The sequence below is a fragment of the Bos indicus x Bos taurus genome, chromosome 3 (genome assembly GCF_003369695.1).
Source record: "Bos indicus x Bos taurus breed Angus x Brahman F1 hybrid chromosome 3, Bos_hybrid_MaternalHap_v2.0, whole genome shotgun sequence".
In the NCBI taxonomy this organism is placed as follows: Eukaryota; Metazoa; Chordata; class Mammalia; order Artiodactyla; family Bovidae; genus Bos; species Bos indicus x Bos taurus.
The window spans coordinates 168,891-234,690 of record NC_040078.1 but is presented as its reverse complement, the minus strand read 5'-3'; the positions used below and the strand labels follow the sequence as shown (position 1 = coordinate 234,690).

The following is a 65,800-nucleotide window of genomic DNA, read 5'->3' as shown; positions in this document are numbered from 1 at the left end:
CTTGCCACCTCTTCTTTTTTTTTTTTATTTTATAAAATTGTTTATTTATTTACTTTCTTTTGGTAGCAATTTTATTTATTTTTTATGTTTATTTATTTATTTATTTTACAATATTGTATTGGTTTTGCCATACATTGACTTGAATCTGCCATGGGTGTACACATGTTCCCTATCCTGAACTCCCCTCCCATCTCCCTCCCCATTCCATCCCTGTGGGTCATCCCAGTGCACCAGCCCCGAGCACCCTGTATCATGCATAGATCCTGGACTGGTGATTCATTTCACATATGATAATTTACATGTTTCAATGCCCTTCTCCCATATCATCCTGCCTTGGCCCTCTCCCACAGAGTCCAAAAGACTGTTCAATACATCTGTATCTCTTTTGCTGTCTCACATACAAGACAAGAAAACGATGTTATCATACCATCTTTCTAAATTCCATATATATGCATTAGTATACTGTATTGGTGTGTTTCTTTCTGGCTTACTTCACCTTTTCTTCATATCTTCTACTTCTGTTAGGTCCCTACCATTTCTGTCCTTTATAGAGCCCATCTTTGCATGAAATGTTCCCTTGATATCTATAAGATATCTCTAGTCTTTCCCATTCTGTTGTTTTCCTCTATTTCTTTGCATTGATCGCTGAGGAAGGCTTTCTTATCTCTCTTTGCTATTCTTTAGAACTCTGCATCAAATGGGTATATCTTTCCTTTTCTCCTTTGCTTTTCGCTTCCCTTATTTTCACAGCTATTTGTAAGGCCTCCTCAGACAGCCATTTTGCTTTTTTGCATTTCTCACTCTACCTACACTTAGATCTTCTCCCCACCCTGCAACAAAGATACCTCCGCCATTTCAAGCCACCCCAGGACACCTCTTTGTGCCTTGCTCAATCTCGACCTACTACACGCCTACACATGCCACCCTAATCTGCCCCTCCCCAGTCTTCCACCTCACCCCAACTGCCCTTCCACACATCAACCCAATCCATACCTGTCTTGTCCCAATCCACACCTCCACATACCTCCTCGCTCCACTTCACACCTACCTGCCTCACCCCAACCTGCCCTGCCACATGACTACCCTCCATACTCCAATCTGTCTCACCACATACCTATGAGCCTCAACCCAACATGCCCCTCCACACGCTTACCTGACATACTTTTGCCCGCCATGTCACATGCTTACCAACCTCAACCTGCCCTGCCATGCAACTAACCAATTCACCACAACCCACCCACAATACTCCTATTTATCTTGCCTCAAGCCAAAGCTACAAATGCTTACTAACATTGTTCAACTCATCTTGCCACACACCTACAGCCTCGCCCCACTACAACCCTCCACATGTTTACATGTCTTGCACAAACCCAACTCACCACAAATCTAAATGCCTTGACAAACCTGCCTTGCCACACACCTACCTGCCCGACTCAATCCATCTCACCACATGTCTAATTGCCTCGCATCAAACTTGCTTTGCCAAATGCATACCTGCTTCTCCCAAATCTGCCCTGGCACATTCCTATTCCTACCACTTTAAGCCTCCCCACCACATACCTTCATGCTTTGTCCAAACCCAACAAAATACATGACTACCCTCCTCACACTAACCTGCCAAGCCACACACCTTCCTGACTTGTTCAACCCACTTCACCAGAGGGCTACCTGCCTCTTGTAAACCTGCTCTGACTCACATTCACCTGCCTTGTCCCAACCTGCTCTGCCACATGTCCACCAATTTTGCACCCAATTGCTCCACTGCTTACCTTGCTGCTTCACACCAACCTGGACAGCCTCACGTCTGCCTGCTTTGCCCCAACCCATCCTACCATGTGCCTATCCACCTCACCCCATTCGTGCAACATACACCTACCTGCCTTGCCTCAATGAACCACTTATCTACATGCTGTGCTCACTCCAACCCATACTGCCACACACTTACAGTTTGTCCCTACCATCCTTGCCACATGCTTACACCCCTTAATGCAAGAAATACAACAACACATCTACCTTTCTCACCTCACCCTGCTTCATCTCATGCCTAAACACCATGCCACACCCTGGCCCACCACGTGCCTACCTGCCATGGGCGGAGCTCCTGCTCCCAGCACAGGGGAAGCAATTAAAGATGTAATACAACATCTCTTTATTTGTTTTTCATATTTGGGCCTTGTTCACTGAGACTTGGTCTCCCCATGTTCTTTCTCTCACCTTCTGGCTGAATTATTCAGCCTCTTTTCTCCACTAAATTTTCTCATTGAGCTATCCTTATTTTAAGCAATTGTTTCCTGATCCTCGCCGACGCTGTCCCCGCTTCGAATTCCCTGGATCCACCGGGGCTGGACCCCGGCACCTACCCACCCTGCCCCAGTGCATGCCACCACGCAGCTTCACTCTAACCTGCCTTGCCACACCCCTACCTATCTCACCCCTACGAGGACTTTGAAATGGTTATCCATGTTGCCCAAACCCTACCTACGACTTGCCTACTCATCTAACCTAACCTGCCCTGCCTATGCTTACATGCTTCACTGAAATCATCCCACCACACACCTACCCAACTCACCCCAACCCACCTGCAAGATGAGTACCCACCTCACTTCAAATTGTCCCACCCATGCCAACTACCTCACACCAACTCACACCACCACACCCCTACCCACCTCATTTCAACCAGCCCTGCGACGTGCCACTTGCCTTATCCCAATCCTCCTTGCTGAACACCAGCCTGCCTTGTCCCAACCCACTGCATCACACTTCCTACATATGTTGCCCCAACCAGCCCTGCAACATGAACAGCTAGCCACTTTGCCCCAGATTACACAACTTCACTGCTACACCTCACTGCTTCATTTCACTACACCTCACAACTCGCCCTGTCAAACTAATAGCCACCTGTCCTTAACCCATTCCACCACATGTCTACCAGCTTCACCCTAAACCACACTGCTTCACACCTAGAGCCACGCCAAACATGCACCTCCATATGCCTACCCACATTGTCTCAACCTGCCCAACCACATGCTGTTGAACCACTCAACAATCTTCCCTGCCACACACCTACCCTCCTCTCTTTAACCCACCCGTCACACGCCTACAGACACCACACTAACCTGCCCTGTAACATGACTACCCAGATCCACAAGCCTATCTGCCTTGCCCCAGCCTACTCAATTACACATCTGACTGCCTCACTCAAGCTGCCTTGCTATGCACCATTTTCAGCCCAACCTGCCTTGTCACACACCTATCCATCTTGCCCAATTCCTTTGTCAGACAGTCACACAGCTTGCTTGAACAGGTCCAAGAGATGTGTTGGGTACACATCTCATGTATACCCATCTGTTGGGTATACATGAGATGTGTACCCAACTCATATGGACTCATCCCTCCACACACCTACCCAACTCACCCAACACACCCTGCCACAGGCCTAACCACTGTACCCCAACCCGCCTGGCACATGCCTAACTACCTCACCATAAGCCACCCCGCCATATGCTTGACTGTTTTGAACCAACATGCCCAACCACTTGTTCGCCCTCACCACATGAAACTGCCCCTCCACATGCATATTCAGCCTGCCCAACAAGTACCACTGCAAGCAAACTGTCTCACTCCAAGCCGACCTGCTACAGGTCTACTTTACTTACCTTACTGCCTGAGCACACGCCTGTCTGCCTTGTCTCAACTCGGCCCTCCACATGCCTAGCCCCTTATCACAACCCACCCCTTAAAATGTGTACCTGCCTTGCCTCAGTGTACCCCTTGACACATATACCTGCCTTGCTGGTAACCGCCCTGCCATACACCTACCCGCCTCTTGCCAAATCACTCCAACTCATGCCAGCCGCCTCTTCCAATCCTGCCACATATCTAACAGCCTCACCCCAACCCATCCCACCACACTCCGACATGCCTCATCCCAACCTGCTCCACTACCCATTTACCTGCCACGCCCCAACCTGCCCTATGACATGACTTCATGCCTCATTCCAACCATCCCCCCACACATGTGCCCATCTGTCTTCAACCTGAGCTGCCACACACCTACTTGCCCATCCCTATCCCACACCACCACATGCCTACACCGGCCACCCTAATTTGCCTCACAATAAGCTTATCCACCTTGTCCTTGAACTGAACTGACTGAATGAAACTGACAACTACAACAACAGAGGGGAAAAAAGGAAAAAAAATCCAGAAGCAACTGAGTTCAGTTCAGTTCAGTCGCTCAGTTGTGTCCGACTCTTTGCGACCCCATGAATCGCAGCACCCCAGACCTCTCTGTCCATCACCAAATCCCGGAGTTCACTCAGACTCACATCCATCGAGTCAGTGATGCCATCCAGCCATCTTATCCTCTGTCGTCCCCTTCTCCTCCTGCCCCCAATCCCTCCCAGCATCACAGTCTTTTCCAATGAGTCAACTCTTTGCATGAGGTGGCCAAAGCACTGGAGTTTCAGCTATAGCATCATTCCTTCCAAAGAAATCCCAGGGCTGATCTCCTTCAGGATGGACTGGTTGGATCTCCTTGCAGTCCAAGGGACTCTCAAGAGTCTTCTCCAACACCAGTTCAAAAGCATCAATTCTTCAGCGCTCAGCCTTCTTCACAGTCCAACTGTCACATCCATACACGACCACTGGGGAAACCATAGCCTTGGCTAGATGGACCTTTGTTGGCAAAGTAATGTCTCTGCTTTTGAATATGCTATCTAGGTTGGTCATAACTTTCCTTCCAAGGAGTAAATGTCTTTTAATTTCGTGGCTGCAGTCACCATCTGCAGTGATTTTGGAGCCCCCAAGAATGAAGGAACTGAAGAACATGTCAAAATGTAAGAATAATAAATGTCTTTCTTGAGTCTCTGCTGTCAGTGTCCTTTCCTCACTGAGAGTCGCAGTCCACCTCATTTCCTTAGGATGCCCTCCGACACTGGGCTGGTCTCTGGATCTGCTGTGCGGGCAACTCAGACTCTAATCTGTTCCTACTCCTGTGTGTTCTAGCCTCCAAGGTCTACACTGTCAGAACTAGTGCATTTTCTTTTGTTAGAACTCTCATTGTCCTTTCATATATTCCATAGACACAGAGTCTGCCTAGTTGATCATGTGGATTTAATCTAAAGCTTGTACAGCTGGTGGGAAGTTTAGGTCCTCTTCTTTTACCACACTGCCCCTGGGTTTCAACTGTGGTTTTATCGCCACCTCTGCACATGGATCATTCACAGGGGTTTGCTCCTGAGGCTGTTCTGGAAGCCTTGGGTGTGCCCCAACGAGGGCCACTTGTGGAGCTGGTGCAGCTGCTTGGATCATAGGGGCACTGGCAGCACCAGGTACTCAGGGGAGCTGGTGGCTAGGGCAGCAGGAAATATGGTGCTCTAGAAGGGTATAGCAACCCGTTCACTATTCTTGCCTGGAGAATCCAATGGACAGAGAAGCCTGGCAGGTCACAGTCCACAGGATCATAAACAGTTGTATATGACCAGAGTGACGTGGCATGCATAGATGCAGAGCTCTTTCTAGCCTCTAGCATCTCTGTCCCAGTGCAAATCATGCATAGAGGTGGTGCAGTTACTTAGATCACAGGGATCCTGGCAATGCTGACTACCAGCGGCTATTGTTACAGGAGATCTGGCACTCTTAGGGCTTTTCCTAGCCTGTGGCATATCTGCCCTAGTGAGGATTGAGTGGCACAGCTGCTTGGGTTGTGGGGACCCTGACTTCACCAAGTGTTTGGGAACATGGACTGCCTTGGCCACAGGAACTATGGCCCTATTACAGTCTTTTTCTAGACTCTGGCAGCTGGCAACCAGAAGGCCTCTTTGTCTAGTCTTCTGTTGCTCTGCCTATGCAGGCACTTAGAGGTCGCCCCTGGCTGGGGTCTTCTCTGTTGCTCAACACAACAGGAACATAAAGGGGCACTGCTGAATGGGATTCTACCCTGGTGTTCAGTATGTCAAGGTGCTTGAAGGGCCAACCTTTCTACTGTTCAGCTGGTAGTACTGGCATGTGGGGAGAAAGATGTTACAGTGATGGCTCCACACCCTACATGCGATTCAGCAGTACTGCCTTGCTTCCATGGATGCCTGGTTTTCCTCCACAGGTATTTCCCACCACAATCTCCTCCCCCACATCTTTGTGGGTCATCTCCACAGTCAACAGCAGACTGTGCCCTGGGATTGCTCCACAACGCCTGCACTCCAGCTCCCAGCTGCTGTGTCTTTCAGGGGGCCCATGTCCTTATCCAGGGTACATATGACTGCAGCAAGGATTGTCTGTGTGGTTCTCATTCTATTTAGACTGTCACAAATCAGTTGCTTCACTGTGAGCCTCATATGCTTCTCCTCTATTCCAAACAATTGCTCCAGTGTGAGGATTGGAACCTGCTTCTTTTCCCTAACCTGCCGACGGCAGGTCCAGTCCTACTAACTCTCCTTTTTTTCCACCTACTGCCTTCATTCTACAGAGTTTTGCATGATTCTATATTGTCTTCTCCACTGGTCAGGTACTCCTGCCTGCTCTCAGCTGGTGTTCTGCAAGCACTTCTGTGTCTGAAGGTGTATTCCTGATGTATCCGTGGAGAGATGTATTCCTCATCCACCTACTCCTCCACCATTTTGTTCCTCCTCAAGTAACTTTCAATCTGAAAATATCTAGTTTTCAGAGGTAGAAAATACAGCTTTTGCCAATGGGTTTGGATTTCCAGGTTCACACACAGCAAGTTCCTCAGGACTTTAGAGACACACAGAGGACACACTGGATCCTTCTACATGAATGATTGTCTGAGCAGAGAGTTTTGTGACTAGGGAGTACTATACCTATACTAACCTGGTTAGGTGAAAATGTACTCTGAGAAGACCTCCCAACAAGCATATTTAAGCAGCATGTTTCTTTCAGAAAATTCAAGGGTTAAACTAAATAAGTTGTTGAACTGAATAAAAGAAAAGCAATCAAAGTGTTTTTCAAGTAATTTTCAGTCTAAAATCACCAACTTTTCACAGGCAGAAAATACAGCTTTAGCCAAGAGGCTCGGATTTCCAGGTTCACACATAGCATATTTCTTTTCTTTTCTTTTTTATTTATTTATTTTTTTGCAGCCATATATGGCATTTTTATTTATTTATTTTTTAATTTTATTTTTAAGCTTTACAATATTGTATTAGTTTTGCCAAATATCGAAATGAATCCGCCAAAGGTATACCTGTGTTCCCCATCCTGAACCCTCCTCCCTCCTCCCTCCTCCCTCCCCATACCCTCCCTCTGGGTGGTCCCAGTGCACCAGCCCCAAGCATCCAGTATCGTGCATCTAACCTAGACTGGCAACTTGTTTCATACATGATATTATACATGTTTCAATGCCATTCTCCCAAATCTCCCCACCCTCTCCCTCTCCCACAGAGTCCATAAGACTGATCTATACATCAGTGTCACTTTTGCTGTCTCATACACAGGGTTATTGTTACCATCTTTCTAAATTCCATATATATGCGTTAGTATACTGTATTGGTGTTTTTCTTTCTGGCTTACTTCACTCTGTATAAAAGGTTCCAGTTTCATCCACCTCATTAGAACTGATTCAAATGTATTCTTTTTAATAGCTGAGTAATACTCCGTTGTGTGTATGTACCACAGCTTTCTTATCCATTATTCTGCTGATGGGCATCTAGGTTGCTTCCATGTCCTGGCTATTATAAACAGTGCTGCGATGAACATTGGGGTACACGTGTCTCTTTCCCTTCTGGTTTCCTCAGTGTGTATGCCCAGCAGTGGGATTGCTGGATCATAAGGCAGTTCTATTTCCAGTTTTTTAAGGAATCTCCACACTGTTCTCCATAGTGGCTGTACTAGTTTGCATTCCCACTAACAGTGTAAGAGGGTTCCCTTTTCTCCACACCCTCTCCAGCATTTATTGCTTGTAGACTTTTGGATCTCAGCCATTCTGACTTGCGTGAATTGGTACCTCAAAGTGGTTTTGATTTACATTTCTCTGATAATGAGTGATGTTGAGCATCTTTTCATGTGTTTGTTAGCCATCTGTATGTCTTCTTTGGAGAAATGTCTATTTAGTTCTTTGGCCCATTTTTTGATTGGGTCATTTATTTTTCTGGAGTTGAGCTGTAGGAGTTGCTTGCGTATTTTTGAGATTAGTTGTTTGTCAGTTGCTTCATTTGCTATTATTTTCTCCCATTCTGAAGGCTGCCTTTTCACCTTGCTAATAGTTTCCTTTGTTATGCAGAAGCTTTTAAGTTTAATTAGGTCCCATTTGTTTATTTTTGCTTTTATTTCCAATATTCTGGGAGGTGGGTCATAGAGGATCCTGCTGTGATGTATGTCGGAGAGTGTTTTGCCTATGTTCTCCTCTAGGAGTTTTATAGTTTCTGGTCTTATGTTGAGATCTTTAACCCATTTTGAGTTTATTTTTGTGTATGGTGTTAGAAAGTGTTCTAGTTTCATTCTTTTACAAGTGGTTGACCAGTTTTCCCAGCACCACTTGTTAAAGAGATTGTCTTTAATCCATTGTATATTCTTGCCACCTTTGTCAAAGATAAGGTGTCCATATGTGCATGGATTTATCTCTGGGCTTTCTATTTTGTTCCATTGATCAATATTTCTGTCTTTGTGCCAGTACCATACTGTCTTGATAACTGTGGCTTTGTAATACAGCCTGAAGTCAGGAAGGTTGATTCCTCCAGTTCCATTCTTCTTTCTCAAGATAGCTTTGGCTATTCGAGGTTTTTTGTATTTCCATACAAATTGTGAAATTATTTGTTCTAGCTCTGTGAAGAATACCATTGGTAGCTTGATAGGGATTGCATTGAATCTATAAATTGCTTTGGGTAGTATACTCATTTTCACTATATTGATTCTTCCAATCCATGAACATGGTATAATAGATCTCCATCTATTAGTGTCCTCTTTAATTTCTTTCACCAGTGTTTTATAGTTTTCTATATATAGGTCTTTAGTTTCTTTAGGTAGATATATTCCTAAGTATTTTATTCTTTCCGTTGCAATGGTGAATGGAATTGTTTCCTTAATTTCTCTTTCTGTTTTCTCATTATTAGTGTATAGGAATGCAAGGGATTTCTGTGTGTTGATTTTATATCCTGCAGCTTTACTATAATCATTGATTAGTTCTAGTAATTTTCTGGTGGAGTCTTTAGGGTTTTCTATGTAGAAGATCATGTCATCTGCAAATAGTGAGAGTTTTACTTCTTCTTTTCCAATTTGGATTCCTTTTATTTCTTTTTCTGCTCTGATTGCTGTGGCCAAAACTTCCAAAACTATGTTGAATAGTAATGGTGAAAGTGGGCACCCTTGTCTTGTTCCTGACTTTAGAGGAAATGCTTTCAATTTTTCACCATTGAGGATAATGTTTGCTGTGGGTTTGTCATATATAGCTTTTATTATGTTGAGGTATGTTCCTTCTATTCCTGCTTTCTGGAGAGTTCTTATCATAAATGGATGTTGAATTTTGTCAAAGGCTTTCTCTGCATCTATTGAGATAATCATATGGCTTTTATTTTTCAATTTGTTAATGTGGTGTATAACACTGATTGATTTGCGGATATTGAAGAATCCTTGCATCCCTGAGATAAAGCCCACTTGGTCATGGTGTATGATCTTTTTAATGTGTTGTTGGATTCTGCTTGCTAGAATTTTGTTAAGGATTTTTGCATCTATGTTCATCAGTGATATTGGCCTGTAGTTTTCTTTTTTTGTGGGATCTTTGTCAGGTTTTGGTATTAGGGTGATGGTGGCCTCATAGAATGAATTTGGAAGTTTACCTTCCTCTGCAGTTTTCTGGAAGAGTTTGAGCAGGATAGGTGTTAGCTCTTCTCTAAATTTTTGGTAGAATTCAGCTGTGAAGCCGTCTGGACCTGGGCTTTTGTTTGCTGGAAGATTTTTGATTACAGTTTCAATTTCCGTGCTTGTGATGGGTCTGTTAAGATTTTCTATTTCTTCCTGGTCCAGTTTTGGAAAGTTGTACTTTTCTAAGAATTTGTCCATTTCTTCCACGTTGTCCATTTTATTGGCATATAATTGTTGATAGTAGTCTCTTATGATCCTTCACACGTAGCATATTTCTGAAGCATGTAGAGACACAGACAAGACACACTGGATCCTTCTAGAGAATGGTTGTTTGAGCAGAGAGTTCTGTGATTAGTTAGTACTATACCTGTAACTACCCTGGTTAGGTGAAAATGTACTCTGAGGTGACCTCCTAACAAGGAGTTGGAAGAAGAGTGTTTCTTTCACAAAATGCACTGATTACACTAAGGAACTTGTTGCACTGAATAGAAAAAAAAAAAAAAACAACAGCACACCAACAACCAAAGAGTTATTTCAGTAACTTTCAGTCTGGAACTTTCACAGGCAGAAAATACATCTTTTGTCCATAGAATCAGATTTCCAGGTTCACATACAGCATGTTCCTGAGGGTTTTAGAGACACATAAGACACACTGGATCCTTCTGTGAGAACACTTTTTTTTTTGAGCAGAGAGAGTTCTGTAATTAGTTGGTACTATCAGATCAGATCAGTCACTCAGTCGTGTCCGACTCTTTGCAACCCCATGAATCGCAGCACGCCAGGCCTCCCTGTCCATCACCAACTCCCGGAGTTCACTCAGACTCACGTCCGTTGAGTCAGTGATGCCATCCAACCATCTCATCCTCTGTCGTCCCCTTCTCCTCCCGCCCCCAATCCCTCCCAGCATCACAGTCTTTTCCAATGAGTCAACTCTTCACATGAGGTGGCCAAAGTACTGGAGTTTCAGCTTTAGCATCATTCCTTCCAAAGAAATCCCAGGGCTGATCTCCTTCAGAATGGACTGGTTGGATCTCCTTGCAGTCCAAGGGACTCTCAAGAGTCTTCTCCAACACCACAGTTCAAAAGCATCAATTCTTCGGCACTCAGCCTTCTTCACAGTCCAAATCTCACATCCATACATGACCACAGGAAAAACCATAGCCTTGGCTAGATGGACCTTTGTTGGCAAAGTAATGTCTCTGCTTTTGAATATGCTATCTAGGTTAGTCATAACTTTCCTTCCAAGGAGTAAGCGTCTTTTAATTTCATGGCTGCAGTCACCATCTGCAGTGATTTTGGAGCCCAGAAAAATAAAGTCTGCCACTGTTTCACTGTTCCCCCATCTATTTCCCATGAAGTGATGGGACCAGATGCCATGATCTTAGTTTTCTGAATGTTGAGTTTTAAGCCAACTTTTTCACTCTCCTCTTTGACTTTCATCAAGAGGCTCTTTAGTTCTTCTTCAGTGTCTGCCATAAATGAGGGTGTCTTCTGCATATCTGAAGTTATTGATATTTCTGCTGATAATCTTGATTCCAGCTTGTTCTTCATCCAGCCCAGCATTTTTCATGATGTACTCTACCATAGTTATAAGACCCTAAATCAGTGATTTCCCCTCCTATACTGTTGGTGAAAATGCAAGCTGGTATGGCCATTATGGAAAACAGTATGGAGGTTCCTCTGAAAGTTAAATATAGAATTACCATACGGTCCAGCAATCCCCACACCTGAAAATAAACCTGGACAAAACTTTAATTCAAAAATGTACATGCATATCTATGGTCACAGAAGAACTGTTCACAACAGCCAAAACATGGAAGCAACCTAAATGTCCATTGACAGATGAATGGATAAAGAATATGTGGTACATATACAGTGGAATGTTACTCAGCCATAAAAAAGGAATGCAATAGTGCATTTGCTGCAATATGCATGCAGCTAGAGATTATCACACTGTTAGGTAGTTAGAATAGGAAAAAGGAGTCCAGAGTGGCAGTGGCTAAAAGACAAGGAAGGGAAAAGCCTGCAAAAATAGAACAAAGGAAAGTCCAAAGACTGGAGTGAGGACCTCAGGTAGAACAAAGAGCACTCCTGGCTGACCCAATTTACATAGGGCAGGCCCAGGGGAAGGAAAAAACATACAAAAAGAGGAGCCAAAGGACTGGGGCTCTCTCTTGCACACATGGGCATGCGGTCTCTGTCTCCCCTTCACGTCTTTTGGGTCAGCATGCCCTCACTCCTTGAGGATGTATTTTCCTTTATTTTCTAAATAAAACTGAGCTGTAACACAGAGCTGTAACACTGTCCAAGAGCTGTGATGCACCAAGGGCTTTAATGTCCATCGCTTCAAATTTTTGTTGTGACGAGATAGAACCGAGGAAATTACACTCCCCTAACATCTATGGTGCCGTGACTCTGATTTAACCTGGCTGAAACAGCCTTGGCGTGGCCCCAGCAAGGAGGAGGCCAAGCACAGCAGGAGCCCAACTTGGGGAAAGCTCTTGCAGTGGAAGCGCAACACGAAGAAAACCCAGCACAGGGGAAATGACAAGAAGCCCAGCGTGCTGGAAACCAGTACAGCAAAAAACGAACTCAGCAGAAAGCTCACGTGGCTCAGTCTCAGATTTGAAAAGACCACCACCTTCCCTGGTGGCTCAGAGGTTAAAGCATCTGCCTGCAATGTGGGAGACCTGGGTTCAATCCCTGGGTCAGGAAGATCCCCTGGAGAAGGAAATGGCAACCCACTCCAGTATTCTTGCCTGGAGAATCCCATGGATGGAGGAGCCTGGTAGGCTGCAGTCCATGGGGTTGCAAAGAGTTGGAGATGACTGAGTGATTTCCTCAATCCCCTGCCTGGGGATTTGATCTCCAGGAGACTGTCACACCTCAGCTTGCCTGGGGATCTGCACCCTGACCCAGGGATGCCTGACTCTTAGGTTGCAACAGTACTGGGTAGGATAAGTCTCAAAAAGACTCACCCCTAAGGAAGTCCACCCATGGAAATAGAAGGAAGCCTATTACTTGTGGACTATGCCCAGTCTCAGCAATAACTCAGGAGCCCAACGAGAACCCCATTGCCTTTTTGGAAAGGCTGAAAGAGGCCCTCCAGAAGATTACCAATCTGGACTTCCTGTCCCAATGTGCATTAGACATCAGGATAAAGTTACAACTATAGCAGCAGGACCCTGCTGCCTCTTTAGATGAGATGGTCCAAACAGCCACCAATACCTTTTATAACACAGAACAGAAGGCCAAGGCCCAGGAGAGGGAGAAAAGGAAAGAGACAAGGCATGTTCAGATGCTGGCTGCTCTCCAGGGAAGCCCTATGGCAAATCCTGAGTCCTTGAAGGACAAGGCATGAGGCAAATGCCTAATCTGTAGACAGGCGGGGCATTGGGCCAAAGAGTGTTCAAACCATGACAAGTCTTCTAAATCGGCTTGCTACAAATGCCATCAATTGGGACATTGGGCAGCACTCTGCCCTCGGGACCCAAGAGCCTCAAGGTCTAGCACCAAGCCTTCCCTCATGATGGTTCAATAGAACTGAAGCAGTGGTCCACTCCAGCCAACCCACCTGTCACAGATAACCACCACAGGGCTGGAGCCTAGGGTGCAACTGGATGTGGCAGGTAGGTCTGAGAATTTCTTTGTTGACACAGGGGCCACCTACTCTGTCCTGACCTCCTACTCTGGAGCCTTCTCCTCCCAAACCTGTACTATTTGGGATGCTACAGGAAAAACAATTACAAAAAGATTCACCTGAGCACTTTGTTGCTGGGATGGACAAATATTTTGCCACCAGTTTCTAGTGGTCCCTGACTGTCCTCCTCCCTTATTTGGAAGAAATCTCTCCCTGCCTTTGAAACTTTGCAGCTATTGCAATCCTGATAGAAGATGCTTTAAAACTCTTTTGAGGGCAAACTAATTATTTTTACCAGCCACCAAGTGAAACAACTCCTAAATGGGAGAGGCCATTTATGGATGTCTGATCAAAGAATTCTCAGATATCAAGTAGTGCTGATTGAAAATCCAGGCCTCATTACATCCCCTTGTTATGTTCTTAACCCAGCCACCCTCCTGCCTACCCCCGGCAGGGCTTTTCCCCCTTTCACTCTTGCCTAGAAACCTTGGACCACTGGACAAAACCCCAAAAGGGATTGTTGGAAGATCCTCTGACCAATCCTGAGGAAATCTGGTACACTAATGGAAGCAGTTTTGTCTTGGATGGAAAAAGAAGAGCCAGATATGCAGTAATCTCCAATTTTGAGACCACTGAGGCTAAGCCTTTGCCACCAGGTACTTCAGCCCAATTAGCTGAGCTTATAGCCCTGACTCGAGCTTTAGAGCTAGGCAAATGAAAAAGAGTAGCCATTTACACTGGCTCCAAGTATGCCTTTCTGGTGCTACCTGCATACGCTGCTATTTGGAAACAAAGAGGCCACTTGACCACCCGAGGGTCCCCAGTCAAATTTGGTGATCAAATCCTTAGACTCTTGGAGGCAGTCCATCTGCCTGCTGAGGTTTCAGTCTCCCACTGTAAAGAACACCAAAAAGGTAGCATGGAGGTGGCATGAGGGAACCAAGCAGCCAATCAGGCAGCAAAGAAAGCAGCATTACAGAACAATGACTTAATAGGGGTTGCCACCTTAGTTCCACAGACTAATTTGCCAGAAACTCCTTCATATACTGAAGGTGAGACTCTTAAAGCTAAGAGTGAGGGCTTTCAAAAAGATCATATGGGATGGTTCCAAAAGAAGGGGCTCCTTTTTCTGCCTGGGAACCTCCAATGGAAGTTGGTTAACTCTTTACATGTCACCACTCATTTAGAAGAAAAGGCCCTCCAGAGATTCCTTCAGAGAAAGGTCCTTCAGAGGAACAGGCCTCCAAATGACTATAAGGCAAGTGGTCTCCTCTTGTCCCACTTGGCAATTAAATAATCCCCAAGAATCTCGAAGACCCCAGAAGGCCCAGCCTGTCCAGAGATGTGGGACCTACCCAGGAGAGGACTGGCAGATGGACTTCACCCAGATGCCAGCTTCTCAAGGGTATAAATACCTATTAGTCATGATAGATACATTCATAGGATGGATTGAAGGCTTTCCCACCTGGACTGAGAAGGCTGAGGAGGTGGTAAAAAAACTGCTTCATGAAATCATTCCGAGATTTGGTCTGCCCAGGTCATTTCAAAATGACAATGGGGCATCATTTACTTCTAAGGTCACCCAAGAGGTCTCTAAAGCATTGGGCATTACTTATTATCTCCATTGTGCCTGGGGGCTTTAGTCTTTAGGAAAAGTAGAAAGAGCCAACCAATTATTAAAATCAGTGATGAAAAAGATAACCCAGACCTCCCTGGGATGGAAGGAGGCTTTACCAATAGCGTTCCTTGGCACCCATATTGCCCCTAAGGAACAGACCTTTTGTTTATGTCAATGACCTCTTCCTAGATCCAGAGGCTCAGACCATCCAGTCTTATACCATGGCCATTGGTCAATTCCAACAGGGTATATGCTTGTGGGATGTCAACCAGGACCCAAAAGATTCTAAGGAATCACCACTATATGCTCCAGGGACTCAAGTCCTAATTAAAGTCTGGAAAGGTGGGTCCCCAAAGGCTCAAATCCAGCCCACATGGAAGGGTCCCTACCCTGTAATACTTTCTACCCCCACAGCAGTCAAGGTATCGGGTCATAACTCCTGGATTCACTACTCATGAGTCAAGCCACGGAAGAAAACAAGAGGACACTCAATACACCTGTGAGTCCCTGGGAGATCTCAGATACCTATTAAGAACTACAAATGAGTGCCATCCTAATGAAAACCCCCAAAATCAAGTTTCTGGGGATAATATTTTTCAGGACAGCTCTAAAGAGCCAACATAGCTTGGCAGGGGTTGTACTCCAAAACAGACAGGAGATAGATCTTCTGATCCCTGAACAAGAAGGGATTTGAGCCATCCTGGTGATGGAAATTTGGAGTTGGCTAATGCCCCTACTAGTCCTTATTATACTGTATTGATGTTGCTTATAATTGCTCCATGTATTATCAATTGTCTAATCCATTTTGTCTCTGCTCAGGTCAACAAGCTACAACATGCAGTGCCAGTTCAACAAAGATATATAAAACTACAGCTGACCATGGAAAATATCACTCACCCTTAGATTGACACTGCTATAAAGACTCTGAGGCCTGAGACTAGCAAGAGGGGGAGCCCCAATGCCCCTCGCTATCCCACTTCAGCAGGAAGTAGCCAGAAAGACCTTGATGCCCCTATTCCCAAAGAACTGGGCCTCCCATCTCTTGAAGGGGGAATGTTAGGTAGTTAGAATAGGAAAAAGGAGTCCAGAATGGCAGTGGCTAAATGACAAAGAAGGGAAAACCCCATGAAAATAGAACAAAGGAAGGTCTGAGGACTAAAGTGAGGACCTCAGGTAGAACAAACAGCACTTCTGGCTGACCCAATTTACATAGGACAGGCCCAGAGGGAGGAAAAAACATATAAAAAGAGGAACCAAAGGGCCAGGAGTGTGTAATTTCCTTGGTTCTGTCTTGTCACAACAAAAATTTGAAGCGACGGACGTTAAAGCCCTCGACGTGTCACAGCTCTTGGACAGACCATGTCTCAGCTCTTGGATAGATCAGTGTTACAGCTCTCAGACAGATCAGTGTTACAGCTCTCAGACAGATCAGTGTTACAGCTCCGTGTTACAGCTCAGTTTTATTTAGAAAATAAAGGAAAACACATCCTCGAAGTGTGAGGGCATGCCGACCCAAAAGACGCAAAGAGAAGAGAGAGTGCATGCCTGTGAGAGAGCCCCGGCCCATTGGCTCTTCTTTTTATATGTTTTTTCCTCTCCCTGGGTCTTCCCCATGTAAATTGGGTCAGCCAGGAGTGCTGTTTGTTATACCTGAGGTCCTCACTCTGGTCCTTGGACCTTCCTTTGTTCTATTTTGGTGGGCTTTTCCCTTTCTTGTCTTTTAGCCGCCACCATTTTGTACTCCTTTTTGCTATTCTAACTACCTAACAATACTAAGTTAAGTAAGTTAGAAAGAGAAAGACAAATACCATTTTGAGAGGATAACAGGCAGGAAGGCCAGGGCTCTCCAAATGGAGGAAATAGGCTGCAAGTGTCAGACATTTTTTATCTCTCTCTTAAGCAGCAGGAGGAAACAAACTACAAGTGTTAAGATTTTTCCCCCTTCTCTATACAAATTTAAAAAGAGGTTTCTTTTAAAATTCTGTGTTGCTGTGAGGACACCTGGTTCCACCTGAACTTAACTTTTCTCAAACCTTGAGCTAACCAATGCATTTTTCTTATGGAAATGTCTGTCTTAAGCTATGTTAATGAGCTACATACCCTAGTCTCTGTCTTCAAGTTGGCTTACCTAGGCTCAGAACCGACTTGACAAGTCAGTATGTTTTACTTATGCAAATGTTCTCTTAAGCAATGTTAATGAGACTGTATTTGCTTGGAAACCTGCCTTTCTTCAAGATACATGTCAATCATTTTATGGCCTGGGACAACTCACCTTGTGCCAATGTCGTCTCAAAATACATGTTGTGGGTGAGGGGCCTGGTGCCAGTCTCTGAGTTTTGAGACATTCCCTTTCTCTAATTAGCAGACTGTCAGTACTCTTGCCTGGAAAATCCCATGGACGGAGGAGCTTGGTGGGCTGCCATCCACGGGGTTGCTAAGAGTCGGACACTATGGAGCAACTTCACTTTGACTTTTCACTTTCATTCATTGGAGAAGGAAATGGCAACCCACTCCAGTGTTCTTGCCTGGAGAATCCCAGGGACGGGGGAGCCTGGTGGGCTGCCGTCTATGGGGTCGCACAGAGTTGGACACGACTGAAGTGACTTAGCAGCAGCAGCAGCAGCAGCAGTAGCTATATAACATCCAGCTAAAGACTAGAGGGGGCACTATTTTTGCCCCCTTCTGATGTCTATGTCAGAAGATTTCTCCATCTCTTTTATACTTTAATAAAACTTAAAAAGCTTACACAAAAGCTTACACTTACACAAAAGCTTTGAGCAATCATGCCTTGTCACTGGCCCCAGATTGAATTCTTCTCCTCCAGAGGCCTAGAATCCTGGCCTTTTGTGGTTCATCAACAACCTTTCAATTTGATATCTCTTATATATGGAATCTAAAATACGGCAAAAATAAACCTATCTATACAACAAAAACAGACTCATAGACATAGAGAAGAGACTTGTGGTTGCCAAGGGGGAGAGGGGATGGGGGAGGGATGAAATGGGAGTCTGGGGTTGGTAGTATTACATTTGGAATGGATAAGAAATAAGATCCTAATATATAGCACAGGGAACTATATTCAATATTTTGTGATAAACCATAATGAAAAATAATATAAAAAATGAATGCATAAAAAAGTAAAATTAATGGTTCCTACCTTGGCTATATTTTAGATCACTTTGAGATGTTTACAAATATTGATATAATATTAGCTAATAATACTTAACTGCTTACTGTGATCCCAGGCACTCCATTATATACATATATATGTACTATTAATACATATATGTGACATATATGTATAAATATATATGTATTCATAATATGCTATACAGTATATATAGTTTATACCATTATATGTATATAGTAGTTATATATATACTATTATATATATATATATATACACACACACACACACACGTATCTCTATATGACTTCAAGTCCAATGAAGTAGGTATTACTCTCACCCTTGTTTTATAAATGTAACATTCTTTGACCTCAATGAGATCTTATACATGTCCGTTTGATTATAGAAGCCTAAATCAAAATTATACTGGAACATAGCTGCTAAGGAATCTGAGAAATGTAGATTTTAGCTTGCCAGCCTCAGAAGAACAGTGAAGCACATTAGTAAGAGGTTGAACTGGATGCTGAGCAAACAAATCCCCAGTAATCACCAAAGAATGTTCATGTTAGACATCAGAACTTCCTTCCTTCCTTTAAGTAACACGCACTTGAGGAATAAAGTGAAATTTCTGCGTGCATCTCCAGCCCCATTGAGAGCAATGATGGTCAGAGGGTGCTCCCTGAAAGAGGTAGCCAACTTTGACGTTTAAGACCCATTTGACTGTATTTCGGAGAAGGCAATGGCACCCCACTCCAGTACTTTTGCCTGGAAATTCCTATGGACGGAGAAGCCTGGTAGGCTGCAGTCCATGGGGTCGCCAAGAGTCGGATACGACTGAGCGACTTGACTTTCACTTTTCACTTTCATGCATTGGAGAAGGAAATGGCAACCCACTCCAGTGTTCTTGCTGGAGAATCCCAGGGACGGGGGAGCCTTGTGGGCTGCCGTCTATGGGGTCGCAAAGAGTCGGACACGACTGAAGTGACTTAGCAGCAGCAGCAGCAGACTGTATTTAGTAAGACTTCCCTGGTGGCTCGGATGGTAAAGCATCTGCCTACAATGTGGGGGACCTGGGTTCAACCCATGGGTAAGGAAGATCCTCTGGAGAAGGAAATGGCAACCCACTCCAGTACTCTTGCCTGGAAAATCCCATGGGCAGAGGAGCCTGGTGGGCTACAGCCCATGGGGTCACAAAGAGTCGGACACAACTGAGTGACTAAACTTTCACTTTAAATTCACCTGAACTTAGAGAGGAAAACCCTGTGGAAGCCCCAAATTCCATCTCCTCTATGACAGGCACAGAAAAAAAACCTCGAAGTGCAGAAAGGCAGCTAATCTTTTCAGCCCAGCTCTGCCTCGGGTGAAAGTGACCCTGCTTCATCCACCACAGTTGCCTAAGGGAAGCACTAGTTTAATGCTCCTAAACAAGGAAACTGCATATATTTTTCATGGTTCACCAATACAAGGTGTGGTGTGGGATGGGAAATGAATATACAGACCCTGAGAATGGACAACCAGATTACAAATTCTTGTTCATTATCCATGTCTTGATTTCCATCTATAATCCATAGAGTGCAGGATTCATTCTTGTGTTCCATCACCACCCAACTTTATACCAAGCACTCTCAAAGGATATTTTAAATTAGAGAATTGTTTTCCTTCCGTTTAACTTTAACCTTCTCCCTATCATTCAAGCTTCCCTGGTGGCTCAGACAGTAAAGAATCTGCCTGCAATGTAGGAGACCCAGGTTCAATCCCTGGGTTAGGAAGATCCCTTGGTGAAGGAAATAGCAACACACTCCAGTACTCTTGCCTGGAGAATCCCATGGATGGAGGAATCTAGGTCACAAAGAATCAAACACAATGGAACTACTGGCACACAACTATCATTCAAGCAGTCCACGAACTTTCTATATATATTGCGTTAGGAGGCATACATACAGCTTGGAGTAAGTAGAGAAAATGAAAATGCATATGTATTGAAAAAAAAAGATGTGTTTTCTATTGCATTCAAATCAAGAAATTAAGACTAGGACAAATAAAAACACTTAAAACCCCAAGAGATTACAAAGAGAAAACAATACATTTAAAAAATGAAACTGATAAATTAGTGCATCCAAGAGCTGATTCTCTGAGACAAAAATAACAAAATGGATGAAAGAAGACTGTTCAGAAAACATTAACTGAGAAATAAAAGAACATATATTACAACTGAGGAGAGAGTTCATTTAAGGAAATGGTGGAAATGAAATACACAAATGTTCCTTTATACTTCAATGAAATAACAGGTTTTCCAGGACATAGCTTAAAAGTTACTTACCACCCCCCCCCCCCACACCAAAATAGATTCATAACAAAGTAAGAAACTGAAAATAACTATTAAATTCTTATCTTTCAAAATGAATTCTACCTTAGCTCTATGAATGATTTCTTTAAAACTTTTGAGGAATAAATAATAAATAATAATAAATAATAAATAAAAAGTAAATAAATAATAAGTAAATAATAAGTAAATAAGTAAATAAATAATAAGTAAATAAATAATAAGTAATAATAAAGTAAATAAATAAATAATAAGTAAATAAATAAATAAAGTAAATAATAAGTAAATAAATAAATAAATAAAGTAAATAAATAAATAAATAATAAGTAAATAAATAATAATAAATAATAAATAAAAAGTACCAGACATACCAACTTGTTTCCATCCCATAAATAGACCAGATTTATTCCTTCTTCTGGACTACTGAATTTTCAGATATCTGTGTTTAGAAATCTTTTCCCCTAGATCTTCATATCTTTCTCATCATTCAAGTTGCAACCTGAATATCACATTTCTAAAACCTAGCATTATTCTTGACTCTCTGTTACACTACTTATTCTCTTTTAAAGACTTCATTTTTAATGCAGTTTTAGGTTCTCCCATTATCAACATCCCCACTGTCATGGTCTGGGCACAGTTGGAAAGGAATTACCAGACATGAGACAGAATGAGAGGGAAATAAAGTTGATTAGAGTGGGAGATGCTGTTAGAACAGTGAGCCAGCTCAAGGGAGAACCAACATTGAACAAGGGTTCTTAGTCCACTTTTATCCCCAGGGCACAAGGAGTGGGATAGGGGTCTTATGGGTCTTTTGCTGATTGGGTGAGGCACATATACTGGGTGGGGGTTGGGGGAGAGTAAGGCAAATATCTTCTTCATATGGCGTAGTAAGGGAGACAGGTTATACTGCTCAAGAGAACCTGAAATCTGTTAATAGTTACAACGTGGGGAGGGAAGGACGATAAGGGTCTGGTTTTTACATTTCTGCATTCCAAGATCCTTCTTGGTTTTATCTGCTTTTTCTACCTTGGGTCACCACAACCAAAAAGTGGTTCATTCCTTACAACTCATGGGCCAGACATACTGGAATGTGAAGTCAATGGGCCTTAGAAAGCATCACTAGGAACAAAGCTAGTAGAGGTGATGGAATTCTAGTGGAGCTATTTCAAATCCTGAAAGATGATGCTGTGAAAGTGCTGCACTCAATATGCCAGCAAATTTGGAAAACTCAGCAGTGGCCACAGGATTGGAAAAGGTCGGTTTTCATTCCAATCCCAAAGAAAGGCAATACTAAAGAATGCTCAAACTACTGCACAATTGCACTCATCTCACACGCTAGTAAAGTAATGCTCAAAATTCTCCAAGCTAAGCTTCAGCAATATGTGAACCGTGAACTTGCTGATGTTCAGGCTGGTTTTAGAAAAGGCAGAGGAACCAGAGATCAAATTGCCAACATTCGCTGGATCATGGAAAAAGCAAGAGAGTTCCAGAAAAACATCTATTTCTGCTTTATTGACTATGCCAAAGCCTTTGATTGTGTGGATCACAATAAACTGTGGAAAATTCTGAAAGAGATGGGAATACCAGACCACCTGATCTGCCTTTTGAGAAATCTGTATGCAGGTCAGGAAGCAACAGTTAGAACTGGACATGAAACAACAAACTGGTTCCAAATAGGAAAAGGAGTACGTCAAGGCTGTATATTGTCACCCTGCTTATTTAACCTAAATGCAGAGTACATCATGAGAAACGCTGGGCTGGAAGAAGCACAAGCTGGAATCAAGATTGCTGGGAGAAATATCAATAATCTCAGATATGCAGATGACACCACCCTTATGGCAGAAAGTAAAGAGGAACTAAAAAGCCTCTTCATGAAAGTGAAAGAGGAGAGTGAAAAAGTTGGCTTAAAGCTCAACATTCAGAAAACGAAGATCATGGCATCCGGTCCTATCACTTCATGGAAAATAGATGGGGGAACAGTGGAAACAGTGTCAGACTTTATTTTTCTGGGCTCCAAAATCACTGCAGATGGTGACTGCAGCCATGAAATTAAAAGACGCTTACTCCTTGGAAGGAAAGTTATGACCAACCTAGATAGCATATTGAAAAGCAGAGACACTACTTTGCCAACAAAGGTCCGTCTAGTCAAGGCTATGGTTTTTCCTGTGGTCACATATGGATGTGAGAGTTGGACTGTGAAGAAGGCTGAGCGCCGAAGAATTGATGCTTTTGAACTGTGGTGTTGGAGAAGACTCTTGAGAGTCCCATTGACTGCAAGGAGATTTAACCAGTCCATTCTGAAGGAGATCAGCCCTGGGTGTTCTTTGGAAGGAATGATGCTAAAGCTGAAACTCCAGTACTTTGGCCACCTCATGCGAAGAGTTGACTCATTGGAAAAGACTCTGATGCTGGAAGGGATTGGGGGCAGGAGGAGAAGGGGACGAGAGAGGATGAGATGGCTGGATGGCATCACTGACTCGATGGAGGGGAGTCTGAGTGAACTTCGGGAGTTGGTCATGGACAGGCAAGCCTGGCGTGCTGTGATTCATGGGGTCGCAAAGAGTTGGACACGACTGAGCGACTGAACTGAACTGAACTGAACTGATGGACCGTCATTGACACATCATCACCTCCAAAATCCAGTTTACATCAGTTCAGTTCAGATCAGTCACTCAGTCGTGTCCAACTATTTGCGACCCCATGAATCGCAGCACGCCAGGCCTCCCTGTCCCTCACCAACTCCCGGAGTTCACTCAGACTCACGTCCATCGAGTCAGTGATGCCATCCAGCCATCTCATCCTCTGTCATCCCCTTCTCCTCCTGCCCCCAATACCTCCCAGCATCAGAGTCTTTTCCAATGAGTCAACTCTTCACATGAGGTGGCCAAAGTACTGGAGTTTCAGCTTTAGCATCATTCCTTCCAAAGAAATCCCAGGGCTGATCTCCTTCAGAATGGACTGGTTGCATCTCCTTGCAGTCCAAGGGACTCTCAAGAGTCTTCTCCAACACCACAGTTCAAAAGCATCACTTCTTCAGCACTCAGCCTTCTTCACAGTCCAACTCTCACATCCATACATGACTACTGGAAAAACCATTGCCTTGACTAGACGGACCTTTGTTGGCAAAGTAATGTCTCTGCTTTTGAATATGCTATCTGATGCTGTTGCTGCTGCCAAGTCGCTTCAGGCGTGTCCGACTCTGTGCTACCCCATAGAGGGCAACCCACCAAGCTCTCCTATCCCTGGGATTCTCCAGGCAAGAATTCTGAAGTGGGTTGCCATTTCCTTCTCCAATGCCTGAAAGTGAAAAGTCAAAATGAAGTCACTCAATCGTGTCCGACTCTTAGCGACCCCATAGACTGCAGCCTACCAGTCTCCTCCATCCACGGGATTTTCCAGGCAAGAGTACTGGAGTGGGGTGCCATTGCCTTCTCCGAATATGCTATCTAGGTTGGTCATAACTTTCCTTCCAAGGAGTAAACATCTTTTAATTTCATGGCTGCAGTCACCATCTGCAGTGATTTTGGTGCCCAAAAAATAGTCTGCCACTGTTTCCACTATTTCCCCATCTATTTCCCAATGAAGTGATGGGACCAGATGCCATGATCTTTGTTTTTTTTAATGTTGAGCTTTAAGCCAACTTTTTCACTCTCCTCTTTCACTTTCATGAAGAGGCTTTTTAGTTCCTCTTCACTTTCTGCCATAAGGGTGGTGTCATCTGCATATCTGAGGTTATTGATATTTCTCCCAGCAATCTTGATTCCAGCTTGTGCTTCTTCCAGCCCAGCGTTTCTCATGATGTACTCTGCATATAGATTAAATAAGCAGGGTGACAATATACAGCCTTGACGTACTCCTTTTCCTATTTGGAACCATTCTGTTGTTCCATGTCCAGTTCTACCTGTTGCTTCCTGACCTGCATATAGGTTTCTTTCCCAAGAGGCAGGTCAGGTGGTCTGGTATTCCCATCTCTTTCAGAATTTTCCACAGTTTATTGTGATCCAGTTTACATAATGATTTACCAAAATCAAATTTTCAACTCCTGTAGGTATATATCAAGGAACACAACTGCTGAATTTTATGCTAAGAATATATTTACTTTTGTAAGAAAATACCAAACTTTCTTTCAAAGTGGCTACCATTTTACAAGACCCAGTTTCTGACTCAGTCAGAGTCTCCCATCAGGAAGCTTCCATAGGCCTCTTATCTTTCTCCAGCAGAGAGCAGACAGACTGAAAACCACAGTCACAGAAAACTAACCAATATGATCACACGGACCACAGCCTTGTCTAACTCAATGAAACTATGAGCCATGCCATGTAGGGCCACCCAAGATGGCCAGGTCATGGTGGAGAGTTCTGATGAAACATTGTCCATTGGAGAAGGGAATGGCAAACACTTCAGTATTCTTGCCTTGAGAACCCCATGAACATTATGAAAAGGCAAAAAGATAGGACTCTGAAAGATGAACTCCCCAGGTCAGTAGGTGCCCAATATGCTACTGGAGATCAGTGGAGAAATTACTCCAGAAAGTTTGAAAAGATGGAGCCAAGGCAAAGACAACACCCAGTTGTGGATGTGACTGGTGATGGAAGTAAAGTCCAGGGCTGTAAAGAGCAATATTGCATAGGAAACTGGAATGTTATGTCCATGAATCAAGGCAAATTGGAAGTGGTCAAACAGGAGATGGCAAGAGTGACCATCAACACTTTAGGAATCAGCAAACTAAAACAGACTGGGATGGGTGAATTTAACTCAGATGACCACTATATCTACTACTGTGGGGAAGAATCCCTTAGAGGAAATGAAATAGTCATCATAGTCAACAAAAGAGTCCAAAATGCAGTACTTGGCTGCATTCTCAAAAATGACAGAATGATCTCTATTCATTCCCGAGGTAAACCATTCAATATCACAGTAATCCAAGTCTACGCCCCAAACAGTAATGCTGAAGAAGCTGAAGTTGAATGGTTCTATGAAGACCCACAAGATCTTTTAGAACTAACATCCCAAAATGATGTCCTTTTCATTATAGCAGACTGGAATGCAAAAGTAGGAAGTCAAGAAACACCTGGAGTAACAGGCAAATTTAGCTTTGAAGTACAGAATAAAGTAGGGCAAAGGCTAACAGAGTTTTGCCATGAGAAGTCACTGGTCATAGCAAACACCCTTTTCCAACAACACAAGAGAAGACTCTACACGTTGACATCACTAGATGGTCAATAATGAAATCAGATTGATTATATTCTTTGTAGCCAAAGATGGAGAAGCTCTATACAGTCAGCAAAAACAAGACCAGTAATGGACTGTGGTTCAATCATGAACTTAAATTAAAGAAAGTAGGGAAAATTCACTAGACCATTTAGGTATGACCTAAACTGAATTCCTTATAATTATATAGTGAAGTGACAAATAGATTCAAGGGATTAGATCTGATAGACAGAGTGCCTGAAGAACTGTGGATGGAGGTTCGTGACATTGTACAGGAGGCAGTGATCAAGATCATCCCCAAGAAAAAGAAATGCAAAAAGGCAAAATGGTCTTCTGAGGAGGCCTTACAAATAGCTGTGAAAAGAAAAGAAGCTAAAGACAAAGGAGAAAAGGAAAGATATACCCATCTGAATGCAGAGTTCCAAAGAATAGCAAGGAGAGATAAGAAAGCTTTCTTCAGTGATCAATGCAAAGAAATAGAGGAAAACAATAGAATGGGAAAGACTAGATATCTCTTCAAGAAAGTTAGAGATACCAAGGGGAAATTTCAGGTAAAGATGGGCACAATAAAGGAAAGAAATGGTATGGACCTAATAGAAGAAGATATTAAGAAGAGGTGGTGAGAATACACAGAAGAACTATGCAAAAAAGATCTTCATGACCCAGCTAATCACGATGGTGTGATCACTCACCTAGAGCCAGATATTCTGGAATGTGAAGTCAAGTGAGCCTTAGGAAGCTTTACTTAGTAGCCTTAGTGGAGGTGATGGAATTCCAGTTGAGCTATTTCAAATCCTAAAAGATGATGCTGTGAAAGTGCTGCACTCAATACGCTAGCAAATCTGGAAAACTCAGCAGTGGCCACAGGACTGGAAAAGGTCAGTTTTCATTCCAATTCCAAAGAAAGGCAATGCCAAAGAATGCTCAAACTACCACACAGTTGCACTCATCTCACACGCTAGCAAAATAATGCTCAAAATTCTCCAAGCCAGTCTTCAACAGTACGTGAACCAAGAACTTTCAGATGTTCAAGGTGGATTTAGAAAAGCCAGGGGAACCAGAGGTCAAATTGCCAACACCCATTGAATCATCAAAAAAGGAAGAGAGTTCCAGAAATACATCTACTTCTGCTTTATTGACTACTGCAAAGCATAGTCAATAAAGACTGGTTCCAAATCAGTCTCTTTTCCTGGGGAAGGGTTATGTCAAGGCTGTATATTGTCACCCTGCTTATTTAACTTACATTCAGAGTACATGATGAGAAATGCTGGACTGGATGAAGCACAAACTGGAATAACCTCAAGATGACACCACCCTTACGGCAGAAAGCAAAGAACTAAAGAGCCTCTTGATGAAAGTGAAAGAGGAGAGTGAAAATGTTGGCTTAAAGCTCAACATTCAGAAAGCTAAGATCATGGCATCTGGGCCTATCTGTTCATGGCAAATAGATGGGAAAACAGTGGAAGCAAGGAGAGACTTTTTGGGCTCCAAAAGCACTGCAGATGGTGACTGCAGCCATGAAATTAAAAGATGCTTGCTCCTTGGAAGGAAAGTTATGATCAACCTAGACAGCATATTAAAAAGCAGAGACATTACTTTGCCAACAAAGGTCCCTCTAGTCAAGGCTGTGTTTTTTCCAGTAGTCATATATGGATGTGAGAGCTGGACTATAGAAAAAGCTGAATACCAAAGAATTGCTGCTTTTGAACTGTGGTCTTGGAGCAGACTATTGAGAGTCTCTTGGACTGCAAGGAGATCCTTCCAGTCCATCCTAAAAGAAATCAGTCCTGAGTATTCATTGGAAAGATTGATGTTGAAGCTGAAACTCCAATACTTTGCTCATCTGATGCAAAGAACTGACTCATTGGAAAAGACCCTGAGGCTGGGAAAGACTGAAGGGAGAAGGAGAAGGAGATAACAGAGGGTGAGATGACTGGATGGCATCACTGACTCAATGGACATGAGTTTGAGTAAACTCTGGGAGTTGGTGATGGACAGGGAGGCCTGGCGTGCTGTAGTCCAATGGGTTGCAAACAGCTGGACATGACTGAATGACTGAACAGAAATGAACTGAACCATTTACATTCCAACATTACTCTTAGTTGTTTTTATTTGTTTCTGTCTTGATTCACCAGTATTTCCCTATCATACAGAACAATATTAAACATGAGAAGGGATAAGTAATTACTGTTGGCTTCCTGCTTTGCAGACAAACTCATATATACCATATGAAGGGACAAATGAGGCTGTCTAATACATTTTGTGTAGTTTCATGACTACAGTACAGCAAAAGAGGAAACAATAGCAGCAGTTCCTTCCAAGACACCTGTTGACCTCAGTCTCCCAAGATCAACCTCAGGATAGTTCTATAGAAAAAAACACCAAGAAATGGAGAAAACTATGAGAAACCTTGGATGTTGTGATGTAACTTCTTTTGAACTGGTCAGGCTTGTGGTCTGGGCAGAAGTCAGCCAGGCATAACTGTGGGAGGGAAAGATAGGAGGAAAACTATTGAAGCTGAGCTCCTGTTCTCCCTTGGTATTGCTTTGGGACAAACAATGTATCTCTAGATCTGAAGTAACCTAGAGTTCTAGTGTCTTCAAAAGTATAGGTAAAACGAGGACTGTGTAGAACCCTCTTGCCTGTAGGGAGGAGCAGAACAAAACAAACGGGGAACTAACTTCTGGAGTCTGTTTCTCTTACCTTCTTTCAAATCCCCAGAGATCAGTGAATGACTACTGGGAAAATATTTCCTCATAATGTCGTTTGTCCCCAAGTGAAAGGACAGAAAAACACAGACAAAAGGAGTTATTTTATTAGATGGGTAATAACCGCCCGTGGTTTTCAAGTGTCTGTGGCTCTCCATCACTTGGTCCATCCACCTTCTACTACCTGAGCATATTGGGAGTGCCTGGCACAAAGGCATGTAACAATCTAAAAGAGAGAAAAAGGCATGTTGCTCAGTCTCTCAGTCCGACTCTTTGTGACCCCATGGACTATAGCACGCAGGTTTCCCTGTCCTTCACCATCTCCCAGAGCTTGCTCAAACTCATGTCCATTGAGTTGGTGATGTCATCCAACCATCTTATCCTCGGTCATTCCCTTCTCCTCCTGCCTTCAATCTTTCCCAGCATCAGGGTCTTTTCAAATGAATCAGCTTTTCCCATCAGATGGCCAAAGTATTGGAGTTTCAGTTTCAGCATCAGTCCTTCCAATGAACATTCAGGACTGATTTCCTAAGTCATGTCTAACTCTTTGTGACCCCATGGACTGTAGCACACCAGGCTTCCCTGTCTTTCATTATCTCCTGAGTTTAGTTAAACTCATGTCTATTGTGTTGATGCTGCCATTCAACTGAAAGGTGTTTGCTGAGCCATGAAAGACGCTGGGATTCTTGGCCTCCAGAGGAGAGGAATTCAATCCAGAGCCACTGACAAGGCTTGATCACTCAGAGCTTTTGTGTGATAAAGTTTTATTAAGTATAAAACAGATAGAGAAAGCATCTGATGTAGATATCAGAAGTGGGTAGATAGAGTGCCCCCTTGCTAGTCTTTAACAGAGAGTTATATACCTACTAATATAACTAATTAGCGAAAGGAATTGTCTCAAAACTCAGAAAGTGGCACCAGGCCTCTCACCCACAACATTGGAACAAGGTGAGTCATCCCAGGCCATAAAATGATTGACATGAATCTTGAAGAAAGGCAGATTTCCAAGCAAATATATAGTCTCATTAACATAGGTTAGGAGAACAATTGTATGAGTAAACCATACTGATCTGTTGAGCCATTGTTGGTTCTGAGTGGAACTGACTTGAAGAAAGACAAAGCTTAGGATAAATACATAGCTCATTAACATAGCTTAAAACAAACATTTCTATAAGAATAATGCATTGGTTAGCTCAAAGTTCGAGAAAAGTTAAGTTCAGGTGGAACCAGATGTCATCGTGGCAACACAGAATTTTAAAAGAAACCTCCTCTTAATTTTGTATAGAGAAGGGAAAAAAAAATCTGACACTTGTAGTTTGTTTCCTCCTGCCGCTTAAGAGAGAGAGAAAAAGTGTCTGACACTTGCAGCCTATTTCCTTCATTTGGGGGCCACTAGCCTGCCTGTTACCCTCTCAAAACCATCTCACCCTTTGTTGTCCCCCTTCTCCTCTTGTCCTCAATCTTTCTCAGCATCAGGGTCTTTTCCGATGAGTCAGCTCTTCACACCGGGTGGCCAAAGTATTAGAATTTCAGCTTCAACGTCAATCCTTCCAATGAATATTCAAGGTTGATTTCTTTTAGGATTAAATTGTTTGATCTTGCTGTCAAAGGGACTTTCTCGAGTCTTCTCCAGCACTACAGTTAAAAAGCATCAATTCTTCAACACTTAGCCTTCTTTATGGTCTAACTCTCACTTTCATGACTACTGAAAAAAGCTATAACTACCATAGCTTTGACTACATAGACCTTTGTCAGTGAAGTGATGTCTCTGCTTTTTAATACACTGTCGAGGTTTGTCATGGCTTTTCTTCCAAGGAGCAATTCTTATAAGTAGTGTTATACCAAATATTTTATAAAATCAAAGCCAAATAGATAACTATTAAAGTTAACTTTTTCTATTTGGATTTGTAGAATAGCATCTCAGTAGAAGAGATTTATACAGGAAGAGGGATTTACCTGAAATTTCAGAGTTTGCAGAGTTATTATTATTATTTTTTAAACCAGACATGCTCCCACTTCACCAGAAAACGTAATGACCTAATTTATACGGAAAAGATGTTAAGCAAACATGCACAAACCCACTTAACATGCCATGAGAAATGGATGCGTTGTTTAATTCACTTCAAGCTCATAGCAAACATTTTTTGTTGCTTAGTAAAATAGGAGCTCCAATATATTTGCCTTCATAGTATTGAAAACTTATAAGCACACAATACTTGTATCCTTGAGTAGGTGATTACTGGGGAGAAACTCTGTATTGATAAACTTTCTCCTTCTGCCTAGCAACCATTAATTTACTTTGTCTCTATAGATTTACATTCTAGACATTTCATATAATTGGAATCATACAATTTGTAGCCTTTTGTGTCTGGCTTCTTTCACTTAGTATAATGTTTTCAAGGTTTGCACCTTGAATGTTAAGCATTTAATTCCTTTTTAGAGTGAATAATATTTCATCGAATGGAATATCATATTTTGTTTATCCACATATTAATTGATGAACATTTGGATTGCTCCTACTTTGGGAGTACTTTGAATAATGATGCTATGAACATTCATGAAGACATTTTTCTGTGGATGTAGTTTCATTTCTCTAAGGTATATACTTAGGGATGGATTTGCTGGATCATATGATAATTATATATTTAACCTTTGGAGAAACTGCCATACTGTTTTCCTAAGTGGCTGTACCATTTAAAGTTCCTATCACTAATACGTAAATGTTCCAGCTTCTCCATATCCTCATCAACACTTACTGCTTTCCTTTTTTTTTTAAACATGGCTATTCTAGTGGATATAAATTAATGCCTCATTGTGATTTTAAGTTGAATTTCCCTAGTGACTAATGAATGTTGAGCATATTTTCATGTGCTTATTACTCATTTGTATATCTTTTTGGGAGAAATGTCTATTCAGATACTTTGCCAATTCCTAAGTGGGTTTTCAACTTATTGTAAAAGTTCTTTTTTTTTTTTTTTTTTAAATGCACGTCAAGTTTTATTAGGTTCAAATACAAAACATTCCAAAAAGAGAAAAGCCATCTATTGTATCTAAGTACTATATTCAACTACCAGTTAAACGAAGAAAACACGTTATTCTGTTTCTTTTACAACCAGTATAAATCAAGACCAATTCTTTTCCCAACAGGAGCAGAAATAAGTCTGCTGGGTCAGTAAACTATTTGCCAAATAGCTGTCTGGTCATTAAACATTCAATTTAGTATTGGTTTTACTATGGTTAGTCTCTATGTTCTACACTATCTTCAAGATACCTAAATAAAATCTCAAGAGCCAAAAGGTCCTTGGGAGCACAGACCCAAGTAATTTCGATTACAGAATGATTGAGGAAGACAGCTATGTAAGTGCAATGGCTTTTTAAATTTGGTCAATACCCTCATGATCTGTGATTGGAAGAGCCTGTCAAAATGAGGGTTACATTTCTGCATATTTTCCACAACTGCAAACGGTAAACATGACAGTACTGATATTTACTAGGTAAACATTCAGAAGGTGAGTTGGTTCCTTCTAACCCAACAACTCAAATCTGTTTCCTTTGAGAACATTAGCTTTTACACCATTGGCTCTAATCTTCAATGCAATAAATGATAAAGCTGTAACGATTTGTTTGCAAGACATGAACTGGGGTAGGGGGTAAAGGAAGCTTACAAAACAACTATTCTTTAAAAAAAACAAAAAAACAAAAAAACAAAAAACAGCAAAAGCCAACCGGCCCAATTTTGTCTCCAGTTTTCAACGTGTGCTTTCGAGCATTTCAGCTGTTTCCAGTTACTTTAGTTTCCAGATATTAGTCTTCCATTTAGTTTTAAGACTAAATCTCACTTTTGGATAAACACAAGGAAATATTTTACTTGCTGAAAAATCACTTTACTGGATAAAGTTACCTCTTATGCCTTTCAGTTTTCTAATCCAACTTTCTGACAACCAGTGGTAATTAGGAAGTTCTAAGTTGCAGTTGTCCCTATGACTTTGGGCTTCCCTGGTGGCTCAGCTGGTCAAAAATCTGCCTGCAATGCGGGAGACCTGGGTTCGATCCCTGGGTTGGGAAGATCCCCTGGAGATGGCAAAGGCTACCCACTCCAGTATTCTGGCCTGGAGAATTCCACGGACTGTATAGTCCATGGGGTCACAAAGAGTTGGATAGGACTGAGCAACTTTCACGTCACTTCTATGACTTTAGCTAAAGTAAAGTCAAAGCTGAAAAAAGAAACCACAAGAACTTCCTGACTACCTCCACTTACCCATTTCCTTAATTACTCCCCTTTCTCCATCTTGTCAATTACTTATTTTAAGAAACTGCCACTCCCTAGTTAAGAGTGCTAACCAACTGGGGTTGATGCCTTCCTTAGAGCCACGGGAAACCTGGAAGGCAAAAATCTTGTCTGCACCAAACCAATTCTGATGAGTACTGCTTATGCAACTGTTGTGCCTTAAGGACAATCAGCAATTCTTCTGCTTCAACAGCTCTTAGCATTGCATTTCATATCATCTGGCTCCTAGTCTTTTATCAGATACATGATTGACAAAAATGTTTTCTTCCATTCCATAGGTCCTCTTTTTCACTTTCTTCTGTGTCCTTTGAAGCACAAAGATTTTAAATTCTGAAGTCCAATTAATTTTCTCCTTTCATTGCTTTTGCTTTAGTGTCATAGCTAAATATTATTGCCTGATCCAATGTCATAAACATTTACATCTATGTTTTTTCCCAAGAGTTTTTCAGTTTAACCCCTTAAATTTATTTTAAAAAATCTATTTTGAGTCAATTTTTGTATATGAAATGAGATGGGGGTTCTAACTTTATTCTTTCACTTGTGGATATTCAGGTGTTCCAAGATCAGTAGTTGAAAAGTCTATTCTTTCCCATTTTATTGTCTTCAAAATTTCTAAACTGTCTTCCATTCCATTTATCTACTTGTCCTCATGCTAGTACCACACTGTCTTGATTACTAGAGCTTTGTAGTAAGTTTTGAGATCAGAAAGTTTGAGTCCTCTAACTTTGTTTTATTTCCTACTTTTCCCCCTGGATAGTTTTTTGCAATTCTGGGTCCCTTCCATTCAGTTGAGTTCAGTTGCTCAGTTGTGTCCAAGTCTTTGCGACCTCATGAATCGCAGCACGCCAGGCCTCCCTGTCCATCACCAACTCCCGGAGTGCACCCAGACTCACATCCATCGAGTCAGTGATGCCATCCAGCCATTTCATCCTCTGTCGTTCCCTTCTCCTCCTGCCCCCAATCTCTCCCAGCATCAGAGTCTTTTCCAATGAGTCAACTCTTCGCATGAGGTGGCCAAAGTACTGGAGTTTCAGCTTTAGCATCATTCCTTCCAAAGAAATCCCAGAGCTGATCTCCTTCAGAATGGACTGGTTGGATCTCCTTGCAGTCCAAGGGACTCTCAAGAGTCTTCTCCAACACCATAGTTCAAAAGCATCAATTCTTCGGCACTCAGCCTTCTTCACAGTCCAAATCTCACATCCATACATGACCACTGGAAAAATCATAGCCTTGACTAGACAGACCTTTGTTGGCAAAATAATGTCTGTGCTTTTTAATATGCTATCTGGGTCCCTTACATTTCCATATAAATTTAAAAATACAAATAGTGGTATATATATGTGTGTATATATATATATATATGTATATGTATGTATGCATGTATGCTCAGTTGCTTAGGTTGTGTCTGATTCTTTGTGACTCTACAGACTGTAGCCCACTAGGCTCCTCTGTTCTTGGGATTCTCCAGGTAAAAATACTAGAGGAGGTTGCCATGCCCTCCTCCAGGGTATCTTCCTGACCCAGGGATTGAACCTGCATCTCCTGAATCTCCAGCATTGCAGGCAGATTCTTTATTGCTGAGATACATGGGAAGCCCATGTATAAGTATATACAGATATTATGTGTGTGTGTGTGTGTGTGTGTGTGTGTGTGTGTATTGGTCTCTGCCTCTGACTCCTGACACAGAGCTTATAAAACACTTTTAATTTCCTTAATGATAGGAATGTTTTTGTTTCAATGAGGTGACTCTTGATGGGCTTCTGGGTGGAGGTTAGTCACCAGAAAGACCAAGTCATGATTGGAAACTCGAGACTTGCAGTTCTATAACCTCCCTATCCTCTAGGGAGGAGGTGGCTAGAGGTTGAGTCAATTGTCAGTCATGCCTAAGCAGTTAAGCCTTCATACACATCCCTGACTGGGGGGTTTGGGGAAGTCGCTGGCTGGCTAGCGCCTCCACGTGGTGGGAGGACGGCGCACCCGACTCCACAGAGATGAGAGCTCTGCCCCCAGGGCCCTCATCCTGTGTTCCTTTTATCTGGTGACTCCTCTGTGTCCTCTATTACACAGTAAACTGGTAAATACAATGAATTTCTTCCTTGAGTTCTATGAGTCATTCTAGTGAAGAATGGAATGGCTCATAGAACCATTATATGGCTCATAGAATGGAATGATGAGGGAGTTGTGGCAGAGGACAATTTATAGCCAGTTGGTCAGAAGTACCAGAGGTGCATACTTGTGGCTGGCACCTGAACTGGGAAGCAGTCTTGTGGGACTGAATTCTTAAACTGTGGAATCTGACACTAATTCCTCAGTAGACAGTGTCAGAATTGAGTTTAATTGCTTGGTGTGGAAAAACCCACACATCTGGTGGTAGAAGTGAAGTGTGAGCAAACTAGAAGAAGAAACAGAATTGTTTTGTTTTAGAATTTGATAGTGGATGACATTATATTTGCATTAAAAGCAAAGGAGAAAAGGAAAGATATAAACATCTGAATGCAGAGTTCCAAAGAATAGCAAGAAGAGATAAGAAAGCCTTCTTCAGCGATCAATGCAAAGAAATAGAGGAAAACAACAGAATGGGAAAGACTAGGGATCTCATCAAGAAAATCAGAGATACCAAAGGAACATTTCATGCAAAGATGGGCTCGATAAAGGACAGAAATGGTATGGACCTAACAGAAGCAGAAGATATTAAGAAGAGATGGCAAGAATACACAGAAGAACTGTACAAAAAAGATCTTCACAACCCAGATAATCATGATGGTGTGATCACTGACCTAGAGCCAGACATCCTGGAATGTGAAGTCAAGTGGGCCTTAGAATGCATCACTACGAACAAAGCTAGTGGAGGTGATGGAATTCCAGTTGAGCTATTCCAAATCTTGAAAGATGATGCTGTTAAAGTGCTGCACTCAATATGCCAGCAAATTTGGAAAACTCAGCAGTGGCCACAGGACTGGAAAAGGTCAGTTTTCATTCCAATCCCAAAGAAAGGCAATGCCAAAGAATGCTCAAACTACTGCACAATTGCACTCATCTCACCTGCTAGTAAAGTAATGCTCAAAATTCTCCAAGCCAGGCTTCAGCAATATGTGAACCATGAACTTTCTGATGTTCAAGCTGGTTTTAGAAAACGCAGAGGAACCAGAGATCAAATTGCTGACATTCGCTGGATCATGGAAAAAGCAAGAGAGTTCCAGAAAAACATCTATTTCTGCTTTATTGACTATGCCAAAGCCTTTGATTGTGTGGATCACAATAAACTGTGGAAAATTCTGAAAGAGATGGGAATACCAGACCACCTGACCTGCCTTTTGAGAAATCTGTATGCAGGTCAGGAAGCAACAGTTAGAACTGGACATGGAACAACAGACTGGTTCCAAATAGGAAAAGGAATTCGTCAAGGCTGTATATTGTCACCCTGCTTATTTAACTTATATGCAGAGTACATCATGAGAAACGCTGGACTGGAAGAAACACAAGCTGGAATCAAGATTTCCGGGAGAAATATCAATAACCTCAGATAGGCAGATGACACCATCCTTATGGCAGAAAGTGAAGAGGAACTCAAAAGCCTCTTGATGAGAATGAAAGTGGAGAGTGAAAAGTTGGCTTAAAGCTCAACATTCAGAAAATAGAGATCATGGCATCCGGTCCCATCACTTCATGGGAAATAGATGGGGAAACAGTGGAAACAGTGTCAGACTTTATTTTTCTGGGCTCCAAAATCACTGCAGATGGTGACTGCAGCCATGAAATTAAAAGACGCTTACTCCTTGGAAGGAAAGTTATGACCAATCTAGATAGCATATTCAAAAGCAGAGTCATTACTTTGCCAACAAAGGTCCGTCTAGTCAAGGCTATGGTTTTTCCTGTGGTCATGTATGGATGTGAGAGTTGGACTGTGAAGAAGGCTGAGTGCTGAAGAAGTGATGCTTTTGAACTGTGGTGTTGGAGAAGACTCTTGAGAGTCCCTTGAACTGCAAGGAGATGCAACCAGTCCATTCTGAAGGAGATCAGCTCTGGGATTTCTTTGGAAGGAATGATGCTAAAGCTGAAACTCCAGTACTTGGCCACCTCATGTGAAGAGTTGACTCATTGGAAAAGACTCTGATGCTGGGAGGTTTGGGGGCGGGAGGAGAAGGGAACGACAGAGGATGAGATGGCTGGATGGCATCACTGGCTCGATGGATGTGAGTCTGGGTGCACTCCAGGAGTTGGTGATGGACAGGGAGGCCTGGCGTGCTGCGATTCATGGGGTCGCAAAGAGTCGGACACGACTGAGCGACTTATCTGATCTGATCTGATCTGACATTCTATTTAGGGCTTCCCTGCTGGCTCAGTGGTAAATAATTCACCTGCCAATGCAGGAGATGCAGATTGGATCCCCAGGTGAGGAAGATCCCATGTGAATGGAAATAGCAACTCACTCCAGTATTCTTGCCTGGAAAATTCCATGGGCAAAGGAGCCTGCAGACTATTGTCCATGGGGTTGCAAAAACAGTCAGACACAACTTAGCAACTAAACAACAGCAACAAAATTATAACTGTATATCAATTTGAAAAGGGTTGTCATCTCAACAATTCAAAAACTTGTAATTTTCTTTTTGGCTCATCAGTACTTAACATTAATGAACAACCACAAGCAAATTTAGTCTTTCCAAGACATACTCTTCTGTCATTACCAGTCTAAGCATCTAACAACCTATTGGGATATAGATGTTCAAAACAATCCCATTGGTTTGAGGCGAGAACTAGCATTGCAGAGTTTTCCTGGAAGATGATTTACGCAATGAAGTGGCCAAAAAATCACTGCTTATGTCCAATACCTGACATTCCTTTTCTATTCTATACCCCAGAAACATTTCTTTGAAACACAGAAAATCCATAAATGGTGACAGCCTGTCACATATGTCATCAGCCATTTTATCTCTTTGAAGTTGTGATGGTGCCATAACCCCACTAAGTTAAGCCCAGAAAACTTCCAGCCACTGAGGAAATATATTTCTTTAAAAAAGATGACATGGGTGATTTTTTTTTCTCTTCTGCATCTTGTCCATCAAATTCTCTGTAACCCTTGGAACTCCTCATCATAATTTCCTCTAAATATCCAAATACATCAACAACTCTGCATCAGACACAGAACAAACAGTGCATTTCTATTCTCTGAGGAAAACAGTGGTACCTGTCAGTCTCCTACCCTAGCCTTGGCCCAGGCCCAGCCTCACTCTACCAAGGAGAGAACCAATCGTCATCGAGGACATGTTGAAGAGAAGGCCTCAACCTGTACCACCCATGAGATTGTTTCAAGCCCAAGTGGTGGCCATGCTCCACCCTGTCTTCACCTTTTCCAGGCCTAGGATATTCCCTCCTCCTGTTGAGTCTTCACACCCAGAGCTCTTTCTGATCATTTTTGCTGCTGCTGCTGCTGCTTAGTTGCTTCAGTTGTGTCCAACTCTGTGCGACCCTATGGGCTGCACTCTGCCAAGCTCCTCTGTCCATGGGGTTCTCTAGACAACAGTACTGGGATGGGTTGCCATTCCCTCCTCCAGGGGATCTTCCAGACGCAGGGACTGAACCTGGGGTCTCCTACAGTGCAGGCAGATTCTTTACTGCTGAACCACCAGGGAAGCCCCTTTCTGTCCTTTACTCATAACATTATTCTTTTAGAATGGTTTTTGGTTACAAGGTGAAGAAACAGAAATGTATAAAGGGGAGAATATGGATCAAGAAAATGAGGAAGTGGAAGGGGAAAAACAGTCAATGAAAAGGAAGGGGAAGATAGAATCTTAGTATCTTGAGTAAAAGGCTTTATCAAAGAAACATCATCACCAGATAAAGCTGGTTCTTATTACAGATCTGGTTCTTTTGGAAAGATTTTCTTAAAAAGTGGACACTGTCAATCTGGGCTTATAAATGTATTCTATTGCCATCATTTTTCCTTAGATAGTGACTAGTGTTTATTTTATCCAGAGCAATCTGAGAATGATGGGAGGTGAGGGTTAGAAACACAGATTTAGGGCATTAATAAGGATAAAAAAAGATGACAAGATAAAGAGGAGGGAGATTTTTAGGGAAAAAATAAGATGTCTAGGATAAGTGGGAATTAGAAGTTACCCAAGGAAAGTGAAAATTGTAAATTTGCATAGATAGATTTACCTCTTCTCTAAACTCTGAGAGATTGCCATGTTTAATAAATTCTGTTGCCCAAATGACTTTCTTGGGGAATTTAGTGGGTTGACTTTTGTTGCCATAAAGCTAAATTCCAATCCACTCTTTTCATTTTGATTCAAGATGTTCACCAGATGTTAACCAAAGGTTATCTCTGACCATTAAGATTGAGTAATCTTTATTCTTTTTTTTTTTCTTGGTAATCAATTCAATGTTTTACATTGAACATGTATCATACTTAACTGGGGAAAATGCCAATAAAACTTTTATTTGGAGAAAAAGGTGGCCCACATAGAGACCACAGTTCTGAATCTAAGTCAGAATCTGGAGAAGCTGATGTCAGAACTTTCTCACAGTTTCCCTGGGGACCCTTACCAAGGAGCTGGTGCTTGACATGGTAAACAGGGCTCATTCAGGTAGAACAATGGTTGTCAGGGGGGGTGTCACCTGAGAGCCTGGCCAACTTTGTCTTACCTCATAGCATGCATACTCTTGCCCATCACAACCCCCTAAACATTATATTTTCTTCTTCTTGACTTTAGGGAAAGTCCTGAACACTTAAGAGGTATGGAACTGAGTGCCTGTGCACCCAGAAAAAAGTCTCAGATGGAACTACAGCTCCAGTTAAGGTGAGGATGTTCATGTGTTGTGGCTGAAACAAATATGTGTATGTAAATTTCATAGTGTCTCCCCTGAAGCCTTCAGGGAATGGAAGCCTCAGAATGGAAGCCTTAGAAAGGGTGATTATCTCTTAGATCTCTGACTTGATCCCATTCATAGCTTATCTCAGATCCTTAATAAATGCCTATGTTAGTCAGGGTTCTCCAGAAAAGCAAAACTAATAGGATAAATATAGAGAGATAGATAATGTAAAAGTAGATTTATTAAGAGGGATTGGCTGACGTCCTACAATTTGTTAGAGGCTTAGAGGCTAAGACTCACAATTTCCGGTCTTCAACTAGAAGGCCAGGAAAGCTGGTGATGTGGTTCTAGCAAAACACGAAGGCCCAAGAACAAGGGGAATCTAAATCCAAAGGAATGAGAGTCAAAAGTGCCATGTCTAAGAAAATGTATCTCCCAGCTTAAGCAGAGAGCAGATCAACATAAACATTATGGGAGCTCCAGAAGAAAGAGGAGAGAAAGAGGCAGAGAGAATATCTGAAGAATAATGGCTTAAATCTTCCCAAATTTGATGAATTTAAGCATCCAAGAGGCTCAACAAACTCCTAAAAGACCCACACTGATATATATTATAATCAAACTTTCAAAAGTCAGAAAGAAAGAGAATCTTGAAAGCAGCAAGAGGGAAGTGAATTATTAGACACAAGTGATCCTCAATAAGATTAGCAACAGATCTCTCATCAAAAGTTTTGGAGGTAGCAAGACAGTGTGCTAATATATTCAAAGTACTAACCCCGCCCCCCCCATCATCCAATAATCCATTATCCAACAAAACTGTCCTTCATAAGTGAAGGAGAAATTAAGACACTACAAGATAAAAGCTGAAGGAGTTTTTGCCACTAGACCGTCCCTGCAAACAATGCTCAAGGGAGTCCTCCAAAGTGCAATGAAAGGACACTAGACAGTAACTTAAAGACATGTGGAGAAATAAGGATTTTCAGTAAAGGTAAATATATGGGCAATTATAAAAGCTAATAATATTTTAACAATGATTTGTAACTGCAGTTTTTTTTTTAAACATGGTTTAACAGACATATTTAAAGAAAAATTGTTAGTGTAAAAGGCTAGCATTATTTTAAACTTTGGTTTGTGACTGCAAACATTATATTCTACACAATTTAAGAGATTAATGCACTTAAAGGCATTATTAGTGTATGTTTTTGGGTACACAATATATTAGGTGTAATTTTATGATATCACCAACTGAAAGGGGTGGGAGTGGTGTTGTAAAGAAGCAGAGTTTTGTACGTTATTACAGTTCAGCCTGTACAAATTCAACTTAATGTTTTAACTTTAGAATGTTAAATGGTAGCTACAAAGAAAATAGCTAGACACAAAGGTGGACACAAGAGGAAATGATAAGATAACTGAAATGTGTCACTATTAAAAAAATCAACGAAATGAAAAAGTGGCCACAAATCAGGAGATGAGGGACAAAAAAACTATAAGGTATTTAAAAAACACATAATAAGAAAGGCAACAGTATCTCCTAATGAGTAACTACTTTAAATGTAAATAGATTGGACCCTCTGATTAAAAGACAGATATTGGTAGGATGGATAATAAATATGCTCCAACTATGTGCTGTCTCGTAGTTGGAGACTCATTTTAGATACAAAGATAAAAAAAGGTTGTGAGTAAAAGGATGGAAAAAGATATTCCATGCAAATAGAAAACCAAAGAGAATAAGGGTAGCTATACTAATATCTAATATACTAATATTGGGCTTCCCTAGTGGCTCAGTTGGTAAAGAATCTGCCTGCAAAGTGGGAGACCTGGGTGCGATCTCCAGGTTGGGAAAATCCCCTGGTGAAGGGAAGGGCTACCCCTCCAGTATGCTGGCCTAGAGACTGTATAGTCCGTGGGGTCGCAAAGAGTCAGACATGACTAAGTGACTTTCACACTAATATCGTACACTTTCACACTAATATAAGACAAAATAGACTTCATTTTTTCTTTTTAAAAAATTTTAATTAGAGGACAATTGCTTTACAATATTGTGTTAGTTTCTGCTATACATCAACATGGACAGTCAGTGTTGTGAGCTGAGAGCTCCATCAGTCTTAAAAAGTCTTCCCCCCAAGAGTCACCAGAAAGGAACACAGACCTGCCAGTACCTTGAGGGGAACACCCCAAAAAAAAAAAAAAAATCAACATGAATCAGCCATAGGTATACATACATCTCCTCTCTCTTGAACCTCCCCTTCACCTCATTCCCTGACTCTAAGTTGTCACAGAGCACCAGGTCTGAGTTCCCTACATCACACAGCAAATTCACATTGACTACCTATACATATGTTTCAATGTTTTTCAATGTTACTCTTTTAATTCATCCTCTCTCTCATTCTCCCACTGTGTCCACAAATATGTTCTCACTTCTGTCTCTCCATTGCTGCTCTACAAGTATGTTCATCAGTACTATCTATCTACATTTCACATATATGTGCAAATACATGACATTTGTTTTTCTCTTTCTTACTTCAGTCTTTATAATAGGCTGTAGGTTCATCGACCTCATTAGAACTGACTCAAATATGTTGTATATATGTTCTATAACTTCTTTATCCATTCATCAGTCAATGGACATCTAGGTTGCTTCCATGTCCCAGCTATTGTAAATAGTGCTACAATGAACATTCTAGTACGTGTGTCTTTTTAAATTATAGATTTCTCAAGGTACATGTTTGGTGGTGGGATTGTTGGGTCATTTGGTAGTTTTATTCCTAGTTTTTAAAGTAATCTCCATACTGTTCTCCATAGTGGCTGTATCAATTTACATTCCCATCAACAGTGCAAGAGGATTCACTTTCTACACACACTCTCCAGCATTTATTGTTTGTAGATTTTTTTCATGATGGCCATTTTTTTTTTTCATGATGGGTATGAGGTGACACCTAAATGTACTTTAGATTTGCCTTTCTCTAATAATGAGTGAAGTCAAGCATCTTTTCATGTGTTTATTAGCCATCTGTATGTCTTCTTTGGAGAAATGTCTCTTTAGGTTTTCTGTCCACTTTTTGATTGGGTTGTTTGTTTTTCTGGTATTGAGATGCTTATATATTTTGGAGATTTAATTCCTTGCCAGTTGTTTCCGTTGTTATTATTTTCTACCACTTTGAGGATTGTCTTTTCACATTGCTTATAATTTCCTTAATTGTGCAAAAGTATTTAAGTTTAATTAGTCCTACTTGTTTATTTTTGTTTTTATTGCCATTATTCTAGGAAGTGGGTCACAGAGGATCTGTGCTAAGAGATGTACTTCCCTTGCTTTTTCCTCTCAGTTCACTTCAGTTACTCACTAGTGTCTGACTCTTTGTGACCCCATGGACTGCAGCATGCCAGGCCTCCCTGTCCATCACCAACTCCCAGAGTTTACTCAAACTCATGTCCATTGAGTCAGTGATGCCATCCAACTATCTCATCCTCTGTTGTCCCTTTCTCCTCCCGCCTTCAATCTTTCCCAGCATCAGGGTATTTTCCAATGAGTCAGTTCTTTGCATCAGGTGGCCAAAGTATTGGAATTTCAGCTTCAACATCAGTCCTTCCAATGAATATTCAGGACTGATTTCCTTTAGGATGAACTAGTTGCATCTCCCTGCAGTCCAAGGGACTCTCAAGAGTTTTCTCCAACACCACAGTTCAAAAGCACCAATTCTTTGGCTCTCAGCTTTCTTTATAGTCCAGCTCTCACATCCATACATGACTACTGGAAAAACCATAGCCTTGACTAGACAGACCTTTATTGGCAAAGTAACATCTCTGCTTTTTAATACGCTGTCTAGGTTGGTTATGACTTTCCTTCCAAGGAGTAAGCATCTTTTAATTTCATGGCTGCAGTCACCATCTGCAATGATTTGGAGCCCAAAACAATAAAGTCTCTCACTGTTTCCACTGTTTCTCCATCTATTTGCCATGAAGTGATGGGACCGGATGCCATGATATTCGTTTTCTGAATGTTGAGCTTTAAACCAACTTTTTCACTCTCCTTTTTCACTTTCATCAAGAGGCTGTTTGATTCTTCTTCGCTTTCTGCCATAAGGGTGGTGTCATCTGCATATCTGAGGTTATTGATATTTCTCCCAGAAATCTTGATTCCAGCTTGTGCCTCATCCAGCCCAGCATTTCTCATGATGTACTCTGCATATAAGTTAAATAAGCAGGGTGATAATATACAGCCTTGATGTACTCCTTTTCCTATTTGGAACCAGTCTGTTGTTCCATGTCCAGTTCTAACTGTTGCTTCCTGACCTGCATACACATTTCTCAAGAGGCAGATCAGGTGGTCTGGTATTCCCATCTCTTTCAGAATTTTTCACAGTTTATCGTGATCCACACAGTCAAAGGCTTTGGCATAGTCAGTAAAGCAGAAATAGATGCTTTTCTGGAACTCTCTTGCTTTTTCCATGATCCAGCGAATGTTGGCAATTTGATCTCTGGTTCCTCTGCCTTTTCTAAAACCAGCTTTGAACATCAGGAAGTTCACGGTTCACATATTGCTGAAGCCTGGCTTGGATAATTTTGAGCATTACTTTACTAGCATGTGAGATAAGTGCAATTGTGCGGTAGTTTGAGCATTCTTTGGCATTGCCTTTCTTTGGCATTGGAATGAAAACTGACCTTTTCCAGTCGTGTCTCCACTGCTGAGTTTTCCCAATTTGCTGGCATATTGAGTGCAGCACTTTCACAGCATCATCTTTCAGGATTTGAAATAGCTCAACTGGTATTCCATTCCCTCCACTAGCTTTGTTCGTAGTGATGGTTTCTAAGGCCCACTTGACTTCACATTCCAGGATGTCTGGCTCTAGGTGAGTGATCACACCATCATGATTATCTGGGTCGTGAAGATCTTTTTTTGTACAGTGCTTCTGTGTATTCTTGCCGCCTCTTCTTAATATCTTCTGCTTCTGTTAGGTCCATACCATTTCTGTCCTTTATTGAGCCCATCTTTGCATGAAATGTTATTACCAAATTCAGACTTAAATTGAAGAAAGTAGGGAAAACCACTAGACCATTCAGGTATGACCTTAATCAAATCCCTTATGATTATACAGTGGAAGTGAGAAATAGATTTAAGGGCCTAGATCTGATAGATAGAGTGCCTGATGAACTATGGAATGAGGTTTGTGACATTGTACAGGAGACAGGGATCAGGACCATCCCCATGGAAAAGAAATGCAAAAAAGCAAAATGGCTGTCTGGGAGGCCTTACAAATAGCTGTGAAAAGAAGAGAAGCAAAAAGCAAAGGAGAAAAGGAAAGATATAAGCATCTGAATGCAGAGTTCCAAAGAATACCAAGAAGAGATAAGAAAGCCTTCCTCAGCTATCAGTGCAAAGAAATAGAGGAAAACAACAGAATGGGAAAGACTAGAGATCACTTCAAGAAAATTAGATATACCAAGGGAACATTTCATGCAAAGATGGGCTCGATAAAGGACAGAAATTGTATGGACCTAACAGAAACTAAACTTACTCTTACCATATGATCCAGCAATTGTGCTCCTTAGTGTTTGCCCAAAAGAGTTGAAAATTCATGTCCACACAAAAGCCTGCATACCGATCTTTATAGCAGCCATAGTCATAATTGCTGAAACTTGGAAGCAACCAAGACGTCCTTCAACAGGTGAAAGGATAGACTGTGGTAATCCAGATAATGGAATATTATTCAGTGCTAAAAAGAAATAAGCTATGAAGTAATGAAAAGGAATGGAGGTACCTTAAACACATATTACCAATTGAAAGAAGTCAATATGAAAAGACTACACACCATGTAATCCCAACTTTCTGGAAAAGGAAAAACTATGGAGACAGTTAAAACTTAAGTGGGGATTGGGTAGTAGGTAAAAGAATGAATAGGTAGATTACAGAGGATTTCTAGGGCAGTGAAAATACTCTGAATGATATTAAAATGGTAGATACATGTCATTTATACATTTGTCTAAACCCATAGAATGTACAACACCGAGAATGAACCTTAGTGTAAACTGTGGACTTTGAGGAATAATGACATGTCAATGTGGATTAATCAATTGTAACAAATGTATCACTCTGGGGAGTGGTGTTGATGATGCATATGTAAGGGCAAGGGGGTAAATGGAAAATCTCTGTTTTTTCAATTTTGCTGTAGACTTAAAACTGCCCTAAAAATTATCTTTAAAAAAGAATGTTAATTACACAAGTAAGCTGTATTTTCTTGATTAATTAGCAAAATATCATTATCAAATGAAAAATTTTCTCAATACTGTGTAAATTGCAGATTATAAGTATACATCCAAGGATCACAGATTGAGAGCCAGCTATACAAGCTCCCCATGTTGGTACCATGAAAGATGTCCTATGGATACTCATTGTTATTGCAATAGTGATGGTGTTCCCAATATTTCTTTTCATTAAAGAAAACCCCTTTGATACTGCAAGTTTCCTGTCTTTGGTAAGTACCAGAAAGTATGGATGGGGTAAAGTTGAAATCTCTGGACTAGAAAAAAAGCGGGACATTAAGTGTCTATTTGTGTGAAATTATCACTAAATAGTAGACATTTGAAGAAAGTGAAAGTGAAGTCACTCACTTTCTGAGTGTCTGACTCTTTGCAACCCCATGGACTGTAGTAGGCCAGGCTCCTCTGTTCATGGGATTTTCCAGGCAAGAATACTGGAGTGGGTTGTCATTTCCTTCTCCAGGGGATCTTCCTGACCCAGGGATCGAACCTGGGTCTCCATTACCGGCAGACTCTTTACCGTCTGAGCCACCAGGGAATCCCAGACACTCAAAAAAGAAAGATAACAAATCTTAAGGACTCAATATATCATTTTTCTTTGATGGAAACAGTAAGGGATGTGGCACTCTGAAAAGAGAGAATTCAGGGCTGGGAAGAAATAACACTGTTTAATGTTTACTTAAAGCTGTCCTCCCCTCCTTTGTTTAACAGCAATTGATAAGGTAGAAAATATTTTCCTTGTTTAAAAAAAATTAGAAAATTTCCGTTGGTTTCAAAGTTATACATTTCCCCCCAGTTTTATACAATAGGATCTCAAACCTCAGGGAAGTTGTCATTTCCCCAAGCCAAAAAAATTCTAGGGAGTTGGGCTTCCCTGGTGGCTTAGACGGTAAAGAATCTGCCCGCCATGCAGGAGATGCAGGTTTGATCCCTGCGTGGGGAAGAGCCCCTGGAGAAGGGACAGGCTACCCACTCCAGTATTCTTGCCTAGAGAATTCCATGGACAGAGAAGCCTGGCTGGCTACAGTCCATGGAGTCGCAAAGAGTCGGACATGACTAACTGATTAACACTTTCACTTTCAAGAAAACTTCACCAGAAAACAGTAACAGCAAAGAAGCAAAGGGAGAGTGGTGAATGAATTTGGAAGGGTGAAGTGCCACCAATGGGAAGGAGTTTAGATTGGGGCATTGGGGTAGTATTACCTTGTCTCCCATCATTCTAAAGGAGACAAGGTTGTCTCCTGTATCTCTTGGGGTTCCCAGGTGGTGCAGTGGTAAAGAATCCACCTGCTAATGGAGGAGATGCAGGAGACATGCGTTCAATCCCCGGGCCAGTAATATCCCCTGGAGAAGGAAATGGAAACCCACTCCAGTACTCTTGCTGGAAAAATCTCACGGACAGAGAGGAGTTGGACATGACTAAGCAACTGAGCACTCCTGTATCTCTCACACCTAACATATTTTGCCCTTCATGGGATTAAGTGACCCATGTCAGACTGTAGTCATAAAGGTGATTGTGGGTGAAAAATATCATAGACTGACATTATCTCATTCCCTACATAAAATGGAAGATAACTAAAGTAATACCCTCTCCCTTTGCTCCAGGACCCATAACCTATACAAGAACCTCTGGTGTAAAACTTTTTCAGAAGATAAGTAAGAAACTGAAATGAGCCCTGAGCAAGCTGCCCTCTGTCCTGGAGACAGATTATTATGTTGTACAAAGGGGAATCCAGGCATTTTCACAAGGCATGAACATTATAGGTGAGACTTACCCTTTTCTCAGCAGGAAAAGGAGATGGTAGCTTGGCAGAGAGCCCGGATGCAGATCAGCCCTAGTAGAACAAACCACCTGGAAACCTTCAAAAATATTCAGAAAAACTCAGAACCACTAAAAAATGTGAACTCCTGTATCTTGATTGGAGCTCCTCCTCTGAAAAAAAGTGAGTGTGCTCAAGAGGCTATGTGATGCAGGGGCAGGTTAGGTAAGGGTATATAGAGAAGGCAGGTGTAAAGCAAAAGGGACCTATGACAGCATTTGACACAGATCACTCTCTTTCAACATTCTTTAATTGCTTCCAAGGATCCTAGATTCTTATGATTCTCCTCTAAATTTCTTGATAGTTCCTCACTCTCATGCTGATTTATCTTCTGTCTCCAGCATCTAAATGTTAATATACCCCAGAGCTCAGTCCTTATCTAGACTTACTTTTTAAAAGTTGAAATATAGTTGATTTACAATACTGTATTAGTTTCATGTGTATAGCATTGTGATTTGATTTTTTTACAGGTTATATTCCATTATGGGTTACAATACCCAACACCTTATAAGCTTAGTTTCTTGGGTAACTCATCCAGTCTCACAGTTTTAAGTATCATCTATAGCAGCAGCCTATAATTTTGAGGTAAGTATAACTGTTGTCCTCACTGGCCTCTGCTGCAGTAGTATCCCTTTCTCTCTTGTCCCTGATAACCATGCTGGCATCTGTTACTGAAGTCTATGGCTAGCTAGGGAACATGAGAGATTTCAAATCAGGACTTTTAATACTCTTCATAAGGAAAACACTTTTTTCCCCTTTACATTTAAGTGCATTTTTGAGTTGAATGCATTTTGAAATATTGGTATTGAACTCATAATGTGTTTTATCTCTTAAAAATGTTTTAGCTCTGTTCACTAGAGCCTAGAAATGACTTACTACAATGAGCACTCATTATATAAATCCAATTTTTCACTAGAAAGAACTTCCTCTAAAAGGAGTTCCTTGGAAAAAGGGTGACTCAGGTCACAGGCAGGAATTATTCCATATAGAAAGGAAGCTTTTGAATACAACTAAAGTTGTATCAAAAGGGCTCAGGACCCAATTTTAAGAGGCTGATTATCTCTGATAATTAATTGTCCTACAAATGATAGGACAATTTGAACATCAATAAAGATAAAATTTCAATGGTATGAAAACCATGAGTACATAGATACATAGAAAACAACAACCACCACCAAAAAGCACAAGTTTTGTCGCCATGGAGAATGTGAGGGAACCAGCTCCTAGCATTATTTTGAAAGCTAGTAAATAAAGGGAAAGAATCAAATATTTATCTCACTTTCCTTATGTGAACTATACTACTTGGTAACCAAGACGTAGATGAAAGGAATTTTCTTTTTATAGAAGCATTCCAGTTAACAAATGAAGAAGGAATGTTAGCCTTAGAATATCACCATATTGCAACCTCTGGAGTATTAATGAATCTAGACACCGAACTTCAAAGTCTGCTAACATCCTAAAAACAGAAATTACCTGCCATTATGTGCCTTCTGATAGAGGAATGTATCACCAACTCATAAAGTATTATTGCCAGAAAATATAACCTGAATTTGATCAAATACTCATGTCAATATTTTCTACAAACTCTGATCTCTACAAGTTTGTTCTTTTGCCAAAGAATTTGATTTCCTCTCCAATCTCTTTGAGACTGGATTTAATATATTTGAAATGTTCTTCTATGCACTGTTTCCTGTTAGTTTCTATTTGTAGAGTTCTGTTCTTGGTTAAGTTGTTTTTCTTTCGTTATATTGGTTATTCTTGTTTCAAGCTTTATAATCAAATGTTTGATGATTCATCTTTCAAATTAATATTCAAGAATCTAGAATGGATAGATTTTCCATTTGTTCTCGCTAATTGCCATCTCTGTTTGCCACCCTGTTACAGTGGGTTGTGATTAAGAAAGCTTGCCTCATTAGATTGCAGGGAAGCAGTGACATAAGGAGAAAGTAAGGAATGTGGGTAGCTGATTTGGGTGACTAACCCTTTGTCTCTTCTATTAGAGCCCTAAGTCCCCTGTGCTATTTCCTCCCTTATCTGCTTAGATAAACTTCTCTGGCAACCTCTATAGTTCTGAATACCTACTTCATGTTCTTCAGGGAACCATACGTAGAACTTTACCATATAAACAAATGCCAGTCAGCTGTGTTATTTCCTTTTTCCCTCTTATGTCTAGAGTTCTTGGCTTCCATTCTTAAGTTCTCTCCAGCCATAGGACTCACACCCTGGCAGATCTCCCACCAGCTACTTGGTGATCACTGCTTCAGTAGTTTTGGAAATAATTCTGTGATTAATTATCCAGGTGACCATCCCAGGGCCCTTTCCTTTGTATTTGGTGGCTCAAACTTAGAATTCTTCTGAGGCTTTTGGAATAAAGATATATCTGTGCAGTCATTTTCTCTGTGTGTCTTTTGAAATATGAATTCTTATGCTTAGATTTCTCCAATCCTATTTCATATTCTGTCATTCTTGCAGCAATTCATCAAATATTGAAATTCTCTCATGGTAAACTTTCTGGTTTTTCAATGTGATTTTGGGAAGAAGGAGACACAGGTGCAAATGTTTTTAGTCTATCATCTTTATTTCTTCCACAATAGTGTTTCAAAGGTAACACTAAAAAAACCCTCACAACTTGTGATGAAGCATTACTCCTAACATAGTCCGTACTCGGGTCTAGGGGGGAGAAAGTGTAAAATAGCTATAGTAATACAGAGAGTTGGCATATTAGAAAGACATAAGAAAATCTTATAACCTCAACCACAGCAACTATTTCCTTCACTTTCCTACATTGATACAAGTTCTGTTTTTTTCCCCTCAATCCTAGGACTGCTGACCATAGGAATTTCCTCAATGAAGCGTCCCCAAAGGAGCTACCTCTTGGACACCCTGGAATCTCTCTTTTATTCTTCCTCCTTATCTGAGCAGAAACACTTCATTGTTCTGGTACACTTGGCAGATCCTGATCCCATGTGGCGTGGTCAAGTGATCTCCAATATCTCAACCATCTTTAAGCCATATATCCAGGCCAGCCAGCTAGTAGTGATTAACACGCCTCTTAAAAGCTATCTTCCCTTGAAGAGCCTTAAGAGAAACTTTAATGACACTCCTGCCTATGTAGCCTTCCGTTCCAAGAGGAATATGGATTATGCCTTCCTCATGAACTTTGCTACCAACCACTCTGACTATTTCTTGATGATTGAAGATGATGTGAAATGTGTCCCTGGATTTGTCACCCAGATAGCTACTACAGTGTCTGCCTGGGAAAACAAACCTTGGGTGACTCTGGAATTCTCTCCATTGGGCTTCACTGGAAAACTCTTTCGTACTAAAGACCTCCCTTGTTTTGTTAATTTCCTTCTTCTCTTCTATCAAGAAATGCCCTGTGACTCCCTCCTCTCCCATTTTCATGATCTTCTCATGCAGCAAACACCAGTCCAGTTCCTCCCTTCCCTCTTCCAGCACATGGGCAATTACTTCTCCTTTGAAGGCAAATTCAATAATCTCAAAGATAAAGAGTTTGAAGAGGATGACATTAGTTCTCCCAACAACCCTGCTGCCTCCATCTACACTAGCCTGAAGGCTACCAATGACTCTGTTCCTATGAATGCCTATAGCTTGAATAAGAATTTCTTTTATGCCAAGTCAGCTGAGGCTGGAAGCCATCTGACTGTGGTTTTGGACTCACCTGCTAAAGTGTTCCGAGTTCAAGTGTTGACTGGCTCTGACCTAAAAGGTGAGAATCAGCTGAAAGAGGGACAAATAGAACTTGGCTATGATTTTAATGATCAGATCAATGACTGTGATGACTATATTCTGCTGGGACTACTGGTAAACGGCATCCTAAATAAGCAAGTATTATCTAACAAGTCTGGGAAGAAGGTAAAATGTGTGAGATTGCTAGTGACAGCAACTCCATCCTCTGGAATAATAGTCAGGCACATTAACATCTGGGTTAAGTCAAGTTTAAGTAATATGTAGAGAAGCCATTGGGAGTTCTGGAGTGGTTATACTGGAGGTTAGAGTACACAGAGTTTAAAAAATTAAAGTCTTGAAATTGGCCAAGGACATCCCATTGTTGGGTCCTTTCAATATTATTAATAATAATAATTAATAATAGCATGCTGAAAGGCAGAGTGACGGTAACATCCTTTTGGTACCAGAGAGCCACTAGTGGAAGAAGTAGGCTTGTCAAACCCTTCACTGGTTTTCTATCCAAAAGGATCTACCATCCAAAATTTGTTCCTTGGGTGAGAATACCAGACTTCTAGGAAAAACAACATGTAGGTAGGATTGACTGATGCTCATAGCACATCCAAGAGATTCATTTCTTCCTATGTGGCAGGAAGAAGTAGATTGGTCAGGAGGGAAACATGACTTCTTCATAATCTCATTTGCCATTATAAGACAGTCATTCATTTGACAAGTATTTATTGATTATCTCTATGGTTGGGTAGAATCCTGTTCTACATAACCACTCAACATGCCAGAATATTCTTTTCTAGATGGAATTAAAATTATTAAAAATAATTTTCTTTGATTTCTGGTAGATCCTGTACCCAGCATAGTTTTATCTCTGGGACTATAAGTTTTATTTCCATAGTTATATCTCTGGATGTTTCTGATAGGAAAACTTTGGATATTTTATTAACATTTTTTAAGTTCAGTTTGGCTATGAGATCTTTATACTCAGAAAAGTTTGAGCTCTGAGCCCTGAGCTCAAATAATGAGCAGTGTATGGTTTTTCCTAGCTTAGAACACATTCTATGAAGGCATGGAATAAGGAAAAAGAAGGGACACTTTTAGAAGGACTATTTGAGAAGAACTGAAATGAATTGTAATAAAAAATCATAGAAAGATCTGGAAATTTTTGAAATAGGAGAATAGGATGGAAACAAGGAAAGGGATGTGGGTGAAATCAAATAAAAATGGAAAGTAAATGCTTTGAGAGCATCAGTTGCTGGGGAATGGGGCAAGTGTATCCCATAGATATGAAAATGCACAATTCAAATCTCCTGCTACAGGCAGCATGATTGATAACTCCATTGTTGCCCTCTGAATTCACTCCAGTGTTGGTGTGTCAGGGCCATGTTTCCCACAGAATGTTCCCAGCCAATGACTGACCACAGAAGGAATACTATCAAATACCATTCTGGCAAGATGGTGGACTCCCAATAGGTGATGTTAGCTCAAGGACTCACTATCAACCTGTTTGAAACTTTCTTAGAATAATGCTGCAGTCCTAGACTCTTCCTAGCCAGTTCTTCTTTTTCTGCCACCTTTCACAGTTTTCAGGCCTTCACCACAATCTGAAGGCTTGCCAGTAAAAATCTCCCTCCACCAGTAAATCTCTTGACTCTCAAATCCCATTTTCAGCCTCTTGGCAAATGTGAACTATTAAAAAAGTATTGAGAATATACTAAGAAAATGGCTAGTAAGATGAAGATTCTTTAATTTTCATGTATTATGAAATCTTTAATAATCTTTCTTTAATTGATTTCTAGTTTCATTCCATTGTGGTAGGAAAAGATACTTGATGTAATTTCTATCTTCTTGAATTTTTTGAGAATTGTTTTGTGGTGTGATATGTGATGTATGCTAGAAAATATTTCATATACGCTTGAGGAGAAACGTATTCTGCTGCTTTTGGATGAAGTGTTCTATATATGTATATTAGGTTCATTTTGTAATAATGTTCAAGTTAACTTTTTTTTTTTACAGTTTATTCTCTGGGTGATATATGCATTGTTTAGAGTGAGGTATAATATCTGAAACTATTATCATATTGCTGTTTATTTATTCTTTTATTTTAGTGTTGATTTATATGGTTAGGTGCTCTGACATTGCGTGCATAAGCATTTACCTTTATTATTTCCTCTAGATGAATTGGCATCTTCATATAATGAAATTCTTTGTCCTTTATGATCATTGTTAGCTTAAAGCCTATTTTGTATGATAAAGTTATAACTACCCTTATCATCTTTAGGTTATCATTTTCTTGAAATATCTTTTTATATCTCCTCACTCTCAGCCTTCATGTGTTCTTAAATCTAAAGTGAATCTCTTGAAGGTAACATATTGTTGGATATTATTTTCCTATCCATTCAGTCTTTCTCTGTCTTTTTATTATAAAATGTAATCCATTTACAACTAAAGTAAGTATTGATATATAAGGACTTGCATCACCATTTTACTTTTATTTGTTTTTTAAATTTAAATTTATTTATTTTAATTGGAGGCTAATTACTTTACAATATTGTATTGGTTTTGCCATACATCAACATGAATCCGCCACGAGTGTACACATGTTCCCCATCCTGAACCCCCCTCCCACCTCTCTCCCCATACTATCTCTCTGGTTGATCCCAGTGCACCAGCCCCAAGCATCCTGTATCCTGTATCAAACCTGGACTGGCGATTTGTTTCTTATATGATATTATACATGTTTTAATGCCATTCTCTCAAATCATCCCACCCTCTCCCTCTCCCACAGAGTCCAAAAGACTGTTCTATACATCTGTGTCTCAATTGTTCTCTTGCATACAGGGTTATCATTACCGTCTTTCTAAATTCCATATATATGCATTAGTATACTGTATTAATTTTTTTCTTTCTGGCTTATTTCACTCGGTGTAATAGGCTCCGGTTTCATCCACCTCATTAGAACTTATTCAAATGTATTCCTTTTAACGGCTGAGTAATACTCCACTGTGTATATGTACCACAGCTTTCTTATCCATTCGTTGCTTCCATGCCCTGGCTATTATAAACAGTGCTGTGATGAACATTGGGGTACATATGTCTCTTCCAATTCTGGTTTCCTTGGTGTGTATGCCCAGCAGTAGGATTGCTGGGTCATAAGGCAGTTCTATTTCCAGTTTTTTAAGGAATCTCCACACTGTTCTCCATAGTGGCTGTACTAGTTTGCATTCCCACCAACAGTGTAAGAGGGTTCCCTTTTCTCCACACCCTCTCCAGCATTTATTGCTTGTAGACTTTTGGATTGCAGCCATTCTGACTGGGGTGAAATGGTACTTCATTGTGGTCTTGATTTGCATTTCTCTGATAATGAGTGATGTTGAGCATCTTTTCATGTGTTTGTTAACCATCTGTAAGTCTTCTTTGGAGAAATGTCTATTTAGTTCTTTGGCCCATTTTTTGATTGGGTCATTTATTTTTCTGGAATTGAGCTGCAGGAGTTTCTTGTATATTTCGGAGATTAGTTGTTTATCAGTTGCTTCATTTGCTATTATTTTCTCCCATTCTGAAGGCTGTCTTTTCACCTTGCTTATGATTTCCTTTGTTGCGCAGAAGCTTTTAATTTTAATTAGGTCCCATTTGTTTATTTTTGCTTTTATTTCCAATATTCTGGGAGGTGGGTCATAGAGGATCCTGCTGTGATGTATGTTGGAGAGTGTTTTGCCTGTGTTCTCCTCTAGGAGTTTTATAGTTGCTGGTCTTACATTTAGATCTTTAACCCATTTTGAGTTTATTTTTGTGTGTGGTGTTAGAAAGTGTTCTAGTTTCATTCTTTTACAAGTGGTTGACCAGTTTTCCCAGCACCACTTGTTAAAGAGATTGTCTTTAATCCATTGTATATTCTTGCCACCTTTGTCAAAGATAAGGTGTCCATAGGTGCTTGGATTTATCTCTGGGCTTTCTATTTTGTTCCATTGATCTACATTTCTGTTTTTGTGCCAGTACCATACTGTCTTGATGACTGTGACTTTGTAGTAGAGCCTGAAGTCAGGCAGGTTGATTCCTCCAGTTCCATTCTTCTTTCTCAAGATTGCTTTGGCTATTCGAGGTTTTTTTTGTATTTCCATACAAATTGTGAAATTATTTGTTCTAGTTCTGTGAAAAATACCATTGGTAGCTTGATAGGGATTTCGTTGAATCTATAGATGGCTTTGGGTAGTATACTCATTTTCACTAAATTAATTCTTCTGATCTATGAACATGGTATATTTCTCCATCTATTTGTGTCCTCTTTGATTTCTTTCACAGTGTTTTATAGTTTTCTATATATAGGTCTTTAGTTTCTTTAGGTAGATATATTTCTAAGTATTTTATTCTTTTCGTTGCAATGGTGAATGGAATTGTTTCCTTAATTTCTCTATTTTCTCATGATTAGTGTATAGGAATGCAAGGGATTTCTCTGTGTTGATTTTATATCCTGCAACTTTACTATATTCATTGATTAGCTCTAGTAATTTTCTGGTGGAGTCTTTAGTGTTTTCTATGTAGAGGATCATGTCATCTGCAGAGTGACAGTTTTACTTATTCTTTTCCAATCTGGATTCCTTTTATTTCTTTTTCTGCTCTGATTGCTGTGGCCAAAACTTCCAAAACTATGTTGAATAGTAGTGGTGAAAGTGGGCACCCTTTTCTTGTTCCTGGCTTTAGGGGAAATGCTTTCAATTTTTCACCATTGAGGATAATGTTTGCTGTGGGTTTGTCATATATAGCTTTTATTATGTTGAGGTATGTTCCTCCTATTCCTGCTTTCTGGCGAGTTTTTATCATAAATGGATGTTGAATTTTGTCAAAGGCTTTCTCTGCATCTATTGAAATAATCATATGGCTTTTATTTTTCAATTTTGTTAATGTGGTATATTACATTGATTTGTGGATATTGAAGAATCCATGCATCCCTGGGATAAAGCCCACTTGGTCATGGTGTATGATCTTTTTAATGTGTTGTTGGATTCTGATTGCTAGAAATTTGTTAAGGACTTTTGCATCTCTGTTCATCAGTGATATTGGCCTGTAGTTTTCTTTTTTTGTGGCATCTTTGTCCGGTTTTGGTTTTAGGGTAATGGTGACCTCATAGAATGAGTTTGGAAGTTTACCTTCCTCTGCAATTTTCTGGAAGAGTTTGAGTAGGATAGGTGTTAGCTCTTCTCTAAATTTTTGGTAAAATTCAGCTGTGAAGCCTTCTGGACCTGGGCTTTTGTTTGCTGGAAGATTTGTGATTACAGTTTCAATTTCCGTGCTTGTGATGGGTCTGTTAAGATTTTCTATTTCTTCCTGGTTTAGTTTTGGAAAGTTGTACTTTTCTAAGAATTTGTCCATTTCTTCCAAGTTTTCCATTTTATTGGCATATAATTGCTGATAGTAGTCTCATGATCCTTTGTATTTCTGTGTTGTCTGTTGTGATCTCTCCATTTTCATTTCTAATTTTATTGATTTGATTTTTCTCCCTTTGTTTCTTGATGAGTCTGGCTAATGGTTTGTCAGTTTTATTTATCCTTTCAAAGAACCAGCTTTGGCTTTGTTGATTTTTGCTATGGTCTCTTTTGTTTCTTTTGCATTTGTTTCTGCCCTAATTTTTAAGATTTCTTTCCTTCTACTAACCCTGGGGTTCTTCATTTCTTCCTTTTCTAGTTGCTTTAGGTGTAGAGTTAGGGTATTCATTTGACTTTTTTCTTGTTTCTTGAGGTATGCCTGTATTTCTATGAGCCTTCCCCTTAGCACTGCTTTTACAGTGTCCCACAGGTTTTGGATTGTTGTGTTTTCATTTTCATTCATTTCTATGCATGTTTTGATTTCTTTTTTGATTTCTTCTGTGATTTGTTGGTTATTCAGCAGCGTGTTGTTTAGCCTCCATAAGTTGGAATTTTTAAGAGTTTTTCTCCTGTAATTGAGATCTAATCTTACTGCATTGTGGTCAGAAAAGATGCTTGGAATGTTTTCAATTTTTTTGAATTTACCAAGGCTAGATTTATGGCCCAGGATGTGATCTATCCTGGAGAAGGTTCTGTGTGCGCTTGAGAAAAAGGTGAAATTCATTGTTTTGGGGTGAACTGTCCTATAGATATCAATTAGGTCTAACTGGTCTATTATATCGTTTAAAGTTTGTGTTTCCTTGTTAATTTTCTATTTAGTTGATCTATCCATAGGTGTGAATAGAGTATTAAAGTTTCCCACTATTACTGAGTTATTGTTAATTTCCCCTTTCATACTTGTTAGCATTTGTCTTACATATTGCAGTGCTCCTATGTTGGGTGCATATATATATTTATAATTGTTCTATCTTCTTGGATTGATCCTCTGATCATTATGTAGTGTCCTTCTTTGTCTCTTTTCACACCCTTTGTTTTAAAGTCTGTTTTATCTGATATGAGTATTGCTACTCCTGCTTTCTTTTGGTCTCTATTTGCATGGAATATCTTTTTCCAGCCCTTCACTTTCAGTCTGTATGTGTCCCCTGTTTTGAGGTGGGTCTCTTGTAGACAACAATAATAGGGGTCTTGTTTTTGTATCCATTCAGTCAGGCTTTGTCTTTTGGTTGGGGCATTCAACCCATTTACGTTTAAGGTAATTATTGATAAGTATGATCCCATTGCCATTTACTTTACTGTTTTCGGTTCAAGTTTATATACCCTTTTTGTGTTTCCTTTCTAGAGAAGATCCTTTAGCATTTGTTGGAGAGCTGGTTTGGTGGTGCTGAATTCTCTCACCTTTTGCTTGTCTATAAAGTTTTTGATTTCTCCTTCATATTTTAATGAGATCCTTGCTGGGTACAGTAATCTGGGCTGTAGGTTATTTTCTTTCATCACTTTAAGTATGTCTTGCCATTCCCTCTTGGGCTGAAGAGTTTCTATTGAAAGATCAGCTGTTATCCTTATGGGAATTCCCTTGTGTGATATTTGTTGTTTTCCCCTTGCTGCTTTTAATATTTGTTCTTTGTGTTTGGTCTTTGTTAATTTGATTAATATGTGTCTTGGAGTGTTTCACCTTGAGTTTATCCTATTTGGGACTCTCTGGGTTTCTTGGACTTGGGTGATTATTTCCTTCCCCATTTTAGGGAAGTTTTCAACTATTATCTCCTCAAGTATTTTCTCATGGTCTTTCTTTTTGTCTTCTTCTTCTGGGACTCCTATGATTCAAATGTTGGGGTGTTTAACACTGTCCTGGAGGTCTCCGAGATTGTCCTCATTTCTTTTAATTCATTTTTCTTTTTCCTCTCTGATTCATTTATTTCTACTATTCTATCTTCTACTTCACTAATCCTATCTTCTGCCTCTGTTATTCTACTCTTTGTTGCCTCCAGAGTGTTTTTGATCTCATTTATTGCATTATTCATTATATATTGACTCTTTAAAAAATTTTTCTAGGTCCTTGTTAAACCTTTCTTGCATCTTCTCAATCCTTGCCTGCAGGCTATTTATCTGTGATTATATTTTGATTTCAAGATTTTGGATCATTTTCACTATCATTATTCAGAATTCTTTATCAGGTAGATTCCCTATCTCTTCCTCTTTTGTTTGGTTTGGTGGGCATTTATCCTGTTCCTTTACCTTCTGGGTACTCCTCTGTCTCTTCTTCTTGTTTATATTTCTGAGTTTGGGATGGCCTTTCTGTATTCTGGCAGTTTGTGGAGTTTCCTCACTGTGGGTGGGGTTGTACAGGTTGCTTGTCAAGGTTTCTTGGTTAGGGAAGCTTGTGTCAGTGTTCTGGTGGGTGGAGCTGGATTTCTTCTCTCTGGAGTGCAATGGAGTGTCCAGTAATGAGTTATGAGATGTCAATGGTTTTGGAGTAACTTTGGGCAGCCTGTATATTGGAGATCAGAGCTGTGTTCCTGTATTGCTGGAGAATTTGCGTGGTATGTCTTGCTGTGGAACTTGTTGGCCCTTGGTGGTGCTTGGTTTCAGTGAAAGTGTGGAGGCGTTGATGAGCTCCTGTCAATTAATGTTCCCTGGAGTCAGGAGTTCTCTGGTGTTCTCAGGATTTGGACTTAAGCCTCCTGCTTCTGGTTTTCAGTCTTCTTTTTACAGTAGTCTCAAGACTTCTCCTTCTATACAGCACCATTGATAAAACATCTAGGTTAAAGATGAAAAGTTTCTCCAGTGAGGGACACCCAGAGAGGTTCACAGAGTTACATGGAGAAGAGAAGAAGGAGGAGGGAGTTAGAAGTGACCCAAATGAGATGAGGTGGAATCAATAGAGGAGAGAGCAAGCTAGCCAGTAATCACTTCCTTATGTGCACTCCACAACTGGACTGCTCAGAGATGTTCATGGAGTTATACAGAGAAGAGAAGAGGAAGGAAGGAAACAGAGGTGGCCAGGAGGATAAAAGGAGGGGAATGAAAAGGAGAGAGACAGATCCAGCCAGTAATCAGTTCCCTAAGTGTTCTCTACCATCTGGAACACACAGAGATTCACAGAATTGGGTAAAGAAGACAGGGGGTAGGGAGGAGACAGAGGCGACCTGGTGGAGAAAAAGGAGAGCCCAAAGGGGGAGACAGCAGTCAAGCCAGTAATCTCGCTCCCAAGTAAAAATGGGTACTGAAGAGTGGGGTTCTTAAAGGTACAAAATTGATAACAAACACCAAAAGGCAAAGATTAAAAATCTAGAGTTTGGAATTTCAAAAATACAATATTAAAGAAAAGAAGAAAAGAAAAGAAAGAAGAAAAAAAAAGAAAAGTCACAAAAATTACAAAAAAAAATATATATATATAAAGTTTGCTTTAAAAAATAGGGTCTTTTTTATGCAAAGTAGTAGTAGGTTATGGGGTCACACAGAGTCGGACACGACTGAAGAGACTTAGCAGCAGCAGCAGCAGCAGCAGTAGGTTATAAAAGTGAAAAAGGAGTAATAGAGGGCTTAAAAATTCAAAAAAAATTAAAAAAAGAATTATAGTAAAAATAGTAAAAATATATCTAGGACTTTCTCTGGTGTTGTTGTGGGCAATGTGGGGTCAGTTCATTTTCAGATAGTTCCTTGGTCCACCTTGTATTTCTCAAATCTATAGGCCCCTTCCTATGTAGTCGGTACTAATGACAGGGTGTTAATCTATTGCACCTGTCACTTCCAAGGTGGCTCCCTTTATTTAGCTTCTTCTGTTTGCTGGTCTCTTCAGTGTCTGATTTCCACTCTGACACAAAGGAGGTGGTGGTGGACACTTTTTTTAGGCTCACTTGTTCAGTTGCGCTGTGGGGAGGGAGGGACCCTGCAAAGAAATAACACTGGCGTGTGCTCGCAGTGTCTCACCCACACTGGGCCTGCCCCGCTCACGGCACGTGTGCCTTCCCTGCCCACAGTGCTCAGGCTCTAGGTTGCTCTGCCGGGAAACGTCCAAGGCCGGCCCTGGGCTGCGTGCACCTCCCAGGTCTAAGCTGCTCAGGTTCAGGCACTTGGGTAGTCCTCAGAGGCGCAGACTCTGTTGGGCCTGCGTTTTTGTGTCCTTCCCAGGTCCGAGCAGCTCAGGTGATGAGGTGTTTGGCGAGTGCGGTCGCTGCGACTTATCGCCTCTCCAGTCCCTGATGCTCGGTTTTCTGGGTGTACAACCGGTGCACCTTCTCAGGCAGATGTTGACTGTCCAGAACCCCAAGAAGTCTTAGTTAGCAAAGAAGCCTGCTTGCAGTTTGGTAGATAATGTCTCTCTGAGGCTGTGATTGCCTCCTTCTGGCTCTGGCTGCCTGTCACCAGAGGGGGATGGTCTGCAGCCGGCTAGTTTTGTTCAGTCCTTTGTTCTGTGCGCAGGCCTGGTGGTGTCTTAGGGCTGTTTGCATGGTAGCTATCCCACTTGGGTTTGCTAACCCAAGTTAGTTTGCTCAGATTGCTCTCAGGGCATTCAGGCCCATCCTTACTCTAAGCAATGCAGTCCGCGCCTCCTTGCCCAGCCCCTGCTTGCTAGTGGCAGGTGCAGGTGTCTGCGCTGCTGCTCTGCTGGGGGAGTTACCGTTGGGCTCATAATCTGCGGGTTTTAATTATTTATTTATTTTTCCTCTCTGTTATGTTGTCCTCTGTGCTTCCAAGGCTCGCCATAGACTCGGCAGTGAGAGTGTTTCCTGGTGTTTGGAAACTTCTCTCTTTTTAAGACTCCCTTCCCGGGACGGAGCTCTGTCCCTACCTCTTTTGTCTCTTATATATTTTCCTACCTTCTTTCGAAGACAATGGGCTTCTTTTTTGGGTGTTGGATGTCCTCCGTTGGCATTCAGAAGTTGTTTTGTGGAATTTACTCAGCGTTTAAATGTTCTTTTGATGAATTTGTGGAGGAGAAAGTGGTCTCCCCATCCTATTCCTCCACCGTCTTAGGACTGCCTCCTTCGCGTCACCATTTGAAAATTGTTTTCCGAATCTTTTGCAAATCCATTTTCTCCTTTCCTCCTCTCTTCTTGTCTTTTGATGTCTTGCATGATTTAATAACTCTTTATGGTGATTTTATAACTTTTATGATGGGATGATTACTCTTTATAATATTTTGTTTATGGACTTCAGGCTTTTCCTTTGTAGTTACTATGATGCATAAAATATAATATCCTGTTTTAATTGATAATTTAATAGCATACAGAAAGTTTACAGTTTTATGCCTTCACCTTACATTTCAGGTTACTGATATAATTTGTTTTTCTTATTGTGTATCCAATATAAAAGTATTAGAGTTATGGTTACTTTCAATATTCACTTTTAACTTTCTGATAGGTGTAAATTATCTACACACGACCATTACAACATCAGACAATCTGACTTTGACTATGTACTTAAATTTCTCAGTGAGTTTTCTTATATTTGTGTTTTTATGATGTTAATTAGCATCCTTTCATTTCAGTTTGAAGTACAACCTTTTGCATTTCTGGTAAGGTAGGTCTAGTGGTGATGGAAAGCCTCAGCTTTTTTTTTTTTTTTTTTTCATGGAAAGTCTTTTTTTTATGAAGGGCAGTTTTGCCTAGTATGATTTGTTTTTTCAATATTTTGAATGCATCATTTCACTCTCTCCTGGCTTGTAGTTTATGCTGAGAAATCTGCTTCTTGCCTTATGGAGGCTCCCCTTGTATATGGTGTGTTGTTTTCCTTTTCTTTCAAAATTCTCTCTTTGCCTTTGACTCAACAATTTAAGAAAGAAATGGCAACCCACTCCAGTACTTTTGTCTGGAAAATCCCATGGATGGAGGAGCCTGGTAGGCTACAGTCCATGGGGTCGTGAAGAGTCAGACATGACTGAAGCGACTTAGCAGCAGCAGCAGGAGCAGCTTGACAATTTAATTATAACATCTCTTGGGGTAGCCCTTTTCAAGTTCAACTTATTTTGGGGTTCTGTGGGTCTCATAGGTCTCTCTCTATATTTCTCTCTCCATGTTTTGGAAGTTTTCAGCCATTATATAGACTCTCTGTCCCTTTCTCTTTCTGCTCTCCTTTTAGGACTCGCAATAAGTTGTTTCTCTTACTGGTGTCCCTTAATTGCTTTAGGTTTTCTTCATTCTTTTTCATTTTTGTCTATTTTTTCCTCTGACTGGGTAATTTCAAACAATCAGCTGAGTTCATGGATTCATTTTTCTGTTTGGTAGAGTTTGTGAGCTGCTGTTCAAGGGCACAATAGTTTTTTCTATTCAACTATTCCATTTTCCTGCTTTAGAATTTCTGGTTTTATGTGTGTGTGTGTGGGTGGGGGATAGTTTTCATTTATTTGTTGAACTTCTCATTTTGTTTATGCATTGTGCCTTAATTTCAAGTAGCTATGTGTGTGTTTATAGGTCTCTAAATGCCTTTAAGAGGATAATTCTAAGTTCTTTGTCAGACAATTCATTGATCTCCTATTATTCAGGGTGGGATATTGGCATCTTATTAGTTTCCTTTGCTGGTGTCAGGTTTACCTGATTCTTCACTTATATGAGGAATCTAAACAATGATGCAAATGAACTTATTTACAAAACAGAATTAGACTTTATGACTATAAATGCCTTTTATACATATGACTTTAAATAGTGTATTCCATGTATCACAGTAAGTTGTAAGTATTTTTAATGGAATATTGTGTTTACTTATATATATGGATAAATATGTCTATATAAATTTATATTCACATATAAATTAATATCTTATTGAAATATAGTTGCTTTACAACTTTGTATTAGTTTCTGCTGTATACACTGTGCTCTTTTAATACTCTCTGTCCCAACACATTCTTAAAACTTCTAAAAAGAAAAGATACATGCACCCCAATGTTCATAGCAGCACTATTTGCAATAACCAAGAATGGACTATTACAAAGACATTAAAAAAGAATGAAATAATGTCACTTCTAGAAACATAGATGGACCTACAGATTATCATATGAAATGAAGTAAGTCAGAGAAAGACAAATATCATATGATATTGGTTATATGTTGGAATGTAAAAAGAAGACACAAACTTCTTTGCAAAATAGAAATAGACCCATAGACATGGAAAACAAACTTATGAATACCAAAGGGGAAATGGGGGAGGGATATATTAGGAGTTTTGAATTAACATGTATATACACTTGTGTATGTAAAATAGATAATCAACAAGGACCTTTAGTTTAGCACAGGGAACTAGTCTTGTAATAACCTCTAGGGGAAAAGAATCTGAAAAATTCAAATATATATACATGAATTATATATACAGTATACCTAAAATTAACACAACTTTGTAAACCAACTATACTTTAATAAAAAATAAAATGAGCTTAAAAACTCATTTCTAAGTATAAAATTGTGAAGATAAGTAAGGACAGTGTAACTCTAATAAATGCATATCTTTTAAAAATAGAAGTATAGTTGACTTTCAATATTATATTAGTTTCAGGTGTAAGTTGTGTCTGAGTTTTGGACCCAAGGCACTGTAACTCACCAAGCTTCTCTGTCCATGGGATTTCATAGGCAAGAATACTGCAGTGGGTTGCCATTTCCTTCTCCTGTGGATCTTCCTGATCCAGGGATTGAACTCATGTCTCCTTCATTGCAAGCAAATTCTTTACCCACTTAGCCATCTGGAAACCCTTTAGTTTTTAATCTCTTGTCCGTTAGTCTTTAATCATCAACCACAAATGGTGATGGTACAAATGGATAGTCATAATAAAAGAAATAGACACAAACTTTGGACCTTAGACATAAATTCTCTCAACATCAACTTAAATACAAAACTATAAAAATTATAGTGGGAAACTTTACATGAGAAAATTTACATAAGCTAGTTTGATGTTTAGTTTTTATATACAATGTGAGAAGCATGATCCATGAAGGAAAAATCAGTAATATAGACTTTATTAAATCTAAAATATACACTCTGTGGAACACAGAAAATATTCAAAGAATGGAAAGGTAAGTCTCTAGAATATATTTGCAAAACACATTATGTGAGGAAAGACTTTCATTAAAAATACTAAAAACAAAAAACAAACAAAAAACCAGTAAAACTTCACAGTAAGAGAAAAATCCCTGAATTGAAACAAGTAGACAAATATATAAATAGACATCTTACCAAAGCATATATGAAGTGCTCAACATTGGGGAATTGTGGAAAATAAAATGCATCATGCATTTTAAATGAGAAAGCAAAGGAAAACAACAATGATATGCTTATCCATCTATTAAAATGGCTAAGAAATAAAAATCGAGATTACCAATTGCTGGTGAAGATGTAAGACAACAGAAAAACTTCTTCATTGCTGATGGGACTCCAAATGGTAAAGCTGCTTGGGAAGAAATCTTGCCAGATTCTTGTGAAGCTAAGCATACAGTCACTGTGCTGTGCTGTGCTTAGTCACTCAGTCATGTTTGACTCTTTGCAATCCCATGGATTGTACCCTGCCAGGCTCCTCTGTCCACGTGGATTCTGCAGGCTTAATAAACTGTTACTAAAATTAATAGTTTTCTAAATTTCCAAATATTTCTAAAATTAATAGTTATTCTCCAAGTTAATAAACTACTAGTAAAACTAAAGAACAAGGAAGAAACCACAAATATCCAGTATCAGAAATCAATTAAGAAGAATTCTTTATATAGCACTTAGATGATGCTGTGAAAGTGCTGAACTCAATATGCCAGCAAATTGGGAAAACTCAGCAGTGGCCACAGGATTGGAAAAGGTCAGTTTTCATTCCAATCCCAAAGAAAGGCAATGCCAAAGAATGCTCAAACTACTGCACAATTGCACTCATCTCACACACTAGTAAAGTAATGCTCAAAATTCTCCAAGCCAGGCTTCAGTAATTCGTGAACCGTGAACTTCCAGACGTTCAAGCTGGTTTTAGAAAAGGCAGAGGAACCAGAGATCAAATTGCCAACATCCAGTGGATCATCAAAAAAGCAAGAGAATTCCAGAAAAACAACTATTTCTGCTTTATTGACTATGCCAAAACCTTTGACTGTGTGGATCACAATAAACTGTGGAAAATTCTGAAAGAGATGGGAATACCAGACCACCTGACCTGCCTCTTGAGA

At 40.6% G+C, this 65,800-nt stretch overlaps 1 protein-coding gene across 1 annotated transcript; it reads left to right on the top strand.

The window, feature by feature from the left end:
• The first annotated feature begins 39,384 nt into the window (after positions 1-39,384).
• LOC113890386 (alpha-1,3-mannosyl-glycoprotein 4-beta-N-acetylglucosaminyltransferase C-like) lies at positions 39,385-51,743 on the top strand. The gene is made up of 4 exons (XM_027538276.1): positions 39,385-39,528; positions 45,835-46,008; positions 47,580-47,736; positions 50,435-51,743. Exons 2-4 carry the CDS (start codon positions 45,901-45,903, stop codon positions 51,586-51,588), a joined length of 1,419 nt encoding a protein of 472 aa, XP_027394077.1. The 5' UTR covers positions 39,385-39,528; positions 45,835-45,900; the 3' UTR covers positions 51,589-51,743.
• Positions 51,744-65,800: the final 14,057 nt, after the last annotated feature.

Excerpts from the sequence above, each read along its gene's own strand:
- LOC113890386 (XM_027538276.1), top strand. The coding sequence starts at position 45,901 with ATGAAAGATGTCCTATGGATACTCATTGTTATTGCAATAGTGATGGTG. Across the intron at positions 46,009-47,579 it reads CTGCAAGTTTCCTGTCTTTG|CAGGAAAAGGAGATGGTAGC; the intron begins GTAAGTACCAGA and ends CCCTTTTCTCAG. Across the intron at positions 47,737-50,434 it reads AGCTCCTCCTCTGAAAAAAA|GACTGCTGACCATAGGAATT; the intron begins GTGAGTGTGCTC and ends CCTCAATCCTAG.